Source organism: Salmo trutta, chromosome 4 (genome assembly GCF_901001165.1).
Source record: "Salmo trutta chromosome 4, fSalTru1.1, whole genome shotgun sequence".
Taxonomy (NCBI): domain Eukaryota; kingdom Metazoa; phylum Chordata; class Actinopteri; order Salmoniformes; family Salmonidae; genus Salmo; species Salmo trutta.
In genome coordinates this window covers 18,050,925-18,111,872 of record NC_042960.1, presented here as the reverse complement: position 1 = coordinate 18,111,872, position 60,948 = coordinate 18,050,925, and the positions used below count along the sequence as shown (strand labels likewise).

Genomic DNA, 60,948 nt, shown 5'->3' with positions numbered 1-60,948 from the left:
AAAAATAAAGGGAACACTTAAACAACACATCCTAGATCTGAATGAAAGAAATAATCTTATTAAATACTTTTTTCTTTACATAGTTGAATGTGCTGACAACAAAATCACACAAACATAATCAATGGAAATCCAATTTATCAACCCATGGAGGTCTGGATTTGGAGTCACACTCAAAATTAAAGTGGAAAACCACACTACAGGCTGATCCAACTTTGATGTAATGTCCTTAAAACAAGTCAAAATGAGGCTCAGTAGTGTGTGTGGCCTCCACGTGCCTGTATGACCTCCCTACAACGCCTGGGCATGCTCCTGGTGAGGTGGCGGATGGTCTCCTGAGGGATCTCTTCCCAGACCTGGACTAAAGCATCCGCCAACTCCTGGACAGTCTGTGGTGTAACGTGGTGTTGGAGGATGGAGCGAGACATGATGTCCCAGATGTGCTCAATTGGATTCAGGTCTGGGGAACGGGCGGGCCAGTCCATAGCATCAATGCCTTCCTCTTGCAGGAACTGCTGACACACTCCAGCCACGAGGTCTAGCATTGTCTTGCATTAGGAGGAACCCAGGGCCAACCGCACCAGCATATGGTCTCACAAGGGGTCTGAGGATCTCATCTCGGTACCTAATGGCAGTCAGACTACCTCTGGCGAGCACATGGAGGGCTGTGCGGCCCCCCAAAGAAATGCCACCCCACACCATGACTGACCCACCGCCAAACCGGTCATGCTGGAGGATGTTGCAGGCAGCAGAATGTTCTCCACGGCGTCTCCAGACTCTGTCACGTCTGTCACGTGCTCAGTGTGAACCTGCTTTCATCTGTGAAGAGCACAGGGCGCCAGTGGCGAATCTGCCAATCTTGGTGTTCTCTGGCAAATGCCAAACGTCCTGCACGGTGTTGGGCTGTAAGCACAACCCCCACCTGTGGACGTCGGGCCCTCATACCACCCTCATGGAGTCTGTTTCTGACCGTTTGAGCTGACACATGCACATTTGTGGCCTGCTGGAGGTCATTTTGCAGGGCTCTGGCAGTGCTTCTCCTGCTCCTCCTTGCACAAAGGCGGAGGTAGCGGTCCTGCTGCTGGGTTGTTGCCCTCCTACGGCCTCCTCCACGTCTCCTGATGTACTGGCCTGTCTCCTGGTAACGCCTCCATGCTCTGGACACTACGCTGACAGACACAGCAAATCTTCTTGCCACAGCTCGCATTGATGTGCCATCCTGGATGAGCTGCACTACCTGAGCCACCTGTGTGGGTTGTAGACTCCGTCTCATGCTACCACTAGAGTGAAAGCACCGCCAGCATTCAAAAGTGACCAAAACATCAGCCAGGAAGCATAGGAACTGAGAAGTGGTCTGTGGTCCCCACCTGCAGAACCACTCCTTTATTGGGGGTGTCTTGCTAATTGCCTATAATTTCCACCTGTTGTCTATTCCATTTGCACAACAGCATGTGAAATGTATTGTCAATCAGTGTTGCTTCCTAAGTGGACAGTTTGATTTCACAGAAGTGTGATTGACTTGGAGTTACATTGTGTTGTTTAAGTGTTCCCTATATTTTTTTGAGCAGTGTATATATATTTTTTTAAACAACTGACCTTTTTCTGGGCCACAAATAGCTTTTGACTAACAAATCGGTGGCTAGTCTACTCCTTTACCGTCCAATATCCTTATATGTTATGTCCAGAGTTTCACCAACTCTTAGACATAGAGTTAGTGTAATATGGAAATATGGCTGTGGGATCCTTTTTGTTTTTTTAAATTATTTATTGAGGATTTGAAAGTTTCAAAGGTTTCCAAAACCGTATTGCAATCGAGGATTATTAACGTTTAGACAGAACGTCGTCGGGACTGCTGTACAATTGTAACACCTGAATCTTCTTAGGCCTGTCTGAAACATCGATCTAGAATTCTCACATTGACAACACATGCCTTGATCTTGAAATATTGATGACTATTCAGAGAGAAAGATATGCCATCTTCAGGTAAGCCTTCCCTGTGCTACAAAAATATTTCAGTGCAGTAAGAATGCATATATTGGATTTATTACAAACCTACTGCAATACAACATCCAAAAGAACACAGTTATGCCCCGTTTACATCGTGACGTATTTAACGACACCATACGTCATCTTCATGCAATCTTGTTCCGCAACTGGACTGGGAGCTCAGGGAAGGTTTCACAAAACGCAAGACAAAATATAGGAGATCCTAGTCTCTCGTCAGGGATTGCATTTATTTTGGGAGATTGCAAAATATGACCTTTTCATTCAAGACAGTAGAAACATATTATTTCAGTTGATAATAAAATATGTTTGGTTTAGTTACTTTTTCATCAACTTGCTTCTATAACATTCTAGCAAGTCATCCTAGCTTACAAGGCAGCTACCTAGCTGGCTAAAAGCTACGCTATACTGTAACTAGAGACCTGATTTTCATTATCATCAAAAACAAACGTCATTATCATTACAATAAACTAAAATAGGAGGTAGTCATAAAAATTGTACTCACTTATAGTATTGGGTAATTATTTGCAAGTTGATAGCTATCCCATAAACCCATCGTCGAAAGCCACATATTTGTATCTTCTTTTGTGGTTTGGTAATTTCCTCTTCTTCGACGGACTCTGGCTGGACTGAAGAAGACGCACAGTTTGGATAAATGTAAAGTATGCAGTGTCCATCTAGCAACAGAACCACAAGGGGGCATTGCATTTCCACTCCGCTGTGGACGGTCCCCAATCAAATTAATGACGGTGCGAATGAATCCTATATATTAAAATGGCCAATTTTTAGCTCCAAGCAATTAGCTTTAATTTCTCAGAGATCAAATTATATTTCAACACATTTTTTTATAGGAATGCTTATCTGTTTCTAACTACAGAAATGCTTTCAAATCAATCTGAGATTGTGGGTGCCATGGCTTGCTGAAATGACAAGGAATGAACCAATCGATAAACAGAAGGTGAACTGCCTGAAGGCCCCAAAAACAGGATCAGGCCAGGTATTGTGTACATTTACAATAAAGGATACTGAATGTTAATATCCATTGTGAGAGAAAATGGTAGTAAATGTGTCAAGACAAAACACTGCAGTTCAAAAGGGAATAAAAACGTCCAGAACTGCAGGTTGAAAAAACTGTAAATTGTAGAAATATAAATTCTATATCCTTTCAACACTATAGGGGGAGTAAAGAACACTATATTTGAAATTTATCCAGCATTCTGCAGCTACCATCAGAGTTGCATGTCACTTTCTATGACCGTGGTGTGGTCATTTTTATTTACATATGATCAGAAGCATAGCTGATAGGAATGTGTTTTACAGAATATAGGCCTACACAGACGACTTCTGATCTTCTGTATAACACAGTTTATATCTGCAAGGTTCTTTGAATAAGCCCCTAACATTAGTCTCATAACAACACCCACAAATGGAGAAAGAGTGTGGGACTCTTGTGGTTGCTCAATTAAGACTACAAATATACATGTATCAAAATGAACATGTCAAGCAAAGTGGATTCCATCAACCCCCTTCATCATCCCCATAGTATAGTTGGTGTGTATGTGTGTGCATGCATATGCATGTGTGCATGTGCATTGCATGCTGTGTAGAAATGAGCTTCTTTCTCACCATAGCGTGTGGTTATCGCTTCTCTGTCTATTCTCTTTGTAGTCAGTAGCCTATATGGGTCAGTCACTCTCAGTCTCACTTGCTTATAGGAGAGATGTGGTACCTTCCTCCAGCACTGTACAGCTTCTCTTACCCGAAACAGCTCACACCACAAACCTTGCTCTCAATCTCCTTTACCCCCACTCCTCCTTTCTATTTCAGGTCTGGATGTGACTTTCTCAGACTTTAAGAGTAATAGGTCACAGTGTATTTTCACCTCCATCTTGGTTTTTCTGTGCCTTTATCACACTAGGTTTAACTGTAGCTAACCTCACTTGATAAAACATCCCTCTGTTCTCTGTCAAAGGAGAATGTAATAAAACTTATGCAAAGTCGGGGCGGCAGGTAGCCTATTGGTTAGTGTTGGGCCAGTAACTAAAAGGTTGATAGATCAAATCCCCGAGCTGACAAGGTATAAAGCTGTTGTTCTGCCCCTGAACAAGGGAGCTAGGCTGTCATTGTAAATAAGAATTTGTTCTTAGCTGACTTGCCTAGTTAAATGAAGGTAAAAAAAAGGCAACGTGGACTGCGTCACTACAGGAATAGTGTATGCACAATATGGTTGACATTTTACTAATAGTGTCTTATATGGAATGTATTATCTTGCTGTCTTGGGTTAGCAGAGCACACCATATTGGATCAATAAAAAGCATTAGCCATACCATTCCAAAGTGTTTTATGTGTTGCCTGGCACCATGTGGTAATGATGGGCAGGGCTTAACCGGGATTGGAAAGTGTTAGTGAGGTGTGGTTGGCATGAGAGATGTTAGAGATGTGTTAAGGCTTCAAATAATCTTCCACTTGCTGTGAAATAAACAACAACAAGCTCAACAATAGCATCTTAATTGAAACATTCACTGCAAGAGCATTTGCTCATAAGCCCAGTTTAAGATAGAAGGGGTGATGATGAATTATGTTTATTTCTGTTTATAGAGATGTATAATGAGGGTCACGGTTTCTAAGCAGAAATCAGATAGGATGTGGTGGGGCTGCAGAGAAAACAAAATGGGGGTGCAGAGTAGACACCATCTCTGACTGATATCATCAACAACATGTGCCAAGGTGACAAACACCAAAAACATGTTCAAACTAGATTTATTGAAAGTGTTCAAATGTGGGATTGACAGTAGGCATACTTCCAAATAGTACTTTTGAGTTTAGTATTCCTTTCAATAAGTAGAATTTGAATATAATTACACATTATGAGGATATACAGTGCATTCAGAAAGTATTCAGACCCCATGACTTTTTCCACATGTTGTTACGTTATAGCCTTATTCTAAAATAGATTAGATTTCCCCCTCATCAATCTACACACAATACCCCATAATGACAAAGCCAAAACAGGTTTGAAAAAAAAATGAAATATAATATTTACCTAACACAGAGCCCAAACCGGCTGCGCACATGTGCCATCGTTCATAAATATATTTTGTCCCCCCACACTAAACGCGATCACGACACGCAGGTTAAAATATCAAAGCAAACTCTGAACCAATGACATTAATTTGGGGACAGGTCAAAAAGCATTAAACATTTCTGGTAATTTAGCTAGTTAGCTTGCACTTGCTAGCTAATTTGTCCTATTTAGTTAGCTTGCTGTTGCTAGCTAATTTGTCCTGGGATATAAACATTGAGTTGTTATTTTACCTGAAAAGCACAAGGTCCTCTACTCCGACAATTAATCCACACATAAAATGGTCAACTGAATCATTTCTAGTCATCTCTCTTCCTTCCAGGCTTTTTCTTCTCTGGAATTTATATTGCAATTGGCAACTTTCATAAATTAGGTGCATTACCGCCACCGACCTCGTTCGTCTTTCTGTCACCCACGTGGGTATAACCAATGAGAAGATGGCACATGGGTACCTGCTTCTACGAACTAATGAGGAGATGGGAGAGGCAGGACTTGCTGCGTGATCTGCATCACAAATAGGACTTCTATTTTAGCTCTTGGCAACACAGACGCTCATTGGAGCGCGCGAGAAGTGTGGTTGCAATAATTGAATAATATTGATTTCTACATTTATTTTGCAGGTATAGTCAGCCTGTAAGTGCTCAGACTATTTACCCAGTACTTTGTTGAAGCACCTTTGGCAGAAACTACAGCTTTGAGTTGTCTTGGATATGATGAAAGAAGCATGGTACATCTGTATTTGGGGAGTTTCTCCCATTCTTCTCTGCAGGTCCACTCAAGCTCTGTCAGGTTGGATGGGGATCGTCGCTGTAAAGATTATTTTCAGGTCTCTCAAGACATGTTCAATCAGGTTCAAGTCCGGGCTATGGCTGGGCCACTCAAGGATATTGAGACTTGTCCCGAAGCCACTCCTGCATTGTCTTGGCTGTGTGCTTAAGGTCATTGTCCTGTTAGAAGGTGAACCTTTGCCCCAGTCTGAGGTCCTGAGCGCTCTGTAGCAGGTTTTCATCAAGGATCTCTCTGTACTTTGCTCCGCTCATCTTTCCCTCGATCCTGACTAGTCCCCTAGTCCCTGCCCCTGAAAAACTTTCCCACAGCATGATGCTGACACCACCATACTTCACCGTAGGGATGGTGCCAGGCTTCCTCCAGACGTGACGCTTGGCATTCAGGCCAAAGAGTTCAATCTTGGTTCATCAGACCAGAGAATCTTGTTTCTCATGGTCTGAGAGTCCTTTAGGTGCCTTTTAAACAAACTCCAAGTGGGCTGTCATGTTTATTTTACTGAGGAGTGGCTTCTGGCCACTCTACCATAAAGGCCTGATTGGTGGAGTGCTGCAGAGATGGTTGTCCTTCTGGAATGTTCTCTCTTCTCTACAGAGGAACTCTAGAGCTCTGTCAGAGTGACCATCTGGTTATTGGTAACCTCCCTGACCAAGGCCGTTCTCCACTGATTGCTCAGTTTGGCCGGGCGGCCAGCTCTATGAAGAGTGCTTCCAAACTTCTTCCATTTAAGAATGATGGAGGCCACTGTGTTCTTCGGGACCTTTAATGCTGCAGAAATGTTTGTGTACCCTTTCCCAGATCTATGCATCGACACAATCCTGTCTCAGAGCTCTACAGACAATTCCTTCGAACTCATGGCTTGGTTTTTGCTCTGACATGCACTGTCAACTGTGGGACCTTATATATTCAGGTGTCAAATCATCAAATCATGTCCAATCAGATGAATTTACGATCAAGTTGTAGAAGCATCTCAAGGATGATCAATGGAATCATGATATACCTGAGCTCAATTTCGAGTCTCATAACAAAGAGTTTGAATACTTATGTAAATGTGATATTCTGTTTTTTGGAAAACATTTCTAAATACTTGTTTTTTCTTTGTCATTGTGGGGTTTTGTGTGTAGATTGATGATGGAAAACATTTATTTAATCAATTTTAGAATAAGAATGTTAAAGTAACAAAATGTGGAAAAAGGAAAGGAGTCTGAATACTTTCCAAATGCACTGTACAGTAAAGGGACAATCTAAAATATTTACAGCTGTTCTCATTCTCATTTAAATTATTGATAGAATTAATGATAATATAACTTATGAATACCTCACAATATCTTTGTAAACCAACAATGTTTAGCCTCATAATACTGTATGTTTAAAACTTTAATTATGATCTCATGGACTCATTATATCCATAGCTCCATCTATAAATTTAAGAGCAACCCAGCTGATGGAGCTGCTGTTTGGCTGAAAAACAAATTATGGATTGTTTCTTTAAGGTTTCAGTTCTGTTTTTGAAGTTTGACAGTCGTATGCCCTCTAGATCCACCCTCTTTGTTTGAGATTATACATGATAAATGTTATCTTTAAACAAGTTATCACTTAGTTAATACTGATGTGGAATGTGTCTCAGAGTATTTGGAATGTGTCTCAGAGTATTTTCACATATGTAGTCACTGGTATCATGGTGCTGGGGATAATGAATATGGGGTTGAAAAATGGTGGAGTTCTTGTCAAAGCAAGACCTGAACTACACTTTATCACAAGTCTGCATTTTGTGAAAAAGCGATAAGAGGAGTTAAATTTCACCGAAGATCACTATTTGAGTCTAAATGAAAATCAAGATCTACCCCTCAGAAACATTTCAACAGAAAAGAAAAATAACCCTATGGACCTTTTGTTGCTAACGTAGCCTAACAACCACTGCTTTGAATGAGTAGGTGGATTTATCTCAAACACCTGCTATTTTTATTATATACAGCTGCCATCCACTGACAAGCTTAACATTTAACAGCTTTAGCAACTACAGGCAGGGGAGGCACCTAAAACTGTCATTTAAACAACAGAACAGTCAGTACTGAAAAGAGGCTTTGGCCGAGCAGTAGCACAGTAAACACGGTAGTGAATTGTATTAAAAGATAGATTCCATTTGTTTTAACCTAAACATTGGGATTTGAGAAAAAAGGCATCTAAAAAGAGAGATTTTCTTGCTAATAACTAGAGGAATAGCTATTGAATTGGTCCATATCATTGGATGTCATTGAGGCCCCTATTCTACAAAAGACTGTGAGAATGACCAACACAGGAAGCCTGAAATGATAACATCAGCGCAACAGTTATTTCTCCCACAATATCTTTAACAACTGTACCCCCACAAGTTTTTCTGTATGACTATTTTTACTTTCATATTGTTTCAACGTCCTATTTAGGATGTACCGTCCTCTTCAGGATGTGAGTTATCATGTTGGCCTCACAGTGACTACCAGTTTTTCTCCTTTATGCTGTATCAACATCCCTGCAGGCAGCCATGCGATGTAACTGGAGTGGATCATCAATTGATGTTCTGGTATAGCCTTTTCACTCCTCCTCGGCAGGGAGAGGGAGGGAGGTAGGGAAGGATGGAGAGGGACAGGGAAAAAGGGGCGGAGAGAGGGGGGAGAAAAGGGGTAGGAAAGCAACAAAAAGTTAAAGTAAATAAAATTGTCATATGTTTCATTATTAGATACTTTGTGTCAGAGGAAAAAAGGAAACAAGATATGTCTGACACTCTCTTGTCCACTCTCATTGTTGTGCAGTAGTTAACTCAACAGTCAACACAACATATATTTAGAACCATTCCTAAATCCAGTTGGAGGAACCAAAAAGCCAACCTTTAAATGTCCACAGGCTTCGAAATTACTGTAAAAGACAATGTGAAGATCAAAGGCATTATTATATACTATATGTTCTGTGTTGTTTCTCATTGTGCAACCCAACCATATCGTATAGGCAAAACTGGTTGCAATGACATCAGCCTGGGTATCAAACTCAGGTGGTCTGTCAAATCAAGACCACATTAACCTACTGGCACAGAGCTAAAGCCTACAGTTGTAGCCATGAGGGCTGCATACTGAATGTCAACTTGCACTCTTTAGATGAAGTACAGATAAAGGAAAGTAAATATATGGCTAGGGAGGGTGTGACTAACTGACAGATATACACAGATGCTCACCTCCAGGAAAGGTTCTGCAACACTCAGGAGTCATTTGTTACTAACTGTGTCTGTGCTTGCAGTCTTTTTCGCATCAGAGAAGTCCAGCTATTCAAGTAATCATTGTTAGAGAGTGTGTGTGTGTTTGTGTGTACCTACTCCTTTTTCAACATTTAGAGAAGTGTATCAGACAGGTACAAAAGAATGCAACTGTGACCAAGCAGAGGAAGTGACACTTTATTTGACCTGCATCCTGTGTTCAAGCATGTCTGAGGAAGGCCCTGAAAATCGTCCAAGACTACAGCCACTCCACCAGTAGACTGTTCAGTCCGCTACCGTCTGGCAAGCAGCATCAGGTCACGAACCAACAGGCTCCAAAACAGCTTTAACCTCTAAGCAAAAATACTGTTAAAACCTCTTCGGGCTAGGGGGCGGTATTTTCACGTCCGGATGAAAATCATGCCCAAAGTAAACTGCCTGCTACTCAGGCCCAGAAGCTAGGATATGCATATAATTGGTAGATTTGGATAGAAAACACTCTATAGTTTCTAAAGCTGACATAGTTTCTATATCTGTGAGTATAACAGAACTTATTTGGCAGACAAAACCCCGAGGACAAACCATCCAGGAAATGTGTTTTTTGAGGTGACTCTGTTTTCAATTGTTTTTCTATGTGAATCTAGATTTCTGAGGCATTTGGTTGCAGTTCGTATGGCTTCCACTAGATGTCAACAGTCTTTAGAAATTGGTTGATGTTTTTCCTTTGAGAAATAAAGAAGTAGCCCTGTTATTTTCATGTGTCACTCCAGGTGCACTCTAATGTTTTGGTGCGTGCGATCTGGAACGTGCTTCACGTTGTTTTCGCCCGGTATTGAACACAGTTTATCCTGTCTTAAATTTGATCGATTATTTACGTTTTACAATATCTAAAGTTGGATTAGAAAAGTTGTTTGAAAACTTTGGACAAAGTTTACAGGTAACTTATTAGATATTTTGTAGTCATGTTGGGCGAGCTGGAACCGGTGTTTTTCTGAATCAAACGCGCCAAATAAATAGACATTTTGGAGATATAACGACGGAATTAATCGAACAAAAGGACCATTTGTGATGTTTATGGGACATATTGGAGTGCCAACAGAAGAAGCTCTTCAAAGATAAGGCATGAATTATATCGTTATTTCTGAGTTTTGTGTCGCACCTGGCGGGTTGAAATATGATTGTCATGTGTTTGTTTGATGGGGTGCTGTCCTCAGATAATCGCATGGTTTGCTTTCACCATAAAGCCTTTTTGAAATCTGACATGGTGGCTAGATTAACAAGAAGTTAAGATTTAATTTGGTGTATTGCACTTGTGAATGTATGAAAGTTAAATATTTCTAATAATTTTTGGGGAATGTTGTGCTCTGCAATTTCACCGGATGTTGTCGAAACGTTCCGCTAGCGGAACCCCTAGCCATAACATTAAACAGTTCATCTGGAGCTGACTACCTACACCCATCCGCACTGATTCTTCCTGCATTGACTATATACACACTCATAGACTCTACTCACATATCCACACACTGATACTTCTGCCCCCCATCCCCTTCCCCCCAAAGACACTCTCACTCTGAAGCTCATGCACACACACAGATTACACTCACATACACACAACCATACATGCACACACAGTAATTCTGATTATAAGCAGATGTATCCTTTAGATAAGCATCTGCTAAATTATTCAAATGTAATTATCTAAACAAAGGTAATGTATATCAATGAGACATATTTCTTATTTTCCTAAATAAAAAAAGTGCTCACAGCAAAATAAAGAGAAGGTTTGAGGCCATGATTAAGTAGAGCAAATGTTTCATTGTACATCCTCTGAATAGACATAGGCTTATTGTATATGGCAGGTGGGCTCAATTAGGCATTAGGCCACCCAGGTTATTAGCTGAATTTGTCCTCCTATAGTGAACTGTATACATTGTCTATATACAGTGTGGCCCAAAATTATTGGATCCCTTGTAAAGATGGGCAAAAAATATTGTATAAAAAAATACAAGTACTGAGCTATATTGTATATCCCCCCAAAAATATATATTATACTAATATAATTGTTCAGAGAAAGAGATTTTGTTTAACAAGTAATACAAACAAATCTCTTAAAGATGGGGTTCACGATAATTGGATCTCCTGTTTTCAATACTCCAGCACCCTCCCCTTGCAAGGATAACAACTCTGGGCCCTTTTCTAAAAAAAAATATGAGATTGGAGAACACATTGGGAGGGAGGTTAGACCATTCCTCCATACAGAATCTTTCCAGATCCTTGATATCCTTCATCTGTGCTTATGGACGGCCCTCTTCAATTCAAACCACAGGTTTTCAATGGGGTTCAAGTCCGGAGACTGAGATGGCCATTGCAAAATGTGGATTTTGTTGTCACTTAACCATTTCTTTGTCCAATTTGATGTGCGATTGGAGTTATTGCTGGAATGTTCCCTTGTGGCCAAGTTTCATCCTTCTGGCAGAGGACACCAGGTTTATTGGCTGAAATGTCCTGGTACTGTAAAGTTCATGATGCTGTTGACCTTATACAGCTGCAACATCGAGAGCATCCTGACTGGTTGCATCACTGCCTGGTACGGCAATTGCTCGGCCTCCGACCGCAAGGCACTTCCGCCGAAGTTGGTTCCTCTCCTTGTTCGGGCAGCATTTGGCGGTTGGCGTCGCCGGTCTTCTAGCCATCATCGATCCACTTTTCGTTTTCAATTCATTTTGTCTTGTCTTCCCACACACCTGGTTTCAATTCCATCATTACATGTTGTGTATTTAACCCTCTATTCCCCAATGTCCTTGTCCGGAATTGTTTATTGTAAGTGCTTGTGCACGTTATTTCTGGTGTGCGATGGGTTTTGTACCCATTGTTTGATTGTTCTGTTTCCGGTGGTTTTTATTATTAAACTGCGCCGTTGTAAACACAGTTTTTACTCTCCTGCGCCTGACTTCTCTGCCGCCAGTACGCACCCCTTACAGCTATGGAGAGGCATGCCGGTCTATTTCGCCAAATATCTCACTGTGTATACTTAGATTTTTTTCAAGTCAAGTCGGCACCATTTTAATCAGGGGAGTCTGCTCTTTGTAGTAATGGAAGTCTGTGTAGCGAGCCTTTTTGTCATCGATCTCTAGACCAGAAATAGTCTGAAGTTTTTATTTTTTCCCTAATTTCTCATCGAGGTGCGGATGTTTACTTTCTACACAAGTTTTTTTTTTCCTGTTTTGTCCGACAAACAGATTGTAGTGGTAAAATAAAAAGGGATACATTTTTTTTGTGCCATTTTTTGTGTCAAAACAGGCTCTGTGAACGTTCGATTCCATTAATTTGCTATCAAACATATGACTATTTTACACCATTTTAAAGTCAAGACTCTCGTTAATCAAACCACACTGTCCGATTTCAAAAAGGCTTTACAACGAAAGCAAAACATTAGATTATGTCAGCAGAGTACCCAGCCAGAAATAATCAGACACCCATTTTTCAAGCTGCGAGTTGCAGTAATCCAGACGGGAGATGACAAGTGCCTGGACTAGGACCTGCGCCGCTTCCTGTGTGAGGCAGGGTCGTACTCTGCGAATGTTGTAGAGCATGAACCTACAGGATCGGGTCACCGCCTTGATGTTAGTGGAGAACGACAGGGTGTTGTCCAGGGTCACGCCAAGGTTCTTAGCACTCTGGGAGGAGGACACAAGGGAGTTGTCAACCGTGATGGTGAAAGAAATGTGGCAAAATGAGTGGCTAATAAGTCTGACTTACTTCAAATTGAGCAATTATGTGACTAAACTTGTCACGACTTCCGCCAAAGTCGGTTCCTCTCCTTGTTCAGGCGGCGTTCGGCGGTCGACATCACCGGTATTCTAGCCATCGCCGATCCACCTTTCATTTTCCATTTGTTTTGTCTTGTTTTCCTGCACACCTGGTTTACATGCCCTCATTACTTGACGTGCATATAACCCTCTGTTCGCCCCATGTCTGTGTGTGAAATTGTTTGTTGTAAAGTGTATGTGCACTCCAGACTGGTTTGCTACGGGTTATTTCAACCCGTATTTTGTTGTTCTGGGTGCAGTTTGTTTTGCCTCATTAAACTGCTCTGGTTGTTACCCAGTTCTGCTGTCCTGTGCCTGACTTCCCTGCAGCCAGTTACGCACCTCTTACAGAATTCCACACCCTGAATATGGAGTCAGCAGGTATAGGGGTCGAGGAGCGCGCGGCGATGCTCCACCATCTTGGCGGTCCAAACCATGGACCGCTGGGAGGGACAGGGAGTTCCTCCAGCGCCTCCACCAGCACAACCGGGGTCTCCACTACTCCCCCCCCCCCCCCCCTGCACCCGGTCCCAGTGGGATTCGTCTCGCCCTTCCCCGGAAGTACGATGGGATGGCTGCACGCTGCCAGGGTTTCCTATTGCAGCTGGACCTATACCTGGCAACCGCCCACCCGGCTCCTTCGGGCTGTGAGATGGTATCCGCCCTCGTTTCGTGCCTCTTGGGCAAAGCCCTGGAGTGGGCCAACGCCGTGTGGGGAGAAGGAGATGCGGCGCTGGACCATTTCGAGGATTTCACCCGCCGCTTCCGGGCAGTCTTCAAACACCCGCCTGAGGGTAGAGCGGCAGGTGAACGTTTCTTCCATCTGAGGCAGGGGACGAGGAGCACCCAGGAGTTCGCAATGGACTTTTGGACCCTGGCTGCCGGCGCGGGATGGAACGACAGGGCCCTGATCAACCACTATCGCTGCAGTTTGCGCGAGGACGTCCATCGGGAGTTGGCCTGCAGGGACACCACCCTCACCTTTGACCAGCTGGTGGACCTGTCCATTCGGCTGAATAACCTGCTGGCTACTCGCGGAGGTACAGAGCGGGGTCTGTCGGTTCCATCCCCCAGCACCACCGCTCCGATGCCCAGGGAGACCGGAGGAGGTTCCGTCACGTGCACCACCTGTGGCCGCAGAGGTCACACTGCCGGTCGGTGCCGGGTTGGTTTCTCTGGGGGTCGAGGCAGCAGGCAGGGCACTCTGGCATTACCCCAGGTAAGCCGGCACCATTCTCACCCAGAGCCCTCTGTTGCACACCTGTTTTTGTATGTTACTTTTCCTGAGTTTTCCCCGCATTTCCAGCATAAGGCGCTCGTCGATTAACAGTCAGTTTCTTAACAGGTGCATGTTTATCAATAATTGGAAGAAGCAATTTCATAAATGCATCAAGTGCAGCATCTGGATGCTCCTCATTAATCAAATCAGACCAAGATATATTTTTAACATCATCCACATCAGAGTCAAAGCAAAATATTTTGTATAATCTCTTATTATTATACACCATTATAGGCCCAGCTTTTGGAACTTAAGCTTTCTTGGATATAGCCACTATATTGTGATCACTGCATCCAATTTTATTTGTATTTCTTTTTTACCTTTTTTCAACTAGGCAAGTCAGTTAAGAACAAATTATTTTTTACAATGGTAGCCTAGGAACAGTACCTGCCGCCCCATAAAAAGGGTACAGATACAGCTTTAGAACAAAGTTCTACAGTATTAGTAAAAATGTGATCGATACATGTGGATGATCTTGTCCCTGTCGTGATTGTAAACACCCTGGTAGGTTGATTAATAACCTGAACCAGATTACAGGCACTGCTTACAGTGAGAGGCTTCCTCTTGAGCGGACAGCTTGATGAAAACCAGTCAATATTCAGGTCCCCAAGAAAGTAGACCTCTCTGTTTACATCACATACACTATCAAGCATTTCACACATATTATTTAGATACTGACTGTTAGCACTTGGTGGCTTATAGCAACACCCCAAAAGAAAAGGCTTTCGATGTGACAAGTGAACCTGCAACCACAACACTTCAATAACACTTGATATAAGATATTCTCTACGCATTACAGGGATATGGCTCTGAATATAGACCTGGCTCTCAAGAGAAGACAGGCTATGTGCCCACTGCCCACACAATTTGGTGGAAACTGAGCTGCACTTGCTAACCTCCTGCCAAATGTATGACCATATTAGAAACACATATGTCCCTCAGATTAAACAGACCCACAGAGCATTCTAAACAAATCCAATTTTGAGAAACTCACATGTCTATTGGTTGAAACAGTACAGGTTGCCATCACAGCAGCAAGATTGTGAAGAACAAACAACGTTGTGAAGACAACCCGTATTTATGTTTGTACTTGAACTATTTGCACATTGTTACAACATTGTATATAGCAATGATATGACATTTTAAATGTCTCTATTCCTTTTGAACTTTTGTGAGTGTAATGTTCACTGTTTATTTTTTATTGTTTATTTCACTTTATTTATCTATTTCACTTGCTTTGGCAACGTAAACATATGTTTTCCATGCCAAAAAAGTCCTGCGAATATAATTTAATTCACAAAAATTACAAGGGACACTCCCCACTTTCTCTAACATGTTTTCCTGATAGAGAGAGAGAGAGAGAGAGCACACAATGTGTGAAAGAGAGAAAGAGGAATAGAGACGGGGCACACAACGAGAGAGAGAGAGAGAGAGAGAGAGAGAGAGAGAGAGAGAGAGAGAGAGAGAGAGAGAGAGCACACAATATGTGAAAGAGAGAAAGAGGAATAGAGACGGGGCACACAACGAGAGAGAGAGAGAGAGAGAGAGAGAGAGAGCACACAATATGTGAAAGAGAGAAAGAGGAATAGAGACGGGGCACGCAATGTGAAAGAGAGAAAGAGGACTAGAGACGGGGCACGCAATGAGAGAGAGAGAGAGAGAGAGAGAGAGAGAGAGAGAGAGAGAGAGCACAATGTGTGAAAGAGAGATAGAGGAATAGAGACGGGGCACGCAATGCGAAAGAGAGAAAGAGAGAGAGAGAGATGCGGCACAATGGGTGGGAGAACGTAGAGTGAATTACACTTAATCTGAGCACCCTATTGAAAAGAAAAATGATAAGATTCATTCTATGGATATTACTCTTTCTCAAAAGTGGTAAGTCTGTCTTGTCAAACTGAGAGTCATTTACAAAAGTAGGCTACTATCATGTTACATGACTTGTGTAATTTATGTGAATATGCAATATTATTGCAAAAGTGCTATGTGGAAAATGCTGCAGAAACAAATTGTTAGAATTTCACAATCGCTTTTTGGTCATGTCCTTATTGTAAATCTGGTTAAATCCGGACTGCCAACTTTTCGCTCCAGAGTGGTGAAGCAGTCTAAGGCACTGCATCTCAGTGCTTGAGGCATCACTACAGACACCCTGGTTCAAATCCAGGCTGTCTCACAACCGCCCGTGATTGGGAGTCCCATAGACCGGTGCACAATTGGCCGGGTTTGTAAATAATAATTTGTTTTTAACTGACTTGCCTAGTTAAATAAAGGTTAAATAATAAAAATGTAAAAAAGAAAGCTTGGAGTGAGATTTGCAATGTGAATTTCATTGCCCCCTGGCACAACCCCTAGATGATAATTGTACTTTTTTAAAGCTAATTTCCTGCAATTCTACGTGTTTGACATGACTTAGGCATATGACCAGGGTAAAAAAAAATAAACAGGTCAGCTTTGAAAATTAAATTAACACTCAAAACTCGAAGCGTTTGTTACTTTGAGATTTTTGGGAGATGAAATGTAAAGTACATTTTTAATATTCATGGTTGATGGCAGTGGGGAACCAAATCATAGATTGCAGTCTCCTTATCCATAGACTGCTTTCAAGTGAACTCCACAAAAATTCTGTAATTTGGGTGAACTAACTCTTTAAAATAGGGCTGGAAGAAAATCCTGCTTGCTGGGTTGGCCTCCCCTGAAGTGCTGTGTGTTTGAAAATGTTCTTGTTATAACAATTAATTTCTCAAAATCATCCAACCTTCAAGAAAAATCAAATGAATATCAATATTCAGGTGGTTTATGTTTACTAGTTGAACATCCTTGACGTCATCTTACTCTACATCGACAAAATATGTGTTTATGAGTCACTGTACTATCTCTGCTTAGCATGTGCACAATACTAAAATGTCCAAAATTATACTTGATTCCTGGAGCATTTAATAGCCAATGCTTATATAATAGTTTTATTTAACCTTTATTTAACTAGGCAAGTCAGTTAATGCTAACAAATTCTTATTTGCAATGACGGCCTACCAAAAGTCAAAAGGCCTCCTGCGGGGACGGGGGCTGGGATTAAATATTTTAAAATAAAAAACAAATATAGGACAAAACACACATCACGACAAGAGAGACACCACAACACTACATAAAGACAGACCTAAGAAACAAATCACATATCACTGTCAAATATACAGGATACGAACATTCCATTCCAGCTTAAAAATGGATATGCAGCATTTTGCAAGAACAACAGAAAATGTATGCACATCTATGGACCAAAGAAATCTGAGAACTGTAATATTTTACACACACATAAAGGTACCCATAACCAATCATTTCTAATGAAAAAAACTGATGGATATAGTGTTTTGGAAGTAAACTCTTCAAATCTACCCGTGAGTAAAGTAGTCATAGTTCTTGTACCCAGTCAACATTCAAAATGTAAAGTTTCATCATGTATGTTCAACTTACCCAGAACATCCATCTTTAACAGTCCGATTATGACAGACACACTCATATGGGCCCTTGTCATTGTACACAGCAGAGATGATTGTAAGAGAGAGGTCTTTGTTGATTTTCACCCTCTTCTTATTAAAAACTGTCCATGAATGGATAACATATCCTCATATAATTCATTTTCAAAGACACAAGTAGGCATATCAGATTTCAAATATGTGATTACAGTGGCAAAATTCTGAAGAAGTAGAATAATCAAATAAGTGTGGGGAATAACAGTAGTGTTCTTGCTGATAAGTCAAGCACAGTAATGAAACAACATGTTTGCCCATTGTTAAGAATGAGAATTGTTCCACTGATCAGACTAAAAGTAAATAAATAACAAAATCTCCAGAAGACAAGATTACATAAGTCTTCCCCTACACTCGAACCAAATCATTTTTGTCCCCACCCTAGAATAAAACTTACACTGTAGGTAGGTCTGTCTGCTGCCTTTACGTTGTCACAGCCTAAACGACAATCACCAAAGGAGGAGACTAGTGTGGATTAAATCAACTTTTGTACATGCTGTCAAAATGCTGCATTCTGCAATATGGACTGGAGTAACAACCACCTCATTTTGTTGACAACATATATAAAACAGTGGTACCATGCTACTCTTTTTTAGAGTTCTATAAACTCAGCAGAGATGGTTCTCTCCCTCCATTCAGCTCCACTCTAATCTTGAGGGGTGTTTATTCTTCCATCCAATCCCCTTGATCCCTTAGATAACTTGACTCATCATATGCTTCAATGTGTGGCGGTTCACAGTGCTGTGGCAAGACAGGACGACGATAGAGGTTCAGATCGTGACGTGTCCTTGGTCATGTGCAGTGTTGCTCTATGTTATTCTTGTACAAACTAGGTTTAGTAAATGTGAAGCTCCAGTTCACTTCATTGTATTCAGAGTCTTTCTTATTAAATCCATTAGTAATAAGAGCTAAGACACTACAGACAGTACGTACTAAAGAAGATTTCATCCACACTTGCGTTAGTCCGCTCTTTTGGTGATTGGCTTTTAGACTGTGACAATGAAAAGACAGACAGACATACCCTTAAATAGGTTTTAGCAGGGAAGTTTGGTAGGGTGACCTGATTTGTAACTATGAAAATAATTTTGTCAAACAGGTTGTGAACCCAAAAGGGTAAATTATATTCTAGAGGGGGGGGACAATAACTAGACAAATAATTTGGTTAGGGTGTAGGGGCAGATTTTTGTCATCTAGTCTTCAGGAGATTCAATTAGCTATTTACTTTTAGTCTGATCAGTGGAACAGTTCTCATTCTTAACAATGGGCTAAAATATACAGTAATTACAGTGCTTGACTTATCAGCAAGAACACTACTGTTATTCCCCACACTTATTTGATTATTCCACTTCTTCACAATTTTGTCAGTGTAATCACTTAGTTGAAATCTGATATGCCTACTTGTGTCTTTGAAAATGACTTATATGAGGCTATGTCTTTTTGCAGCCATTCATGGACAGTTTTGAATAATTCAAATAAGCATAGGATAGCAAATGCTCCAGGAATCACATATAATTTTAACATTTTAGTATTGTGCACACGTAAGGCAGTGATGGTAGGGAGACACATCTCATAAACACATTATATTTTGTCTATGTAGAGTAAGATGATGTCAAGGATGTTCAACTAGTAAACATAAACCACCTGAATATTGATATTAGTTTGATTTCACTTGAAGGTTGGGTGATTTTGAGAAATGAATTGTTATAATAAGAACATTTTCAAACACACAGCACTTGGGAAAAAGCCCAGGGGGGGCAACCCTCCTGGAGAGCAAGCAGTATTTTCTTCCAGACCTATTTTAAATAGATAGTTCACCCAAAATACAAAATATACAATGTTTCTGTCCTTACCTTGAAAGCAGTCTATGGACTAGCATACTGCAATCTATGATTTGGTTACCAACTGCCATCAACCAATAAAATGTATTGCGCAGAGCATTAGTGTAGTGGTAACACTCCCCGGCATATATCACGTACAACTTTCCACTTGAGAACAGGGATCAATCCCTGTCTCCCCATCTCATTTCACTACTGTCTGAATAAAGTGTCAAACCACCTACAAAATATTAGCATACTTTACATTTCATCCTCCAAAAATCTCAAAGTAACAAAGTTGTCAAATTTGGAGTGTTTATTTAATGTTCAAATCATCCTGAATACACCTAATTTTCTACCCTGGCCATAGGCCTAAGCCATGTCAAAATACGTAGAATTGCAGTAAATTTGCTTTAAAACAGTAAAATCTCCCTGTGGGTGTTGAGGGGGGACCCCCGTCCCCTTCTAGGGATTGTACCAGGGGGCAATGAAATTCACATAGCAGACCGCACTCCAACCTTTTTTAAAACTTGGCAGCCCTGTAATAGGTGTGCCGTGAAAGCGTATGAAGAGAGTGAAATGAATGTGTGTCTCACGGCCAATGTGTGAGAGTTGGCAGCTCTGGGTTAAATAAAGGTAAAATAGTCTTATTTAATGTTCACAAGTTAGACATGTGAACTAGGCTACACCTAGTAGCCATAACTACAACTCAATGGATTTATAAAAATAATAATAATACAAAGACAATAAAAACAAAAATGTACATAGGTAAAAGTACAAATAAATTAAGCCTAGTCTATCATGTGCTTGACTTCCTGTTAATGTCTTGTATTGATGTAACTATTGCCAGTAGCCTATGTTTTATTTCTTCCTTTCAGATCTGATTGATGCTGTAAATGTGTCTGGAAAAGAGGGAATGAAAGTAACTTTACCGACTGGACTTACTGAACTACCTAGTGGCACTATTATATTATGGTCTTTCCAATTAAATCGTTCAGATTCATTTGATAACATAGCTCTGCTGAATGCTGGTATGGTTACAATGAACTACAGTAAGAAGTTCAAAGACAGACTGAAGCTGGATACTCAGACTGGATCTCTCACCATCAGAAACCTCACCATCAACGACTCTGGACTTTATAAAATAGTAATCATCAATACAGAGACTTCATCTGAGATTGCAAATCTAACTGTCTATGGTGCGTGGCTGGCATCTTTTTTTTACTTTACTTTTTTTCATTCTGTCATTTAGTCTGTCACCTATCTCACAGAGTTGTTTTCAATGAAGATTAAGAAAGACCTTTGTATTTAGAGTTACTTGTTTTTAAGCTAACATTTACCATGGCAGATCTCAAACAACCCAGGCAATTCACAACATTTACACTGTAAAATTTATTTTGAGTCTGCCTCATGAGTCTTCCACATGTTCTCATAATAAGTATCCTACTTCTTCATATATGTTTACATCTCATTTATGACATCTTATTTCTTACTTTAAACACACTTTATTTTAAATCTCTGTTTGTCATTGAGTCACTGCTTAATCATTCTGCTATCCCAGCCTCAGTGTCTGCTCCTCACATCAGTCACTCAGTGGACAGTCCATTTGAAAAAGTGAGCTGTTCATTGGTGTGCACTGTGAAGAACGGGAGAGAGGTGATCTTGTCCTGGTACAGAAGAGAGAAGATATTCAACCAGACCAGCAGCCCTGATCTTCTCGCCAATCTCTCTCTCCCTCTGGAGTTAAACAAAATAAACATTGACACCTACAGCTGTGAGGCTTCCAACCCTGCTGACTCAAAACCAACTCCACTCAACATTGAAACACTCTGCCCTCAATTGTCCTCACGCTCTGCCCTCACAGGTATGTCAACACTGCATATAGTATTGTTTTTTTCTTTTTGTGGAACAGTGGGAGCCAACACCCAGACAGTGTCTGCCCTTCGTTTCCTCACTAACAACTTATATTGTAGGACAGTAAGGGGAAAAATAACCAATTGTATTTTTAACTTTAAAACCTTAGGGCAGTTTTTACAAAATCCCTCAACATGCATATTATCATATTGAATTTATTTGAACTTCTGTACTACAGCAAGCTGATTTTTGTATTTATTTGCCTATGAGCCGTGTAGCCTACCTTATAATACCTTCACCAATGTCATTCATTAGTATTGACTAAAGCACATGGCATGGATTTGAACAGCTGCATTTTACTCCTGACAGAGTCTGGTCCCAATCCTGTCGCAATCGTACTGGTCACATTGTTAGCAGTTGGGATAATAAGTGGTGGTATATTCTGGGCAGTTAAAATAAGAACATGCGGAGGTAAGTACAATCAGTGTTACAGTTCACATCATACAGAGCAACCTGAAGGCAACAAACACAGAACATAGGTAATCGTGTAATATTATGCATTTTCCCTTTATTTCAATGCAGCCGGCATGCAAAGAGAAGAAGACCAACAGTATGCTGATGTGAACTTTCATAGATTGGTAAGGTCTATGTGTATGAATGTGTGTATGTACTGTGTATATATGTGCATGCACTTTATGCTACTTGGTTTTCTATGCAACTTCTGTATTTGTGAACAGACACACACATATACTGTACACATTTAGGAAGGAAGTGGTCACTTGTTGTTGACTTGTATAACATACCAGCCAATGTGAAAATACCGAATACACAATAACAAGCACAGTTTGCAAATGGTTGGATCTTATTGAATTACAGGCTTCTATTTCTATTTGGTTATGTGCTGGCTTTACAGGTTGGGGATATACCGGTATCTGGCACAGGAGGAGTCTGTTCACCAGAAGAGTCTGTTTTGTACACAGATGTCAGAATCTTACCTTCTGTTCAGACAAGACTGGATTCAATCACTCCTCTCTCAAAGCTGTGACCTTGGAGTGGTTTAGAGGCTTGTGTGTCTCAATGACCCTGAGAGCTACGCCGGAGGGGGCTTGGGCCCCTGGTAGACTTAGCCATGTTGGATTGGTCTCCGGTGAGGGGCCAGACCAACAACAGCATTGGTCCTACATGTTTCACGTTGGCATGGTGCTATAGGTAGGCAACCATACCAGTCTGACAGTGTTAAATATTTTGTATGTCTTTACTGTCATTTTTAATGTGTATTTTTCACAGTGTTGTATTTTACTTTGCAAGAAATGTGCTTGATAATTTAATTGTTGATAAAGTCCAAACAATTGTCATCCACAATGTTGACCTGGTGCTCCAGCAGGGCAAATTACATTTCCCCCAAAAAACACAGATTTTGTACAGCTCTCACATTTATACCTTTCATTGCCAGTGTTAAACTCAGCATAAAAGGAAACGTCCTCTCACTGTCAACTGTGTTTATTTTCAGCAAACTTAACATGTGCAGATATTTGTATGAACATAAGATTCAACAACTGAGACATAAACTGAACAAGTTCCACAGACATGTGACTAACAGAAATGGAATAATGTGTCCCTGAACAAAGGGGGGTCAAAAGTAACAGTATCTGGTGTGGCCACCAGCTGCATTAACCTCTCTTGGGTAGGTGGCACCAAATCGTCCCACCTACGTAACAGCCAGTGGAATCCTGTGGCGCGTTATTCAAATACCTTAGAAATGCTATTACTTCAATTTCTCAAACATATGACTATTTTACAGCATTTTAAAGACAAGACTCTAGTTAATCTAACCACACTGTCCGATTTCAAAAAGGCTTTACAACGAAAGCAAAACATTAGATTATGTCAGCAGAGTACCCAGCCAGAAATAATCAGACACCCATTTTTCAAGCTAGCATATGATGTCACAAAAACCCAGAAGACAGCTAAATGCAGCACTAACCTTTGATGATCTTCATCAGATGACACTCCTAGGACATTATGTTATACCATACATGCATGTTTTGTTCAATCAAGTTCATATTTATATCAAAAACCAGCTTTTTACATTAGCATGTGACGTTCAGAACTAGCATACCCACCGAAAACTTCCGGTGAATTAACTAAATTACTCACGATAAACGTTCACAAAAAACATACAATTATTTTAAGAATTATAGATACAGAACTCCTTTATGCAATCGCGGTGTCCGATTTTAAAATAGCTTTTTGGTGAAAGCACATTTTGCAATATTCTGAGTAGATAGCTCGGCCATCACAGGCTAGCTATTTTGACACCCACCAAGTTTGGCACTCACCAAACTCAGATTTACTATAAGAAAAATTGGATTACCTTTGCTGTTCTTCGTCAGAATGCACTCCCAGGACTTCTACTTCAACACCCAATGTTGTTTTGGTTCAAAATAATCCATAGTTATATCCAAATAGCTGCGTTTTGTTCGTGCGTTCAAGACACTATCCGAAGGGTGACGCGCCGGCGCGTATCGTGACAAAAAATGTCAAAATATTCCATTACCGTACTTTGAAGCATGTCAAACGCTGTTTAAAATCAATTTTTATGTGATTTTTCTCGTAAAATAGCGATAATATTCCGACCGGGAGACCTTGTTTTCGTTCAAACACTGAAAATAGAAAATTTCTTCACATGCACGCGCGTGCCCGTGTCATTGTTCTCAGAATGACCACTTTCCAAAAGACCTACTGTTTTTCGCCCAGGGACTGCAGAGACATCATTTCACATTCTGGCGCCTTCTGAGAGCCTATGGGAGCCTTAGAAAATGTCATGTTACAGCAGAGATCCTCTATTTTCGATAAAGAGTCTATAGAAGGCCAAGAAATGTTCAGAGAGGGCACTTCCTGTATGGAATCTTCTCAGGTTTTAGCCTGCCATATGAGTTCTGTTATACTCACAGACACCATTCAAACAGTTTTAGAAACTTTAGGGTGTTTTCTATCCACATATACTAATTATATGCATATTCTAGTTTCTGGGCAGGAGTAATAACCAGATTAAATCGGGTACGTTTTTTTTCCGGCCGTGAAAATACTGCCCCCTATCCTAAACAGGTTAATTTGATGTTATTTAAATTGACAGATTTGCTTTTCTTTCAAAAACAAGGAAATAAGTGACCCCGAAATTCTGAACGGTAGTGTATATACATACAACTGTAGTTAAGAATCCCTCAATTTCATCATCTGCTGTCGCTGGGTCACACGCTTTGCGTCCGAAGGACCAAGACGACGTTCGATATCCCTGTGTCAGTGTTGGCAACATGGTGTAATGAATACTCAGGAAGAAAAAGTTGTAGATTCAATACGCAGGGCGCGGCAGATGTTTATTAAGCCTTCACAGAAGGCAGGAATCGTGGTCGCAGGCAAAGGTCAAACACAGGTAGGCATTCAAAAACAGACATTACCTCACAACCATACAAACAGAAAGAACTGAACTAAATAGGGAGCTGATGAGACCAGGTGAGAAACGAACACAGGTGAAATCAATGAACAAAAATGAAAGACAGGGCTACGTTCCAGAACACAAAGAAACAGGGCTATGTTCAAGAACACAAAGAAAAAGAACAAGGTTGACTAAGAAAAGAAAAGCAGAACCTTACACATGGCCCGTGGCAAAAGCAAGTGTACAACATGAACGTAATCTCCAGCATGGAATCCAGAAATCAACCCTGTTTCCTCAAGAAACTGATAAATTCCTGTCCCTCCTTTACCGGATCAGGCACTTCTTTCATAATAGTACGCATCTCGCTCATGCTCAGTGGTTGATGGTAATGCTGAATTTCGATCCGTACTTGGGGATGTGCGTCATTGGGAACAGGGTTGTCCTCCCCTGGTACTATTTGTCCCGGATAATATGTCACCAGGGTCAACTGCATTCTTACTGGGTGTACTTCTCTATGATTACCTAGATCTTGCTGATCCACTATCCAGTCCGGTACTACTATGTCCGGGCTGGTAATGTGCTCGTTCTCGGCATTTCGCAATCCATATCACTCCTTTTCCTCCTTCACTCCCTTTCTTCCTTAACAGAGGGGTATAATGGTGTCCCACCAGATGTGACCTGTTTCACCTTTTAGCATTGGGCGAGCGTTGGAGGGGTGGCAATTGCATATACTCTTCCACATGTATTTTGATACTGTTGAAGTGCAACCATTAGTTTATTTGCTTTTGTCTATCCTCAAGGGCTGTCTCTAATTCCTGGTTTAGTTTGTGACTATTTTCTATCACATTAGCCATTTCTTGCTTCTGTTCATCTAATCTATGCAACGGCCTTTGGATATACCAATTTTTTTTCGTTGCCTCTTGTCTACTGCCTGCTCCATTTTACCTCGCAGCTCTTTATTGCATCCATACACTCTTGGCTGGATTTAAACTTTCCATCCAAGGGATAATGTGTACCAATTTAGCAAATTTTCCCCACCACTTATTTGGGTTTTTTCGTGCTGTTCATATGCTTTTTTTAGTGCCTCTAGTGCCTTGGTAACATTTTCCCTCTCTACTCCACCTTCTCCTGGCCTCCAGAAGCCATCTTAGTTATTATTAACTTGGCGTTTAGTAGTAACAGCATCAGCTCTTAATAATCTTTGTAATTTGTCCGTACAATTTTGGTGATGGTTGACAGACCATTGTAGTGTCTGTCAATTCACCACAGGCGATTTGTGGACAATTAATGAGCAACACGGAAAGGGGTTTTAGCTCAGTCTCTGAATGTAAATACCACTGTTCCTGACAACACTTGTACCCACAATTACTCAGTTGTTCTCCTATTGCCACCAAATCGGTCACAGTTCCCCGCCCCTAATAGGGCCTAAACCAATCTCTTTTTATTGCTACTGCCCTTCCAATCATGGATGAGGCTCTCCTCCAGACTTCTATTACCATTCACATTCCCTCTCACTGACAATGTTTCTTCTTCAAGCATAGATATTCCTCAGAAATCTCCTATTCTCTACTGAACACACTTCCTACCTTTGTCCTTCTACATGGACAGGTTCCCTACAACCTATCGTACTAGTAGACAAGCATGACAATTTATCCATACACACACACACTCTACGGCCTCGCTGCCACCTCGGCTGTGCTTTCACCACCTTATGGGTCTGGCCAAGAAACCACCCCACTATGGATTTACTCTCCACAGGTACCACCCTGTTCGGGACTTACCCTTATTCTACGACCGGTCATAATACAATGGGACTTCTGAACAAACTCAGGCTTTCTAGATTTGTATCCTATAATTTATATTCATCCTACGACTCATCTCCCCAAGATGTCAGAATGCGTGGTAACGGGTAGGAACTGTGCCTACCTTATTTTTTGGCACCTGCTCTACAGATTCGGACTCTCTAGTTCGATTGCAAATCGTGGTGAATCCTGCCGACAACACCAACTGTTCTGACAAACAGTGTAAAAGACCCACAGACAACTAGGAAAAGCTAAATCCAAGTTTATTCAACCACTGGGTCCATCAGCTGAAAAGACAAAGACATGTTTCCAACAGCACAATTATTTATAACTTCTCATTAGGCCAAGTCTCCTCCTTGCACCTCCAGACAACCAACACACCTCGATTAATAGGCAGGAAGTTAAGTGATGTGTGTAATAAAACTGTTCCTTGCCACTTCGCCCGACCTGACCTTGGCCCACGTTCCTCACTCCTCCCTAAGCTACAGCTATCCAAACTTATCAGTGATCGCAAAGAGGTGATTGCCTTTTTCCTCACTCAGTAACTTTCCACACCCATACTTCTTATCCAACTTCCATTAACCCAATCATATACATTCCTCATACATGTGGGGTGGCAGGTAGGCTAGTGGTTAGAGCATTGGACTAGTAACCGAAAGGTTGCAAGATTGAATCCCTGAGCTGACAAGGTAAACATCTGTCATTCTGCCCCTGAACAAGGCAGTTATTTTCAATGTTCCTAGGCGGTCATTGAAAATAAGAATTTGTTCTTAACTGACTTGCCTAGTTAAATAAATGTAATCATTAACTCTAGTGTAGCAAGAATCCAACAATTTCAAATCCAACACCAGTAAGGATGCTTCTGTCATGATTACTCTGCAGGACAATACCTGGTCCATGAAAACCCCACATCTATGTTCTTATTCAACTCTTGCAGCAAATCAATATGATACATCTGCAGCATTGTGATCACATTCAAAGACCGGGCCGCCTGGTACACTTTGTCCAGCTAATCCTCCAAGAACCGGCACTGTTTATTCGGAAGCGCTAGGATTAGCCCACTTGATAGCCTCTGGAGCAAAGCAACTCAGCAGCTTTCCATCCATCGGTGGTATGCAAATGAGCCCCCCCTCGTCTCTGCTCTCTCCCGGCCTCAGACAACCTCATTCCCGAGGTCGCTTCACCAGAAGACCCTTTGCCAGCAGCCCCAATCTCTCTCACAAAGTCAGCCCAACGCTCAATGGAAGTTGAATGCAGCCGGAGACAAACTGTTAGGAGCCAAATCCTCCTGAGTGTGTTTTTACCCACGGCAAACAGAACAGCACTCCTGAGTATCTTTAATTTTCATTGTGAAACCACATGCCTTCAGGTATGGCCGGAGGTTCAAACTCACCTGGTTATCCTTTTGAGCTTACTCTTACCTGGCTACACAAGCAGAGCAGAAAGTAGTGGGGTTTTAGCAAACACAACCGATACTAAGACCCAAAACTTGCAACATCTAGCGGGACGAGTACTCTCACCCCAGGTGACTATGGTTGGCCGTTAATTCCCCATAGTATGTTATACTGAGTGACCGACTGAAAGGGGGAAGATAGAAATTATAAAGGACCTAAACACACTGCTCAAAAAAATAAAAGGAAACACTTAAACAACACAATGTAACTCCAAGTGAATCACACTTCTGTGAAATCAAACTGTCCACTTAGGAAGCAACACTGATTGACAACAAATTTCACATGCTGTTGTGCAAATGGAATAGACAACAGGTGGAAATTATAGGCAATTAGCAAGACACCCCCAATAAAGGAGTGGTTCTGCAGGTGGTGACCACAGACCACTTCTCAGTTCGCATGCTTCCTGGCTGATGTTTTGGTCACTTTTGAATGCTGGCGGTGCTTTCACTCTAGTGGTAGCATGAGACGGAGTCTACAACCCACACAAGTGGCTCAGGTAGTGCAGCTCATCCAGGATGCCACATCAATGCGAGCTGTGGCAAGAAGGTTTGCTGTGTCTGTCAGCGAAGTGTCCAGAGCATGGAGGCGCTACCAGGAGATAGGCCAGTACATCAGGAGACGTGGAGGAGGCCGTAGGAGGGCAACAACCCAGCAGCAGGACCGCTACCTCCGCCTTTGTCCAAGGAGGAGCAGGAGGAGCACTGCCAGAGCCCTGCAAAATGACCTCCAGCAGGCCACAAATGTGCATGGGTCTGCTCAAACGGTCAGAAACAGACTCCATGAGGGTGGTATGAGGGCCCGACGTCCGCAGGTGGGAGTTGTGCTTACAGCCCAACACCGTGCAGGACGTTTGGCATTTGCCAGAGAACACCAAGATTGGCAAATTCGCCACTGGCGCCCTGTGCTCTTCACAGATGAAAGCAGGTTCACACTGAGCACATGTGACAGACGTGACAGAGTCTGGAGATGCCGTGGAGAACGTTCTGCTGACTGCAACATACCAGTTTGGCAGTGGGTCAGTCATGGTGTGGGGTGGCATTTCTTTGGGGGGGACGCACAGCCCTCCATGTGCTCGCCAGAGGTAGCCTGACTGCCATTAGGTACCGAGATGAGATCCTCAGACCCCTTGTGAGACCATATGCTGGTGCGCTTGGCCCTGGGTTCCTCCTAATGCAAGACAATGCTAGACCTCATGTGGCTGGAGTGTGTCAGCAGTTCCTGCAAGAGGAAGGCATTGATGCTATGGACTGGCCCGCACGTTCCCCAGACCTGAATCCAATTGAGCACATCTGGGACATCATGTCTCGCTCCATCCACCAACGCCACGTTGCACCACAGACTGTCCAGAAGTTGGCGGATGCTTTAGTCCAGGTCTGGTAGGAGATCCCTCAGGAGACCATCCGCCACCTCATCAGGAGCATGCCCAGGCGTTGTAGGGAGGTCATACAGGCACGTGGAGGCCACACACACTACTGAGCCTCATTTTGACTTGTTTTAAGGACATTACATCAAAGTTGGATCAGCCTGTAGTGTGGTTTTCCACTTTAATTTTGAGTGTGACTCCAAATCCAGACCTCCATGGGTTGATAAATTGGATTTCCATTGATTATTTTTGTGTGATTTTGTTGTCAGCACATTCAACTATGTAAAGAAAAAAGTATTTAATAAAATGATTTCATTCATTCAAATCTAGGATGTGTTATTTTAGTGTTCCCTTTATTTTTTTGAGCAGTGTATTTTAAAACAACTGACCTTTTTTTCTGGGCCGCAAATAGCTTTTGACGAACAAATCGGTCAGGAAAAGGATTTTCAGTTAGGCTTTTCATTTTGCTTGGTTCACCTAAAAGAGCTGGTTCCAAACAGCCCTTCGTTCAGTAGCCATGATTGTGTTTAAATAGACATGGGCAGGGGCCTCTGCCTAGGGTCTCCAAATCACCAAGTTTGCTCTGCCCACACACACCACCACCCTTGCTCTCTCTCTCACATCCTCTGTCTCTCTCTCTGTAAATATGAGTGTCATAAAATGTCATAGACAGGCCTATTCTCAGATAGGATGAACAAGAGGATGTCTTTATGACAGCAGTGGAAAGAGGAATGAATCTGCTGATAGGAATGCAACCGGTAACCTAGCCCATGATGGCTAGTCTACTCCTTTTCTGTCCAATATCCTTATGTTATGTCCAGAGTTACAACAACTCTTAGACAAAGAGTTAGTGTAATATGGCTGAGGCATCCTTTTTGTTTTTGAAAATTATTTATTGATGATTTGAAAGTACATTTTCAAAGGTTTCCAAAACTGTATTGCAATCGAGGATTACTAATGTTTAGACAGAGTATCGTCGGGACTGCTGTACAACTGTAACACTTGAATCTTATATGTGGCCTATTTGAAAACACATCGATCTACAATTCTTACATTGACAACGCATGCATTGATCTTGAAAAATGTAATGCAGTTCAGAGAGTAGGATAAGCCTTCGCTTAGCTACAAAAATATTGCAGTGCATTAGAAATGTAATACAACATCCAAAAGAACACAAAAGAGCTAATCAAATGGCTAACCAGACTATTTGCATTGACACCGGCGCCCCCGCACATTGACATTGACTCTGTACCGGTACCCCATGTATATAGCCCCGCTTTTGTTATTTAATGCTGCTCTTTAATTATTTGTTATTCTTATATCTTACTTTTTTTTAGGTATTTTCTTAACTGCATTGTTGGTTAAGGGCTTGTAAGTATTTCACTGTAAGTTCTACACCTGTTTAATTCAGCGCATGTGACAAATAAAATTAGATTTGATCAAAATGAACATGTCAACCCACATGGATTCCATCAACACCTTCATCATCCCCATAGTATCGTTGGTGTGTATGTGTATGTGCATGCGTGTGCGTATGCGTGCGATTGCATGCTGTGTAGAAATGAGCTTCTTTCTCACCAAAGCGTGTGGTTACCGCTTCTGTCTGTTCTCTTTGTAGTCAGTAGCCTATATGGGTCAGTCACTCTCAGTCTCACTTGCTTATAGGAGAGATGTGGTACCTTCTCCAGCTCTGCACAGCTTCTCTTACGCTAAATAGCTTACGCCACAAACCATGCTGTCAATCTCCTTTACCCCCACTCCTCCTTTCTATTTCAGGTCTGCATGTGACTTTCTCAGACTTTAAGAGTATTGGTCACAGTGTATTTTCACCTACATCTTGGTTTTTCTGTTCCTTTATCACACTAGGTTTAACTGTAGTTAACCTCACCTGATAAAACATCCCTCTGTTCTCTGTCAAAGGAGAATATAATAAAACATGTATGCAAAGTCAAAGAAGACTGCCTCACTACATGAATACTGTTTGCACAAAACGGTTGACATTTTACTAATAGTGTCTGACATGGCATTTATTATCTTGCTGTCTTGGGTTAACAACGAGCACACCATGTTGGATGAATAAAAAAGCATTAGCCATACCATTCCAAAGTGCTTTCTATGTTTCCTGGCACCATGTGGTAATGATGTGCAGGGTTTAACCGAAATTGGAAAGTTCTGTCAGGTTGGATGGGGAGCGTCGCTGCACAGCAATTTTCAGGTCTCTAAAGAGATGTTCAATCGGGTTCAAGTCCGGGCTATGGCTGGGCCACTCAAGGAGATTCAGTGACTCGTCCCGAAGCCACTCCTGCGTTGTCTTGGATGTGTGCTTAGGGTCGTTGTCCTGTTGGAAGGTGAACCTTCGCCCCAGTCTGAGGTCCTGAGTGCTCCGGAGAAGGTTTTCATCAAGGATATCTCTGTACTTTGCTCCGTTAATCTTTCCCTCGATCCAAACTAGTCTCCCAGTCCCTGCCGCTGAAAAGCATCCCCACAGCATGATGCTGCCACCACCATGCTTCACCGTAGGGATGGTGCCAAGTTTCCTCCAGACATGACATTTGGCATTCGGGCCAAAGAGTTCAATCTTGTTTTCATCAGACCAGAGAATCTTGTTTCTCATGGTCAGAGAGTCCTTTTAGATGCCTTTTGGCAAACTACAAGCAGCCTTTTACCGAGGAGTGGCTGCAGAGACAGTTTTCCTTCTGAAAGGTTCTCCCATCTCAACAAAGGAACTCCGGAGCTCTGTCAGAGTGGTCATCAGGTACTTGGTCAGGGAGGTGACCAAGGCCCTTCTCCCCCGATTGCTCAGTTTGGTCGGGCGGCCAGCTCGAGGAAGTGTTTTGGTGGTTCCAAACTTCTTCCATTTAAGAATGATGGAGGCCACTGTGTTCTTGTTGAACTTCAATGCTGCAGAAATGTTTCGGTACTAGTTCTCAGATCTGTGCCTCGACACAATCCTGAAAGTAGGGGGGTTAAAATTGAAGACCAGTGGGATAGTAACACAACACTGCTAAAAACAATATTTGGAATCTCCCTGATTTAGGGCAAAGAACAAAGAAAACATTTGCCTGAGGAATGATTTTTTGGGAGGAGCAGCCAGATTGTGGTGGGGCCTGTGGGGAGGTAACCAAAGATCTGTGTGGAGGCATTGGCTAACTCGGCCAGGTGAAACAACCTTTACTAGAAGATTGTTCTTGCTAGTGGTGGGTGGGATAAACAAGCTGTGTGGAGGGTTGAAATTGGACTTGGCAAAGAGTTCATCAAGTGCTTTAACGTTTAAATGAATAATTTATCAGCACATACAGTGCTGAATGTATCATCAATATCATATTTGCATATAGCTGTACCGGTCTCTGACTCATTCTTCATTGCAATACAGTAATAGTAAAATTGTGTGTTATTGTTTAACTGTAATATGACTTGACATATACAGTAGAATAAACTGTTGTAAATCCTAAAGACACTTAGAAAAAAACTTTTCAAGGTGTTATTCAAAGGTTGTTGTGGTTCATCTAGTGTGATAGTGTGTGTTTTGAAATTGGAAGAGGTTATTCCAGTGTATCTATGGGTCAGTTACTGTCATTCTCACTTGCTTATATGGGAGATGTGGTACCGCCCTCTATCTCTGCACAGCGTCTCTCAAGCAAGAGAGCTGACACCACAAACCATGCTCTCAGTCCCCTGCACCCACAATTTGTAGACACTTTTATCAAGAGTGACTTACAATCAGTGCATTCAACTAAAGTAGGTAAGATAACCACATACAGTACAGTGGAGGCTGGTGGGAGGAGCTATTGGAGGATGGGCTCATTGTAAAGGCTGGAATGGAATCCCTGGAATGGAGTCAAACATGTGGTTTACATATGTTTGATACCGTTCCATTGATTCCATTCCAGCCTTTACAACGAGCCCGTCCTGCTATTGTTCCTCCCACCAGCATCCTCTGATACAGTATCACAATCATTCCAAAATAACCTCTATCAGCCAATTCTGTGCAAGTAAGCTAGTCAAATTAAGGACTCCTGTGCCTAACCTTTAACCTCAACGTAGTTTTACCTGAACAGAAAGGGAAATGAACAGAACAGATAATGACGGCTGTTGTTCTGTGGTCAGAGGCAACAGGACGGCTTCTAACTGTGACCTGTTATCAAAGTGTCCCTCTGTTAGTACTCGGGGGAGCATAATCTTCCATAGCTCATTGGTACAGTGTGGCCCTTGCAACCCCAGGACAGTGGGTTTGATTCACGAGACCAGCCGTACGTAAAATGTATGCACACATGACTGTAAGTCACTTTGAATAAAAGGGTCTGCTAAATAACAAAGATTTTACAATGTGCACTGAATAGACTTTCTAGCTGTATGATGACATTTTAACATTATATGGCCCCTCCTCTCACTTTGAGGAAAGAGACAGAGAAAGAGACAGAGAGAAAAAGAGAGACATATAGAGAGCTCCATCAATAAGGCATTTAAGAGTATGAAACGTTGCTATGTGGAGACAATCATTATCATAAAAAACGCTTTAGCCATTGAAAAACATTTTGAAGTGCTTGATTCGTGTGGTAATAATGATTTGCCAAGCTTAGCCAGAACTGGAAAGTGTGTGGCTGCTATGCACATACAGGAGGGCAGAGAGATGGGGTCTTATTGTTTGAGATGTGTTCAGGCTCTAAACTATCTTCCTGTTCTTGTGAAATACACAATGACAAGCTCACCAATAGCATCTTAATTGGATGAAATGCTCATAAACTAATTGAAAGATTTGAAGGGTATGATGAATGATGTTTATTTAATTTACTGAGATGTGTAGTGAGGGTCCCTGTCTCTAAGCTAGACAGGATGTGGTGGGGCTGCAGAGCAACAGAGATGATAGATAATGGGGGCAGGGAGAAATACACCATCTCTGACTGATATCATCAACCACACGGCCAAGGTGACAAACACCAAAAACCTGTTGAAACTAGATGTGGGATTCAGAGTAGGCCTAGTGCCAAATAAAGTAGCGTTAAAGTGTATAGAATATGAGTTTTTGAGGATATGCTAAGTGCTTTATTTGTCTCTTACCCATGGTGGAGTCTTAGCGGAAATTAGGGACTTCTGCTGTGCGAAACTCATAGATTTCACATCTGGCCTAAACAGGGAGGACCGCCATGAAAATGGGGGAGTGGGATGGATTTCCAGACATTCTGTCTTTTGGCAGCCAGATAAGTTATTTATAAACACAAGCTGAAGTTATAGTCATTTATGTTGTGTGTGTCACAACGTCCACAGAAGGTGGCGCCTCTCCACGGTCGTCGTCGCCGGCCTACTAGCTGCCACCGATCTATGTTTCTGTGTCTTTTGGTTATGTCTGTTTAGGTCTGCACCTGTTCTGTGTTAGTTAATTAGTGGGGTATTTAGTTTGTCTGTTTCGTTTGGGGATTTGTGTGGGATTGTTTATGTGTCATGCCTTTTGGGCACGAAGGGGAATATTGTAATTTCCTTATTACGCTGCGTGTTTGAGGGTTGCCGGGCTGCGTACCATCCCTTAGTATTTTGGAGCTGATCTCCTTTTGTATTATTGTGCACCCTGCCTTGTTGCTGCATTTTTTTCAAGGATTGATTAAACGTGTGTTTCACGGACCTCAGTCTCCTGCGCATGGCTTCACCCCTCCTGCTATCGAAGTGTTTCGTGATAGTGTGTTTGGTGGGTGGGGGGGCTGAACATTACAAAAGACGAGGATAAACTGTGTAAGAGGACAAACTGAAAAGGGTAAATATAAGTAACTAGATTCACGAGATACCTTTCCACACTGAATTGGACGAAAGTGTGGCAGTGTTGAATATTATCGTCTGAAAGATTAAGTGCAATCATTAACGCAAACCGCTCTAATGGTGGCAGAAACATCCTGGGTATTTGGTCAAGATCACCATTATATTGGTATTTATTTGCAAAAGCATCAGCTACTCTTCCTGGGGCCCAAATGAAACATGACATAATACATAGTACAGAATATTATTAGGCAAGGACTGAAATACACTGTACATAGCCTACATATCAGTACATACACACAATATCTAGGTCTAATACATGTACATAATACAGTGCAAATTACAATACAAGATATATAAAATGGCTGTGTCTCTTCACAGTCTCTTTGTGCAGTAAGGTGTTCTTTTATCATCTTTTTTTATCTGGCTTTATTGCTAGCTTGAGTTACCTGGGGTGGCAGAGAGTTCCATGTAGTCATGGCTCTACTTAATTCTGTGCGTTTCCCAGCCTCTGTTCTGGACCTGGAGACTGTGAAGAGACCTCTGGTTATATGTCTTGTGTTGTACTGATAAGTGTCCAAGCTGTGTGCCAACTGCTTGAACAGCCAGTTCGGTACCTTCAACACATCAATACCTTGCACAAAGACCAATAGTGGCGCTGTCAATCTCTCCTCAACTTTGAGTCTGGAGAGATTTGACATGCATGTTACGGACACTTGCCCTCCGTGTACGTCTAACTGTAATTTACCTACGTCCCTCTTTGCAGCACATGACCACAAAGCTGGGCAGTAGTAGCAACAAAACTAGGGGCTGTAGTACCTGTATGGTTGACTGAGATGTGAAGGCAGAGCAATGCCCTATCATGGACAGACCTCTTTCCATGGTATGAACTGAGGGGTTGGACTTCTATTGAAACTAATTCTGCAGAAATAGGGAAGTGTGTCAGATGACACAATGACAGACTTGTCTAGTGGTCAGTGAGCTAAAGAACAAAACATGTTGTGGTTGTGGGAAGCAGACATTGCATGCAACGTGTAAGTGACTGCTCTGAAAAGTTCCTCCTTGGGGAAAAAAACTGACCGATGAGAGCACATGCAAACTGCTAAACGGTTTGAAGATCAAGGAGAGTACAGCTCATGCTCTCTCTCTCCTAGTCTATAGAAAGACCATAATCCTGCCTGAATAACTCCCTATACTGTACCTTAAAGACAGACTCTACAATATGACATCATTATACACCGCAGGACAGTAAACAAAATGTAAATCTTCCGATACTGCCACGACCAGCTCTGGTTTCAGAGCTGGTCATGGGTGCACCTCAGCCACGCTCAAGGTCCTAACGATCTCAAAACCGCCATCGATAAGAGACATTACTGTGCAGCCGTACTCATCGACCTGGCCAAGGCTTTCGACTCTGTCAATCACCACATTCTTATCGGCAGACTCAACAGCCTTGGTTTCTCAAATGATTGCCTTGCCTGGTTCACCAACTACTTCTCTGATAGAGTTCAGTGTGTCAAATCGGAGGGCCTGTTGTCCGGACCTCTGGCAGTCTCTATGGGGGTGCCACAGGGTTCAATTCTCGGGCTGACTCTCTTCTCTGTATACATCAATGATGTCGCTCTTGCTGCTGGTGATTCTCTGATCCACCTCTACGCAGACGACACCATTGGTCACCATAGCAGCAACCACCCGTAGCACACGCTCCAGCAGGTATATCTCACTGGTCACCCCCAAAGCCAATTCTTCCTTTGGCCGCCTTTCCTTCCAGTTCTCTGCTACCAATGACTGGAACAAACTGCAAAAATTACTGAAGCTGGAGACTCATATCTCCCTCACTAGCTTTAAGCACCAGCTGTCAGAGCAGCTCACAGATCACTGCACCTGTACATAGCCCATCTGTAAATAGCCCATCCAACTACCTCATCCCCATACTGTATTTATTTATTTATCTTGCTCCTTTGCACCCCAGTATCTCTACTTGCACATTCATATTCTGCACCTCTAGCATTCCAGTGTTTAATTGCTATATTGTAATTACTTCGCCACCATGGCCTATTTGTTGCCTTACCTCCCTTATCCTACCTCATTTGCACATGCTATATATCGACTTTTTCTACTGTATTAATTACTCTGTTTGTTTATTCCATGTGTAACTCTGTGTTGTTGTATGTGTCAAACTGCTTTGCTTTATCTTGGCCAGGTCGCAGTTGCAAATGAGAACTTGTTCTCAATTAGCCTACTGGTTAAATAAAGGTGAAATAAAAAATATATATAAAAAAATACCTGCTCATTCCAATGTCATCAGAGGATTGATTACCTAGCAAGCCAGCAAGTCAAAGAAGTAAGGTAAATATCACAAATAGTTATTTGTTCAAGGAAAGGAGGGCCAACGCTTCCAAGGAATGTTAACTGGTATGTCTGTTGTGAACAGGTAGACTATAAGGACCCTGCTGACCTGCAAAATGACTAACTAAAATCTAAAACTGGCCCTAACTTTTTACCCTAACCCTAACTTCATTTTAACGAATTCTGAAATGAAATATTGGTTTGCAGGTCAGGAGCATTCGTATAGCCTTTTCCTTGTGAAGGCTCATGTCCTCACCACTAACTCTGGCTACGCCCCTCCCTTGCCACTCACCACACCTGTCCCCACTCTGCTCATTAGCACTCCCACACTATATAAGCAGCAGTTTTTCCCTTCAGCAGTACTTTCCTGTAGGTGAATGCTTGGGGCGGTCATCCTACGTTTTCCTTTCCATGTTGTGCGTGACTGACACATTTAGTACCTTACACATTAAAGATGTAACGTTAATAATATTAAGATCCTTTTACTTTATATGCTGCTATAATTTTCCTTATTCCAATTTCCTGTCAGTCCAGCATATTAGATATTGTGCCTTCAGAAAGTATTCATACCCAATGACTTATTCCACATTTGGTGTGTTACAGCCTCAATTCAGAATGGATTAAATGTATTGTTTTTCTCACCCATCTACACACAATACCCCATAATGACAAAGTCAAAACATGTTTTTAGAAATGTTTGCTAATTTATTGAAAATAAAATATACTGCTCAAAAAAATAAAGGGAACACTTAAACAACACAATGTAACTCCAAGTCAATCACACTTCTGTGAAATCAAACTGTCCACTTAGGAAGCAACACTGATTGACAATAAATTTCACATGCTGTTGTGCAAATGGAATAGACAACAGGTGGAAATTATAGGCAATACGCAAGACACCCCCAATAAAGGAGTGGTTCTGCAGGTGGAGACCACAGACCACTTCTCAGTTCCTATGCTTCCTGGCTGATGTTTTGGTCACTTTTGAATGCTGGCGGTGCTTTCACTATAGTGGTAGCATGAGATGGAGTCTACAACCACACAAGTGGCTCAGGTAGTGCAGCTCATCCAGGATGGCACATCAATGCGAGCTGTGGCAAGAAGGTTTGCTGTGTCTGTCAGCGTAGTGTCCAGAGCATGGAGGCGCTACCAGGAGACAGGCCAGTACATCAGAGACGTGGAGGAGGCCATAGGAGGGCAACAACCTAGCAGGAGGAGCACTGCCAGAGCCCTGCAAATTGACCTCCAGCAGGCCACAAATGTGCATGTGTCTGCTCAAATGGTCAGAGACAGACTCCATGAGGGTGGTATGAGGGCCCGACGTCCACAGGTGGGGGTTGTGCTTACAGCCCAACACCGTGCAGGACGTTTGGCATTTGCCAGAGAACACCAAGATTGGCAAATTCGCCACTGGCGACCTGTGCTCTTCACAGATGAAAGCAGGTTCACACTGAGCACGTGACAGACGTGACAGAGTCTGGAGACGCCGTAGAGAACGTTCTGCTGCCTGCAACATCCTCCAGCATGACTGGTTTGGCGGTGGGTCAGTCATGGTGTGGGGTGGCATTTCTTTGGGGGGGCCGCACAGCCCTCCATGTGCTTGCCAGAGGTAGCCTGACTGCCATTAGGTACCGAGATGAGATCCTCAGACCCCTTGTGAGACCATATGCTGGTGCGCTTGGCCCTGAGTTCCTCCTAATGCAAGACAATGCTAGACCTCATGTGGCTGGAGTGTGTCAGCAGTTCCTGCAAGAGGAAGGCATTGATGCTATGGACTGGCCCGCCCGTTCCCCAGACCTGAATCCAATTGAGCACATCTGGGACATCATGTCTCGCTCCATCCACCAACGCCACGTTGCACCACAGACTGTCCAGGAGTTGGCGGATGCTTTAGTCCAGGTCTGGGAGGAGATCCCTCAGGAGACCATCCACCACCTCATCAGGAGCATGCCCAGGCGTTGTAGGGAGGTCATACAGGCACGTGGAGGCCACACACACTACTGAGTCTCATTTTGACTTGTTTTAAGGACATTACATCAAAGTTGGATCAGCCTGTAGTGTGGTTTTCCACTTTAATTTTGAATGTGACTCCAAATCCAGACCTCCATGGGTTGATAAATTGGATTTCCATTGATTATTTTTGTGTGATTTTGTTGTCAGCACATTCAACTATGTAAAGAAAAAAGTATTTAATAAGATTATTTCTTTCATTCAGATCTAGGATGTGTTGTTTAAGTGTTCCCTTTATTTTTTTGAGCAGTGTATATAAATATCTAATTTACATAGTATTGACTCAGGAGTATGAATATTTATGTATTTCTGGGTAAGTCTCTAACACAGAACTTAAACCGGCTGCTTGTGTGCGCCATCGTGCGCCATCGTGCATACATTTATTTTGTCCCCCCACACCAAACGCGATCATGACATGCAGGTTAAAATATTTTACTCAACATTTTTTTTGTGTGCACTTGATTATAGTGGCCACTATAATAGAGCAAAAATACAATGCCAGTTTCATTCTATTTCTACTTTAAAATGCAGATGAAATGCACACCAAAATATGTTACAGATACTATAAAAATGTCTATCACTCAGACAGTTAGTGAATACACAGCATCCAGCACAGCAAACAATCAATCAAATGTATTTTACAAAAGGCCTTTTTACATCAAAATAATAACCACAGTGGTTATAGAGAGTGCAACAGTTCAACACCTCAGGAGCAAATGTCAGTTGGCTTTTCATAGCTGAGCCATCATAGGTTGAGAGAGTCAAAACAGCAGGACCGGGACAAGGTAGCACATCCATTGAAAAGGGTAAAACAATCAGCAGAAAATCAATTCCACTCCGGTTTCCTTTTATGGATGGGTGTATCTTTGAATTCCCTGTTGAATGGCCTGCTCCTTCTCCATTTTTGGAACACCATCCCGCTCCCCCAAAGGTGTCGATAGTATATCTTGGCCTGCGCTGGGATGATTGTGATTCTGAGCTCTCATGTTCATACAGCGAGTTATGGTCTTCACTGATCTCATTCTCCATCAGCTCCAACTGTGGCGTATAGGGGCAGGTTGTATACTGATGGTCGTGAGCGCAATCTAGCTGGGCAATGAGCTCTTTAGTGATGGTCCCGGTGGACCTCTTCTCCACCGCAGCACAGGAACACTCTGGCACCCAGGGGTCAGTTTGGCATGCTGTACTAACCGTTCTTTCTTGTTGGTAGAAAACAATTAAGGCATCTATTAGGCTATAGTTATATTCAAGAATCACTGCATATACTTGAAATAAACAATAGCCTTAGAAATAACATATATTTGCATGTACCACCTCTGCCTCCTGCACAGTCTCCTCCAGGATGAAAACAGTTTCAGGGATGAAGATTTCATCCTGAAAACAAACGTTTTGTTAAGACAACTGAACCCAAATATGTCAGTTGGGATTCACAAGCTACCTGTTTTGTATGCTTTGTCAACACACACAGCAAATACAGGGACATTTATTTTTCAGCAAACATTAGCTATATCAACTTCAGTCTTGCTAAATGAGCTAACAAAACATTACAAAAACAATCTGTCATGTTAGGGTTGAACTGGCTATTTGTTTGCATAGCCTATATAATATAATGGAGAAGCTATGCTACAATATTAAGTATATAAACTATTGATAAGTCAACTGCTGAAGACAATAACTACACCCGGCAACAGGAAGTGCGTCACGAGGCTGGGACCAGCCTGCACGCCAACGATAGGATGAGTAAGTTTAAACATGCTCATCCTCCCTCTGGCAGGCCAGCAGTGAGCCGGAACTATCTCTGTCAGAGTATTTAAGGATGAACAAAGGATATGTCGTTCTCTTCTCTGTTTGCCCTGCGTGGTGTTACAGTGAGACCGTATATACGAACATCATATTTTCCATTTGTACTATCATTCTATTTACTTAAAGATGAATTAAATAATTGCAAAACTAAGTTGCATGGTTTGTTTATATCCTAATACCAGATTCGAATTGACGCGACCCGACAGTCAACAAAATGTATTACAGTACTTTACTGAGGTGGAAGCTAGCTAAAGTAACTAACGTTACCTAATAACAGGGGTACACAGAAACTATGTTGCAATTTTAGTTGCAGTTGAGTTGCTTTCTAACATTAATTGGTGGGGGTGTTACGGTGGGTGTTCACTAGCAAGCGGTAAATTGCCGCGTGCTGCTTAGGCTGCCCAAAGTGGCCCGCTTGTGGGCGTGCTGGCAGCGTATGGCAGTATATAGCAGCACGTTCAGTTGTGCGTCAAGAATTCAGCATAGCAAGTTTGTATGAAGGTCTGGTTGGTACATAGTTCAATAGTAATATCCTCTAAAACGCTCTGGTGACAGACAAACAAACAAACAAACTTTGCTGCCCTGTTTCCTAATTTGCCAAATGGCTGGGAGAACGTATTCAAGTAAGTTTCGAAAATGTAAAAAAAACGATGTATTAATAAGTGACTAGCTACAGTGCAGGCTAACTCAAATGAGATGCTAAATGAGCTAGCTAGTCGGCTAGCTAGCTATCTTGCCAACTTCACATACTGTATAGATAGCGAGCTAAGTGAATTAAATATCACTAGCTACCTAACTTCATATTAGCTAGCTATCTTGATGTATTTATCATTGTAAAAAAAAAAACTCCAAATGCATTTGTAGGTAACTAGCTAACAGCCATGGAGGAGGGTGAAAGGATAGCAGCCCCAACTATCAAAGTGAGAGAGTAGGCTATTCTGGATAGGGCAGGTACTTTTGTGTAGTTCCTGTCCCTAGAAGTGAAGACGAAGATAATAGTAACATAATATTCAGTGCGGTGTAATTTGACTAATGACTAATGAAGTCTGTTTCTTGAGGTTTTCTGTCCTACGATAAAGAGAGCTGTGAAAGCCTGTCTACATATGAAGAGGTCCCAATGAAGAGTGGTTCTCAGTCCTGGTCCTTGGGACTCAAAGGGGTGCACATTTTTGTTTTTGCCTTAGCATTGCACAGCTGAGTCAAATGATCAACTCATCAAGCTTCAAGTGGTATTTATGTATTCATTTGTGATGCTATCCTTGATATGATCCTGTTATTGTCACATGCTACACATGCACATATGTGTGCCCATGCATCTATCAATTCAATGTTATCATGGTTTGTTATCAGGGATATTATACTTTAGTAATCCACAGTGACCTGGTGATGTAAAAGTCTAATAATCACATTATCTTCCATATTCCTACAGATACCTAGTAACTGGAGATTCCTTCAAAACGATTGCCTACAGTTAACGTGTAGGGCACTGCAAGGTTGGGTGACCACTGCCTCCTGGTGGAATTCAGGCGTGTGAAGGGTACCTGTGTCCAGCATAACTTCCTGAGGATGGACAAGAGGACCAGGAGGGGATCTGCAGCTCGCCGCCGTGTGCCAGAGAAGTTTGCTGCTCTGCAGGATGTTTCAAGGATGGGGTCCAACAACACAGCAAGAGAGGCAATCCGTGTGCGGGAGATCTTTACCTCCTACTTCTTCGAAGATGGTGCTGTTCCCTGGCAACAGCATAGACTACATTATGCACAACCAAAGGCTCTTTTAAGAGCCATTCACATTGCAATAAGAGTATTTTCCCATTTATTTAGCTATGTCAAGTGCAGTTATTCAGCTTCTCTCCCTTTGATTTCTACTTCTCAGGTGAGGGTGCTGTTTAGGTAAGGGTGTTGTCTTTGCTGTCTTTGTATCTAAGATAATTGTGTAGTTTAGAGTAATTATCGAGGTTACCTAGCCAGCTACACTTTCAAACAAAGTCAACAACGCAGCAACTGCTAGCTAGCCTACTTCACCAGCCAGCAGTACTGTATCATTTTAATCATTTTAGTCAATAAGATTTTTGCAACGTAAGCTTAACTTTCTGAACATTCGAGACGTGTAGTCCACTTGTCATTCCAATCTCCTTTGCATTAGCGTAGCCTCTTCTGTAGCCTGTCAACTATGTGTCTGTCTATCCCTGTTCTCTCCTCTCTGCACAGGCCATACAAACGCTTCACACCGCATGGCCGCTGCCACTCTAACCTGGTGGTCCCAGCGCGCACGACCCACGTGGAGTTCCAGGTCTCCGGCAGCCTCTGGAACTGCAGATCTGCGGCCAACAAGGCAGAGTTCATCTCAGCCTATGCTTCCCTCCAGTCCCTCGACTTCTTGGCACTGACGGAAACATGGATTACCACAGATAACACTGCTACTCCTACTGCTCTCTCCTCGTCTGCCCACGTGTTCTCGCACACCCCGAGAGGGATCCTTTGGGATCCTCATCTCTCCCAAGTGGACATTCTCTCTTTCTCCCCTGACCCATCTGTCTATCGCCTCCTTTGAATTCCATGCTGTCACAGTTACCAGCCCTTTCAAGCTTAACATCCTTATCATTTATCGCCCTCCAGGTTCCCTTGGAGAGTTCATCAATGAGCTTGACGCCTTGATAAGTTCCTTTCCTGAGGATGGCTCACCTCTCACAGTCCTGGGTGACTTTAACCTCCCCACGTCTACCTTTGACTCATTCCTCTCTGTCTCCTTCTTTCCACTCCTCTCCTCTTTTGACCTCACCCTTTCACCTTCCCCCCCTACTCACAAGGCAGGCAATACGCTTGACCTCATCTTTACTAGATGCTGTTCTTCCACTAATCTCATTGCAACTCCCCTCCAAGTCTCCGACCACTACCTTGTATCCTTTTCCCTCTCGCTCTCATCCAACACTTCCCACTCTGCCCCTACTCGGATGGTATCGCGCCGTCTCAACCTTCGCTCTCTCTCCCCCGCTACTCTCTCCTCTTCCATCCTATCATCTCTTCCCTCTGCTCAAACCTTCTCCAACCTATCTCCTGATTCTGCCTCCTCAACCCTCCTCTCCTCCCTTTCTGCATCCTTTGACTCTCTATGTCCCCTATCCTCCAGGCCGGCTCGGTCCTCCCCTCCTGCTCCGTGGCTCGACAACTCATTGCAAGCTCACAGAACAGGGCGCCGGGCAGCCGAGCGGAAATGGAGGAAAACTCGCCTCCCTGTGGACCTGGCATCCTTTCACTCCCTCCTCTCTACATATTCCTCTTCTGTCTCTGCTGCTAAAGCCACTTTCTACCACTCTAAATTCCAAGCATCTGCCTCTAACCCTAGGAAGCTCTTTGCCACCTTCTCCTCCCTCCTGAATCCGCCTCCCCCTCCCCCCCCCTCCTCCCTCTCTGCGGATGACTTCGTCAACCATTTTGAAAAGAAGGTCGACGACATCCGATCCTCGTTTGCTAAGTCAAACGACACCGCTGGTTCTGCTCACACTGCCCTACCCTGTGCTTTGACCTCTTTCTCCCCTCTCTCTCCAGATGAAATCTCGCGTCTTGTGACGGCCGGTCGCCCAACAACCTGCCCGCTCGACCCTATCCCCTCCTCTCTTCTCCAGACCATTTCCGGAGACCTTCTCCCTTATCTCACCTTGCTCATCAACTCATCCTTGACCGCTGGCTACGTCCCTTCCGTCTTCAAGAGTGCGAGAGTTGCACCCCTTCTGAAAAAACCTACACTCGATCCCTCCGATGTCAACAACTACAGACCAGTATCCCTTCTTTCTTTTCTCTCAAACTCTTGAATGTGCCGTCCTTGGCCAGCTCTCCTGCTATCGCTCTCAGAATGACCTTCTTGATCCAAATCAGTCAGGTTTCAAGACTAGTCATTCAACTGAGACTGCTCTTCTCTGTGTCACGGAGGCGCTCCGCACTGCTAAAGCTAACTCTCTCTCCTCTGCTCTCATCCTTCTAGACCTATCGGCTGCCTTTGATACTGTGAACCATCAGATCCTCCTCTCCACCCTCTCCGAGTTGGGGATCTCTGGCGCGGCCCACGCTTGGATTGCGTCCTACCTGACAGGTCGCTCCTACCAGGTGGCGTGGCGAGAATCTGTCTCCGCACCACGTGCTCTCACAACTGGTGTCCCCCAGGGCTCTGTTCTAGGCCCTCTCCTATTCTCGCTATACACCAAGTCACTTGGCTCTGTCATATCCTCACATGGTCTCTCCTATCATTGCTATGCAGACGACACACAATTAATCTTCTCCTTTCCCCCTTCTGATAACCAGGTGGCGAATCGCATCTCTGCATGTCTGGCAGACATATCAGTGTGGATGACGGATCACCACCTCAAGCTGAACCTCGGCAAGACGGAGCTGCTCTTCCTCCTGGGGAAGGACTGCCCGTTCCATGATCTCGCCATCACGGTTGACAACTCCATTGTGTCTTCCTCCCAGAGTGCTAAGAACCTTGGCGTGATCCTGGACAACACCCTGTCGTTCTCAACTAACATCAAGGCGGTGGCCCGTTCCTGTAGGTTCATGCTCTACAACATTCGCAGAGTACAACCCTGCCTCACACAGGAAGCGGCGCAGGTCCTAATCCAGGCACTTGTCATCTCCCGTCTGGATTACTGCAACTCGCTGTTGGCTGGGCTCCCTGCCTGTGCCATTAAACCCCTACAACTCATCCAGAACGTCGCAGCCCGTCTGGTGTTCAACCTTCCCAAGTTCTCTCACGTCACCCCGCTCCTCCGCTCTCTCCACTGGCTTCCAGTTGAAGCTCGCATCCGCTACAAGACCATGGTGCTTGCCTACGGAGCTGTGAGGGGAACGGCACCTCCTTACCTTCAGGCTCTGATCAGGCCCTACACCCAAACAAGGGCACTGCGTTCATCCACCTCTGGCCTGCTCGCCTCCCTACCTCTGAGGAAGTACAGTTCCCGCTCAGCCCAGTCAAAACTGTTCGCTGCTCTGGCACCCCAATGGTGGAACAAACTCCCTCACGACGCCAGGACAGCGGAGTCAATCACCACCTTCCAGAGACACCTGAAACCCCACCTCTTTAAGGAATACCTAGGATAGGATAAAGTAATCCTTCTAACCCCCCCTCCCTTAAAATATTTAGATGCACTATTGTAAAGTGGTTGTTCCACTGGATATCATAAGGTGAATGCACCAATTTGTAAGTCGCTCTGGATAAGAGCGTCTGCTAAATGACTTAAATGTAAATGTAAATGTAAATGGTGTGATGTCTGTACAAAAACAAAACGGGCTATTTTAAAATCACCCATATTGAAAAAATGCAGAACAATTAGACACCCTATAACCCACACACTCATGTATCAATCTGATTGATGGATTGTGTTGTGCAGTAAGCAGGCTCAAGTGTATAACTGTGGCTCCTTCCACCTTCAAAGAATAGGCAAGAGGGCCAAACATGGACAATAGTAAGACACTTCATTACTTCTATAACTACGCTATATTGTTTGTCCTCGTGTGTCTGTTCATGTTTTTCAGCATAAAGTACTCTGCAGCCACTTAGTGTGGTGTGGACACCAGGTGAAGCCACACATACAGATTCCTTTTGAACACTATCTTTAATAACTTCTTAAGGCTAGGGGGCAGTATTTTGACGTCCGGATGACAGCGTGCCCAAAGTAAAATGTCTGCTACTCAGGCCCAGACGCTAGGATAAGCATATAATTAGTAGATTTGGATAGAAAACACTCTAAAGTTTCTAAAACTGTTAGAATAATGTCTGTGAGTATAACAGAACTGATTTGGCAGGCGAAACCCCAAGCACAATCCATCCAGGGGGGAAAAAAATTGAGGTCATTGTGTTCTATGGGAAACCCTATTTATGAGGAACCTGGTTGCAGTTCCTATGGCTTCCACTAGATGTCAACAGTCTTTAGAAATTGTTCGATGTTTTTCTTTTGAGAAATGAAGAAGTATGGCTGTTCTTTGTGTCACTCCAGGTGGACTCTACTGTTTTGGTGCGCGTGAACTGGAACGCGCTTCACGTTGTTTTTATCCGGTATTGGAAACATTTTATTCCGTCTTAAATTTTATTGATTTATTTACATTTTAGGATACCTGAGGTTGGATTAGGAACGTTTTTTTTATGTTTTATGTTTGGGCCAAGTACATTGAAATAGAGATGCCGTAGTCCCAGAGTTAATGATCCGAGGTCAGTTTTGCATGTCACCTCCTGATGATTATGATAACTAACAATGTTAGAATAAAAAATTAAAACACAAGACTTAAACATGCTCTCTCTCCATCTGTCTCTCGTCTGCAGACATGTTTTGATGAGAGAGAGGATGCCAACCCCCAGTCCCATCATCACCACCTCACCCGCTCTTAAGATAACCTTTGGGCTGACTAGAGACACTATTATGTAATTGTGATGAACTGAGAGAATATTTGGGTAGCACTGATTCATTAATCATATGTTGTCTTCCCTGCTCCTATGTTCTTACCACTTTGCCTTTGTCTTTTACACCTCTCACCACCACCTCTTTCTTCCTCTGTTTTTATAATGCACAACATATGTGCATTAAAGTACAGATTGAACTAGTATTTATAATGCATGTATTTATAACATTTGGATAATGAACTTCATTCAATAAAGCGTTTCACATTCTCTACTGGTTGAAATTAAGTATAATTTGATGAAATACTACACCTATCCTGTGTTTATCAGATCAATGCAGATGAAGGGCATTAGATATTGCGATGAACCGGTTTTAGAGTATTTACATGATGCATAAGAAGTGTAGTGTACTGTTTTTTTTAAATTCTATTTCTGAATTACAAATCAGCCTTTAACTAGTTAAATCCTGTTTCTAGTCTATTAGTTACAATGTGTAACCATTGATGTCCCAGGACCAAGATTGGTAAACACAGTTGAAGTGTATAATTGTAATGCATACATACAGACACAATATCATTCAAAGACTGGAATTTGATACTCCTGGTATTGGATATGACTGAAAAAGAATATTCATACCTGAACTGCACCTTTATTTGCCAAGGTAGAGTACATGATCAGTGAACATATTAAATGTACATGCTACAATGTGGGGATCTGTTAATAACTACATGTATATACGACTTGTATCCTTGGCACAAAGTTATATTCTACTTAATCCATAGGCTTCATAAATGTCATTCAGACTGTTTTGAAGTTGATACAACTGGCTATGATAGCTGAGGTTCATAGCTAGGTTCTGAACTAATATGTATTCCAAACGTTTGGGTCCATACACAGATCGGCTAGATAGCTAGCTACACATCCATAGGCATACAGGTATTGTTATCCTCCACTGGACAATAAGCAAGAACATAGCTAGCTACGTTATTTCATCTATCTGTATTGCAAATGTCAGCATGGCAAGCTTACAAAATTGTACATTCAAATTGCAGTAAATGCTTTAGTTAGCTAGATTCTTTACATCCACTGATTCACAAGACAGCCTGGTTTGCTGGGTGTTTCAGGAGTCCCTAAAACAAAAAAACAGAATTACAATTTCATACTAATGTCACAACTCATAAAGCTAGCCAGCTAGCTGGCTAATGTTAGCTAGTCAGTTTGCTAAATCGCGATTTTCGTAAATTAACTTTATGATAAACTATGCATAATCGTTTGTCTCTACATTAACTAACATATTCCTGTCAATTGTACATTTTTTGCATGATTCGTTATGACGTTATAATCACTTACATTTGCTTCCATCCTAGTATTTTTGTCAGCCATCTTTGATGAAAGTCTCCAGCCTTGGGGCGCACAGCGTCAAATTCGTCATGGGAACCACTCGATATGATTGGTCATCGCCCAGCGGTCACCGCTGGTGATTTGCATAAAGATGGGCAAAGTTTCTATTTTTCACCGCCTCCCAAGCCACCTTCGCACCGCCCAAACTGTCCCCTGCCCTCTCCGCTTCTTGAAATGAATGGGAAGCGGTGTTTCAGCGCGGCATCCTGTGCTTGTGTATCATGCACATGAGGCCTCAAACTGCCGACACGTACACGTCATTTAGATGTAGTATTCACGTCGCGTGACGGTGTCAGTCAGTTTGCGTGTAAATGTATCATGAATGATCTTACCATTAACGCCTTAAAACGTCTACATGTGTTACGCGTTAGTTTTAGTGTATGATTAGTTTATCAATTTCATTTGTCGATTTAGCTAAAATAGGCCTATCATCTCAATGCAAAAATTATTAGGCTAGTTGATATCGCAGCCACCATTACTGTGTAGATATGCCTATTTCTCGCACCAATACAAACACAAGAGCTTCTTAGTAGTCTAGTGGTTAGAGTGTTGGGCCAGTATTCCTAAGGTTGCTAGAGCGAATCCCAAAACTGGCATGATAAACTTTTTTGTCGTTTTGGCCGAGCAAGGCAGTTAACCCACTGTTCCTCAGGCGACGAATACGTGGATTTGGATTACGGCAGGCCACCGCACCTCTTTGATTCAGAGGGTTTGGGTTAAATGCGGAAGACACATTTCAGTTGAATGCATTCAGTTGTACAACTGACTAGGTATACCCCTTTCATTTTCTTTGTTGGGGTAGTCTAGGTCTCTAGTGGCGCATTCAAAACAACTCGGAAGTCGGCAGTTTTTAATCTTCCGACTTCAGTGCGTTCAAGACAACTGGGAACTCTGAAAAAAACGAGCTCAGACTGGGATTTTTTTTTTTAAGTCATCCAACTCGGAATCTCTGGCATCTTTCTCTGGCCTGAAAATCACCGATGTCATGATTTGACCTCGTTTTCCCCCCACTTCCCAGTTTACCCGATTAACAGACACAATCACTTTCACCATGCAGTCCTTCCGTCTATACATTTCTGTGGAGATGTCTTATGGTTAAAAGCAGGGTTCGAATTGAGGGGGTATGTGATGATATAGGCCTTGTTATAGAGACAAACAAAAAGCATATGCTACCACTTGTTTGCTTAGCCTTAGGAAAAGCAACGGTCCAGATTTTATAAAGCGATCTAGGCTACAACAATGATAAACTCCACGACTATTTCCGCAGTCTACTAGCCTAACGAAGGTCTTGCGCAGCCTAAACATCCCAGGAAAATGTGGTTAGTTAATTAAATGCTCTGCAATGTAGAGCTCTGCCTAATGCAAAATACCAAACAGTTAGAATCGGTATGGGTCTATGCATCGACCAAACAGCTTAACAGATAAAAACATGTATTATTAAGGAGAATTCCATTGAATCAGGCTATTAATTTTAGTGCAGTTGCGTTCTTACGCATATCCTTATAGGCTGACCACACCGCTTGCGTCGTGTGCGCGTTGCAAAATAAATTGTTATTCAATGTTATTCAATTATTGCACACACACTGCCAACGAGCGTCTGCGTTGCCAAGGGCTAAAATAGAAATCAGTTCTATTTCTGACTCAGATCGCGCTGCAAGTCCTGCCTCTCCCATCTCCTCATTGGTTTATAGAAGCAGGTACCCACGTGCTATCTCCTCATTGGTTATACCCACGTGGGTGATTGAAGACGAACGAGGTCAGTGGCAGTAATGCACCTAATTTATGAAAGTTGCCAATCGCAATATAAAGTCAAGAGAAGAAAAAGCCTGTAAGGAAGAGAGATGACTGGAAACAATTCGGTTGACCGTTTTGTGTGGATTAATTGTCGGAGTAGAGGACCTTGGGCATTTCAGGTAAAATAACAACTCAATGTTTATATCCCAGGACAAATTAGCTAGCAACAGCAAGCTAGCTAATTAGGACAAATTAGCTAGCAAGTGCAAGCTAGCTAGCTAAATTGCCATACATGTTTAATGCTTTCGACCTGTCCCCAAATTCATGTAATTGGTTCAGAGTTTGTTTTGATATTTTAACCTGCATGTCGTGATCGCGTTTGGTGTGGGGACAAAATAAATGTATGCACAATGGCGCACGCGCACAGCCGGTTTGTGTTCCGTGTAGACTAAACAGAAACGAAAACACCCCAGCCTGTTTCGATCACAGATCATGATGAAGCCTGAACATTTAGGGTGTGTGTCATTGATTTAGCCCACAATTGCCTACAGATTTGGTACACATGAAGACTTATATTTAATCTGGAATTGACAAAAGCCTGACTAAGATCCCGACTTTCCTTCACGTCATATTTATTACCAATTAGACTAAATGTATTCCTATTAATTTGCATAGGCTAACCATTGCGATTAATGTTATTTACCATCTTCTGCTTTTTATGAATAAACAGGCATCAGGGTAAACATAATATCATTTCATTGCCCCCTTCACCCACCCCGCACACATTCATGTTACTTACCTTACAGATCACAAAGTGAGCTAATTTCCACCCCATTCATATGCAAATACATTTGATTCATACACTGGCTTGTCTGGGGGGCATGTTTTCATTTTAAACAGGCATTCCCTTATCTACACTGAAATAATGTTGGTCCTCATTTATGATAAAAACAAATCATACCTCATTAGTACACCCTTGTGGTTGAATATATATATATATATATTGTATGTCTTATGATACAATTAATAATATTGAACTAACAAATACCGTCAAGGGATACGTTACAATTTACAATAATGAACACCTTATGAAACAGCTGTGAAAACCAATCTAGCAATATTTTAGATTTAAATATATAACCATTGATATTTGTTTGGTACATGTGTGTCAATTTACTTTCAGATTTTTTGTACACTCACATGGCAATCAGACTGAAATACAGAATTCTGGTGTGTGGAATAGAGAGGAGGTGGGTATTGTGTGGATGGGAGGTTGTGCCTGTCACTTGTTTTTCAACAGGTAGTGGACCCGAAGAGGGAATGTGCAAAGTCCAGGCGCTACTGCCCTCTTTGTTCTGAGTGTTTGCAGTGCTAGTGTTTTTAGCTAATCTGTGCAGCTCACATTATGTGCCCAGTATGACAGTTGTATTGCTCTTTCTTAGCAGATAATGACAACTTGACATTAACAGTAGCTGATGTAATGAAAAGTTGGAGGGTGGTTGATAATGGAGAACAAATCGATTGGATCCATGTTGCGGTGTTAGGCAGAACCCCTAGGTCCTGGAGAACAGGAGCAGAGTTAAAGGGAACAGACATAAACACACAGGTTAAATGATTATCAGGTATGTAAAAATACTGAATGATTTCATTTAAATGTTTGATTAGACATGCAATAATGTTAATGGCAGACATTAAAATAAAGGATGCCTGTCTAATTTTTGATGTCAGTGGGGTTGATGAGGGAGGTAAGGGAAGGTCCCTGGAAAAGATAGAGAGATGAGTTCTGAGAGAAACTCCAGGATGGTGTCATGACCACTGGAGTCATACACCTTAACAGTACCTACCTGGTAGAGGCGGTTACTTAACGTGACCCAGTGGTTAGCCTTGAGATTGACTATTTGGAGAAACCGCTGGGCCAGTGTTGGTACTGCTGACAGCATAGCGATGCCGCCCACCACGAGGCAGCAAATGCAAATAGTTATCAGCAGAGATTTTTATGTTCACCTCAATGGATGTTGATCCCAGCTAGGAGTGAAAGAGCCCCAAGCTTTCCCGGGTCTCGCCTTCCTTTCATCCTTCTTCCAAGCCAAGTCATTCACCCAGATGTCGAAGCATTTGGTCCCTTTGATTCTTCTCAGGTGGCTCTCCTCATGCACCCTGTCCATGTTGTCTCACCTTTTATTTTATTTATTTTTAATTTCACCTTTATTTAACCAGGTAGGCCAGTTGAGAACAAGTTCTCATTTACAACTGCGACCTGGCCAAGATAAAGTAAAGCAGTGCGACAAAAACAACAACACAGAGTTACACATAAACAAACGTACAGTCAATAACACAATAGAAAAATCTATGTACAATACGTGCAAATGTAGAAGTGTAGGGAGGTAGGCGAGAAAATAGGCCAGAAGCAATTGATAATAGAAATTGATAATAGAGAAATGCAATTATATTTCAAATGATTACAAATACATCTCTTATATATCTCTTGGAAGTCCAGAAAATAAATTAACAGCAGACAACTAATTTTTACCTGGTCAAAATCCTCCACATCCTTCTCAGTGCCTGAAGGTGGTATTCGAAGGCTTCTGATCTGGTTCGACAACTTCCACATCTGGTGAAGTATCAGTGACAAAGTACATTATACAAAAACAGCAAAAGAAAAACACTAAGTCAATAAAAAATATATATACTACAGTATATGCAATAATGTTATATACAATTGCATTGTTTACGCCAGTTAACTGCTGCGGCTCCCCTCCATATAGCAGGCGATAGAGTGAATACTCTGGATGCCTGGACACTGCTGTGTTGTGTGAAAAGATAATTACCTTCAGATTGTCCTTCCACCATTCCTGTTACCCATCAAGGGACTTGCCATTGGCACTCCCGTTGGTCCATTCATCCAAACGTGGAGTCACCATATATCTACACATTCACATTATATATAAAACTGATTAGTTGTCGACGGGATATAAATAGCACTCCTAAAGAAGATGCATTTTCAAGTTAGCTACCAACTTCAAAGATGGAACTTTAGCTAGCATAAAACCTTACATGGCAAACTGAGATTCGGCAAATAACATATAAAGAGTTGCTTATTTGACGCCAAACCGACAACATTAGTTACTAATAGCATAAATTACTAATGTACGATGTAAAAGGTTGATTTTATGATGTAATGTCAACTTTATACATTTGTATCCCGGGACCATTCAATTTTCAACTCACCCACAGCAATTCTCCATAGATCTGCTGTGGATTACACAGAATACCATACCTTTATCACTGAGTGTATTTTAGACAATGTAAACACACTAATCCACCAGGAGGTGGCATAACACCCATTTTATGCAGGAATTTAACAATTTAATTACACCGTTACACTACAACCATTACATTAAAAACTGACATTGACTAAAACCAACTAGGCTAGAGCTAACTACTATAGCGTTTAACCAAGCTACATTTGGTTAGCATCAAGCTAGTAAACTGTTAAACACTATTTTTGTACAAATGTTAACACTAACACATTTTATCATGACATCACATATTTACATAGTTTACTTAAAGTAAACTGAGTCTTTGTTCATAGAAAATAAAACAAATTGGATCTAAAATGTTGGGGAAAGAAGGTTTGGACGCCATGTTAATCCCTTCTCATTCATGTAAACCATTAGCAACCTAGCCAAACTCCATTAATTTAATTACAATGTGGAAAATACCAACCGGTTTTTCACTCAGTTAAAACTGCCTTCAAACGTCAAACTCATGGACTATGTAATTAACCAAGTTACCTCAATATTGAGTCGTATGTAATGTTCAAAAATGCAATATATGAATTAATAGGGTAAAACGATGAGACGGAGGAATGTTCGTTTTCAAAACTAGTCATTCTCCATAATGAAGAAGAAATGTTAAATATCTCACTAACTCACTTCATTAATGTCGAGGGGGTGCTGAAGATGTTGGCGAGTGCAGACGATATTTTAGCTTGCTCTGAGTAACCTTAATTTTTTATCCCTCTCAAAAAAGGGACATTTTTGTTTACTCAAATGGACACCAATGGACATTGGCTTGTAGCGGTCATCAACCACATGGACAGATTATTTGTGTAATGTATATGTATACTGTTCTAGTCCTCCAAATAACTTACTTCTAGAGGAAATTGAAGAAATTCTCAAATCTTCTAAGAAAATATCCATCCAGTCAGATTATAGTTGGAGATTTTAGTATGGTTTATTCTAATGAGACTGATAGATTGCCCCATAGGCCTAACATTGGTGTGAACAAGTTGGTGAATTTCTGCCAAAGCCTGGACTTAATTAACATATGGAGAGTTAAAAACCCGGGAGAGAAACAATACACATAGAGTAATAGAGATCGTCCTCTACAATCAAGAATTGATTTGTGGGTGATAACCTCTAGTCTTGAGCCCAACACTGTAGAGGTAAAAATACTGCCTGCAGTCCTGACGGATCATAAAGTCATATGGTTGACTATAAGAATGTGCAGTAATGATGGTAAGAAATACTCTGGTGGTTATTGGAAATTAAATAACTCATTGTAGTTGCATGATGAGTTAAAAAAATTCTGTTTACTGGAGTTTAGCTACGTCTAATGCAGAATAAGGGAAATATTGGGAACTGCTGAAATTTAAAATCCGCTCAACCTGTATTACTTATGGAAAATGGCTTGCTTTAAGATGTGAGGTAGCTGAACTCTCTAAAACAATTGTGGATATCACAGAGATTGAGCATCTTGATCTTAATGAGAAAGCTAAATTGAATGATTTACAGAATCAACTGGATACATTGTATGAGGAAAAGGCTGGAGGAGCTTTCATAAGATCCAGAAAACAATGGCTTGAAAAAGGCGAAAAGAACTGTAGATACTTTTTTAATTTGGAAAAGAGGAGAGGAGAACTCAACACACTTCGGAAATGTAAGATTAATGGGGTTACCACTGAGGATAGAGAGCTGTTATCAGACTTTACAACTACGTTTTATGAGAATCATTACTCCTTAGATAACAATTTGAGTGACTCTAAGGATCTCCTTGATTCTATAGAGAATGTTCGGTCAATCGGTCTTGTTGTCAAGATTTATCCATTATGGACATCCAGTACAGGGTTGCTCAGTTAAAAAATAACAAATCTCCAGGTTGTGATGGATTAACCTCTGAATTTTACAAAACCTTCTCTGAAGAAATAGCACCATTTTTACTTGAAACCTTCAAGTAGGCTATTAAGAAGGGAAAACTACCTGCCTCTCTGAAGCAAGGGGTTATTACTCTTACACCTAAACCACACAAGGATCTCTTAAATATTGATAATTGGCATCCAATCACACTCCTAAATAACGACTACAAAATATTAGCCTTAATCTTTGCAAAAAGGTTAAAGTCTTGCTTGAATGATCTGATTGATGAATGTCAATCAGGGTTTATGAAAGGGCGCCATAAATCTAATAATCTGAAGCTGGTGTTAGACTTGGTTGAGTATTGTGATCTATTGGATGACTTCCCTGTTATCTATTTTTGGATTTTCAGAAAGCATTTGATACAGTAAGTCTCAATTTTATCTTTGATTGTCTTAAGCATTTGAAGTTTGGTCTTTTTTGTTGTTGATGCTATTAGAACTTTGTATAATGGTGGCAATAGCTGTATCAAACTCTCATGGAACATCCTCAAGGTTTAACATTTATAAAGGAATACGACAAGGTTGTCCAATTTCACCTTTTTTATTTTTGTTAGTATCTCAAATTTTATGCTCATTAGTTCATAAAAGTCCATTTGAAGGCATTACATTCCAGGCCAGAGAGATCAAGATATCCCAACTGGCGGATGACTCCTCACTTTTAAAAAAAAATGTGTCACAAGCCTGTTAGGGATAGGGGGTAGTATTTTCACGTTTGGATGAAAAGCATGCCCAAAGTAAACTGCCTGCTAATCGGGCCCAGAGTCAAATATTTGCATATTATTAGTAGATTCGGATACAAAACACCCTAAAGTTTCTAAAACTGTTTGAATGGTGTCTGTGAGTATAACAGAACTCATTTGGCAGGCAAAAACCTGAGAAGGTTTCATGCAGGAAGTGGCCTGTCTGACAAGGTGTTGTTGTTCTTGCTTCTGTTTATTGAAGAGTCAGGATCTTAGCTGTAACGTGACACTTCCTACGGCTCCAATAGGCTCTCAGAGCCCGGGAAAAACCTGAACGATGACGAGGCAGCCTCAGGCTGAAACACATAATCGCCTTTGCCAAGTGGCCGATCAGAGGACAAAGGGCTTAGGCGCGTACCCGAGTCGACCCAGTGATATATTTTCTTTCGGCTGTTTACCTAATTGCAGATTCCCGGTCGGAATATTATCGCTTTTTTATGAGAAAAATGGCATAAAAATTGATTTTAAACAGCGGTTGACATGCTTCGAAGTACGGTAATGAAATATTTAGAAATCTTTTGTCACGAAATGCACCGTGCGCATGACCGTTATTTACCATTGGGATAGTGTCTAGAACGCACGAACAAAACGTCGCTGTTGGAACATAACTATGGATTATTTTGGACCAAACCTACATTTGTTATTGAAGTAGAAGTCCTGGGAGTGCATTCTGACGAAGAACAGGAAAGGTAATCAAACTTTTCTAATAGTAAATCTGACTTTGGTGAAGGCTAAACTTGATGGGTGTCTAAATAGCTAGCCCTGTGATGCCGGGCTATCTACTTAGAATATTGCAAAATGTGCTTTCACCGAAAAGCTATTTTAAAATCGGACATATCGAGTGCATAGAGGAGCAATGTATCTATAATTCTTAAAATAATTGTTATACTTTTTGTGAACGTTTATCGTGAGTAATTTAGTAAATTGTTAGTAAATTCGCTGGAAGTTTGCGGGGGGTATGCTAGTTCTGAACGTCACATGCTAATGTAAAAAGCTGGTTTTTGATATAAATATGAACTTGATTGAACAAAACATGCATGTATTGTATAACATAATGTCCTAGGTGTGTCATCTGATGAAGATCATCAAAGGTTAGTGCTGCATTTAGCTGTCTTCTGGGTTTTTGTGACATATGCTAGCTTGAAAAATGGGTGTCTGATTATTTCTGGCTGGGTACTCTGCTGACATAATCTAATGTTTTGCTTTCGTTGTAAAGCCTTTTTGAAATCGGACAGTGTGGTTAGATTAACGAGAGTCTTGTCTTTAAATAGCTGTAAAATAGTCATATGTTTGAGAAATTGAAGTAATAGCATTTCAAAGGTATTTGAAAATCGCGCCACAGGATTCAACTGGCTGTTACGTAGGTGGGACGAATTCGTCCCGCCGGTCCTAGAGAGGTTAATTGAATCCCTATCCAAACTACAGTGTCTGTGGGGTCATTTTGCACTTCCTAAGGCTTCCACTAGATGTCAACAGTCTGTAGAACCTTGTTTCATGCTTCTACTGTTACTGGGCAGAGAATAAGAGCTGTCTAAACCAGTGGACCATTGAGTTGTTTACTGCACACTCACGCAGGCACACCGATCCTTCTTTTTCCTCTGTAATGAATAAGTTATTGTCCGGTTGGAATATTATCGAAGATTTATGTTAAAAAGACCCTAAGGATTGATTGTAAACATCGTTTGACATGTTTCTACAAACGGTAATGGAACATTTTGACTTTTCGTCTCTGGTTTTGCGCTCGCGCATTTTGCCTTTGGATAGTGATCTGAACGTGCGAACAAAAGGAGGTATTTGGACATAAATATGGAGTTTATTGAACAAAACAAACATTTCTTGTGGGAGTCCTGGGAGTGCATTCCGATGAAGATCAGCAAAGGTAAGTGAAGATTTATAATACTATTTCTGAGTTTAGTTGACTCCAGAACTTGGCGGGTAACTGTATAGTTTGCTTTGATGGCTGCTCTGTACTCAGAATATTGAACAATGTGCTTTCGCTGTAAAGCTATTTTGAAATCTGACACAGCGGTTGCATTAAGGAGAAGTGTATCCATAATTCTTTCAATAACTGTTGTAAATTTGATCAACGTTTATGATGAGTATTTTTGTAAATTGATGTGCTCATTCACCGGAAGTTTTTGGAGGCAATACATTTTCTGAACATCATGCGCCAATGTAAAATGGGGTTTATGGATATAAATATGAACTTTATCGAACAAAACATACATGTATTGTGTAACATTGAGTCCTGGGAGTGTCATCTGATGATGATCATCAAAGGTTAGTGATTAATTTTAGCTGTATTTCTGGTTTTTGTGACGCCTCTCCTTGCTTGGAAAATGGCTGTGTGGTTTTTCTTGTTTAGGCGCTGTCCTAACATAATCTAATGTTATGCTTTTGCCGTAAAGCCTTTTTGAAATCAGACAATGTGGTTGGATTAACGAGAAGATTATCTTTAAAATGGTGTATAATAGTTGTATGTTTGAAAAATGTGAATTATGAGATATTTGTTGTTTTGAATTTGCCGCCCTGCTATTTCACTTGCTGTTGGCTAGGGGTTCCGCTAGCGGAACGTCTGTCCATAACAGGCTAGATTAGCATTGGATATCGTGAAGCAGTTCTCCAAATCTCAGGTTTGGTATTAAATCTTTGCAAATGTGAGTTGTTTGTTTTGAAAGGAGCTGTCAATCCAGCAGATTGTAACATCTCTGAAAAAGATACTGTAACCTACCTCGGTGTAAAGATCATCAAAAATCTTAAGGCTGTGAATTATCTTAATTTGAACCCTGTAACTAAATCTGTCAAAACAAATTACCCTCATGGTTAGGGAGGGATTTAAGTCTTCAAGGAAGGGTGCTTTTATCCAAAGCTGAGGGGCTTTCTTGTGCATCCTATCTTTTTTCATCTATTGACATTCCCAAATCCACTTGCTGTACCTTAGATAGGCTATTGTACAACTTCATATGGAAAAACAAGCCACATAAGATAAAAAGAGATGTTACCACCAACAGGGTTTGTGATGGCGGTCTAAATGTCTTAGACTTCACTCTCTTCAATCAGATATCAAATGTGAACTGGATTAAAAGGTACATAAAAAATCCTCATAGTTTCTGGAATATTATACCTCATTTTGTTTTTCTGAAATTCAGAGGGCTTACTTTTTTACTACAATGTCCATATATTGTGGGTAAACTTCGTGTGAAACTGGTGGCTTTTCACAAGCAGGCTTTAATGTGCTGGGCTTTGTTGTATAAACACAACTTTTCACCTCATACATTTTTTATATGGAACAATGGGTCGATATTATATAGAAACAAGATGTTATTTTACCATAAATGGTTCTCGCAAAACATTGTCCTTGTCAGCCAATTAGTTAATATTAGTGGGAATCTATTTACGCGGAGAGAATTTATGGAAAGATACTTTGAGGTTTCAAGCAAGGAATATGACACTTATTTAAGCTATACCTAGTGGGATAAAAACTTTACTTCAGAATAATGCATATTTTGGAATATCTCCGATTGTAAGCGATATCCAGGTGAATGGCATAGGTCTACTGGATACGAAATTCAACAATCGTTTATTAAGGGATATTTTCTACAGGAAGTCTATTCCCTGCGATATTTTGTTGGGCTTCATCGTTTGATGTAAACTGGCGCCGTGCTTGGCTCACTCCACACAAATGTATTCTGACCAATAAAGTAAAGGAGATCTCCTTTAAGATTATCCATAGATTCTATCCGTGTAATAGCTTGATTTCTAAATATATACCTGATGTTACCAGGGAATGTAGTTTTTGTGAACTAGAAACTGAATTTATTGAACACTTATTCTGTCATTGTTTATATAGTGAAGTGTCCTGGACTGATGTAAAACTATCTTGACATCAAAATGCATACAACCACTGAAATTTCTAAGTATTTTATTAGGAAACATTTTCATACACAAATCAAAATTTATGAAGAAAAAACCCCTTTTCTTAATTTTTAGAGTCATTGAAACGTATACAAAACAAAATGTTAAAAATAAAAAATCGCTACATGTCTATTTGAATTGATATAATGTGGATTAGTTTTATTTTTTTTTAATTCTAATTTCTTTGTGGAATACCTCTGGCTGTTATGTTTGTTTTGCATGTTACTGTTAATAATTTCTTTTTAA

At 41.6% G+C, this 60,948-nt stretch overlaps 1 protein-coding gene across 1 annotated transcript; it reads left to right on the top strand.

Moving 5' to 3' along the window:
• The first annotated feature begins 15,864 nt into the window (after positions 1–15,864).
• Positions 15,865–22,863, top strand: LOC115191972 (uncharacterized). Its single transcript, XM_029750038.1, has 6 exons — positions 15,865–16,055; positions 20,394–20,714; positions 21,077–21,379; positions 21,739–21,840; positions 21,952–22,007; positions 22,283–22,863. The coding sequence occupies exons 1-6, from the start codon at positions 16,013–16,015 to the stop codon at positions 22,412–22,414; spliced, it is 957 nt and encodes a 318-aa protein (XP_029605898.1). The 5' UTR covers positions 15,865–16,012; the 3' UTR covers positions 22,415–22,863.
• Positions 22,864–60,948: the final 38,085 nt, after the last annotated feature.

What these genes read in the sequence shown, in the direction of transcription:
- LOC115191972 (XM_029750038.1), top strand. Translation starts at nt 16,013, where the DNA reads ATGATAAGATTCATTCTATGGATATTACTCTTTCTCAAAAGTG. An exon ending in ATTACTCTTTCTCAAAAGTG is followed by an intron (nt 16,056 to 20,393) that starts GTAAGTCTGTCT and finishes TCTTCCTTTCAG; the next exon opens with ATCTGATTGATGCTGTAAAT. An exon ending in CTCACGCTCTGCCCTCACAG is followed by an intron (nt 21,380 to 21,738) that starts GTATGTCAACAC and finishes TACTCCTGACAG; the next exon opens with AGTCTGGTCCCAATCCTGTC.